This window comes from Protopterus annectens, chromosome 8.part0, assembly GCF_019279795.1.
Source record: "Protopterus annectens isolate FY-2018-M chromosome 8.part0, PAN1.0, whole genome shotgun sequence".
NCBI classification, from domain to species: Eukaryota; Metazoa; Chordata; order Ceratodontiformes; family Protopteridae; genus Protopterus; species Protopterus annectens.
This window is the reverse complement of record NC_056741.1, coordinates 1,620,131,856-1,620,203,944: the sequence shown is the minus strand read 5'-3', so window position 1 is coordinate 1,620,203,944 and position 72,089 is coordinate 1,620,131,856.

The following is a 72,089-nucleotide window of genomic DNA, read 5'->3' as shown; positions in this document are numbered from 1 at the left end:
GAGGGAGAGCATAGTAACAGAGATATTGAATCTGTGTAGGCAGATGTGTAGAGGCTATCCCATGGTTGTGAATGCCTGGTCAGATGTTATGTACAGGGTGATGCTCCCTGTAATGCCACCTGATACTGTTGAAATGTGCTGCGAATTAATAGCTTGTGTTCTAAATGTCTAATTTTTGTTTTAATATTGTTTGTGTGGTGTGGCACGCAGCAATGCCAAGCTGCACTTACACATAAACAGCTGACACCTGCTAGACATCTAAAAATAGAAACTGATTGTAATTAATTATCATATCTTTATTTATTTATTTATTTATTTATTTTTAATGTCAGCTTGCCCAGTGTGGTGTGGAATGCAGCAGAGCTGAGTCATGCTTACACAAATTCTATTGACACCTGCCAGACATCTAAAAATAGAAACCGGGTGTAATTAATTATTTATGCCTGGTTATGTTTAAGCCCGTTTGTGTGGCACAGAGTGGTGCTTAGCAACCCTAACAGGTAGTTTAGTAGTATATGTGAAGGTATAGTTTACATACTATCCAAATATCTAAATAGGTAGAGTCATGGCCTAAAATTTTGTAGGTCATGGATTCAAGTCCCTAGCAGACATACCAGTTGTTTAATGTAATGTAAATTTTTGTTTAATTTAAAAACAAAACTTTTACATTTGGAAGAGCTGCTCAGTGCTAAGCACTGCTTAAACATGATTAATGGCTACTAATGTTTGCATGTTACTAAGCTTTGCTAAAACCATGGTTGTGTGAATTTGCGCAATGCTCAGCTTCGTTTAACTGGTTTGTGTGATGCTAAGCAATGCAGCTCTTTTTTGAATGTTGCTGAATGACTTGTAAGGGCAGGAAAACAGCTTACATTAAGGCAAATAAGTAGGAATTCTGCAACAGCTGTTGGAGTCTTTCTGTCAGTATGTCAGGTGGTGTTGGTGAGGGTACACTCGTTCGGGCACAGAGATGGGTTGTGTCCAGGGATTTTTTTGGGTCCTGATACACAATTATGAAACTAGGCTGTTGCAGGGCAATTACCAGGGCTTGGAATGTAAGGCTGAGGCCTGGAATCCATTGGCCAGGGAACTTACCAGTGCTACTGGTATCCCCTGCACTGGTGAGCAGTGTCATCACCACTATGACGACCTGAAGCATAGAAAGAGGGGAACCTTGGATACCTGGGTCCAAGAGGCCAGGGATGGGTATGTCCTAGACATATGTAAGTATTTATTCCACTATTTTACTAAAATGCAAGCTGAATCTGTGCAAACCTGGTATGCATAATGGTGTGCTTCTCTCCAGCAGCTGTAGCTGAGATGGCTCACAACATGCAGTCCCATGGCAGGTGCCTGGCCAGGTTGCATAGTGAGTGTGGTAAGGATATATTATTCTAACTGTAGTGCAATAAACAATAAATGATAAAAACTGTACTACAATAAAGAATAAACAATACGTACTGTAGTACAATAAATAATAAACAATAAAAACTGTAGTGCATTAAATGGACAATTAGAACTGTAGTGCAATAAATGAACAATAAAAACAGTAGTGCAATAAACAATAAACAGTACCAATAACAGTAAACAAAAAGGTGTAAAGCAGGATTGTGGTATCATAACATAATTGCAGTAGAGCTGTATACATTGCATGTCATTGGTAAGGGTGCTGCAGTCAACTGTAAAACTGTAATAACTGTAGAATGCAAAAGCAATGGTCTGAAAAATGTATTGCACAACTCATAGCACAGTTTAAGGCTGTCTCCAGGCCAATTTCAGTCACATAATGCTTTATTTTCTTCCCACTCCAGGACTGTGGTGTCCTAACTAAATCTGTCTTAATATTTGCAGTAGGGCTGTATTCATTCCATGCCTGTTCTAATGCCACTGCAGTCAACTGTAAAATTGTAATAGCTGTAGAATGCAAATGTAATGGCTTAAGAAATGTATTGCAGAACTCATAGTATAGCTCATGGCTGTCTGCAGGCCAGTTTCAGTTACACAATGCTCTCTTTTCCTCCCACTCCAGGGAACAAAAGGGATATGGGTGAGGTAGCCCACTTTATGGGCAGATATCATGTGCAGACTTCACATTTAATTAACACCAATACCAATAAAGTGTTAAGCAGGATTGTAGTGTCCTAACTAAATCTTTCTTAATATTTGCAGTAGGGCTGTATACATTGCATGTCTGTTCTAAGTTGCTGCAGTCAATGGTTATATTATTTGCAGATGTCCCCTGAAGTCACAGCTTTTGAGTTCTACTCCTATGCCTGCCAACTAAGGCGTGATGGCTGTCTAGTCTACTTAATGTACACAATCATACCTCTCAACTGTCACAATTTTTCGTAATGCAACCTAATCTGTCTGGTCCATAATTACCAGATAAATGATTACCTGGAATGTAATGTATTTGCTAGTCATGTATGTGCACATTATGTGAAACTGTTCTATGTAGTTTTGTACCTGCATTTGTTAGTGCTTGGCCGATATTGTCCCATGCTAACAGCTTGAGAGATATGTATTTGCTACATCAGCTGTAGAAGAATTGTAGTCACTGTACTCACAACTGACACTTCACACCTGTAGAGGTATATATTACCAGTCATTTTAGGGATATCATCTGCAATGTCACTAATGGTATGTTTTTCTCTCTCCCCACCCCTTATCTTCTTTAATTTATTATTATTTATTATTATGATTTAATATTAACATATTTTGTTAAATGGCTTGCTATTAACATACGTAATGTTGTGTTACACATAATATACCTCAATATGTCTGTGTCTTTCGGCTTTTCCCGGTTAGGGGTCACCACAGCGGAACTCCGGTCTGCTAATGATTGGTAGCTGATTTTTATGTACCAAGTTACCAGCTCTGATGCACAACCTTCAACGAAGGAACACCCATTCACGCATGTCTCCATGCAGAAGACACTCTTAGCTGAGAATCGAACCGGACAGCGTCTTACTGTGAGGCAACAACACTACCGCAGCACCACCACCGCGGGTATATATATATATATATATATATATATATATATATATATATATATATATATTAATATACCTTAATATGTATTTGGATTAATTAATATTGTGTTCCATTCTGTTAATACTAACATTAGTTTGGTTATTACTAACCTTAACTTATTGCTATAACTACTGTACTACAGTGCGTCAAGGTTGGCTGATTCCTTGTGATCTGCTTACCTTGCCTCCTCCAGCCATGGCACTGGGTTCCAGCACATCTGGAACCAAGCCTGGTGGTGCATCCTCTGCTGCCCCTGCACCACCTGCATTGTCAGGTAGTACCACCCCATGGGACAGGGATGAGGCCCTCTCTGAAAGTGGTGGTGGAGGGGGATTTGTCACCCATACTGAGCAGCCAGGATTGGTGATTGGGATCAACTTCTGTGGGTTTGGATAATGCCTGCACCAGATGGAGGGCATGATGGTCACCCTAGAAGGCCAGTGATGGAGCAGTGCCAACAGTCCCATGGGTGGCGATGTAAGTCACACTGCTACCTTGTCGAGGCACATTGGACTGCAATTCCACAACACCTTCCCCATCCAAGGTGTTCACCCCCCCTCTTGTGTCACACACAACCCCTGTCTGCTATCTTGTCTGTCTTGTCTGTCTGCAAAAGCTTCCTCACCTACTTAACTTATCTCTCTCACACGTACCTATGTCCCTTCCCCAACATTCCACTCTCACCTTAAAAAAAAAATGGGCACCTGTCTCAAAAAATATATTGTCTTATATGTAGCTCTCTGGATACACATAATTTGGTCCAATTGGCTTAACAATGCGACTATATTGTCCTCAACCTTCTCTCTGGGGGTGAGAGTCCAAAGTCATTTACAAATTTGGTCAAAGTGCATAGCTGTTGCTGTACAAAAAATGGATAGCTATGGTTCTTTCCTACACCCTTCCTGCATGAACCTACCTGCCTTCCACTATGTTTTCCCCCCTGTTTACACACCATTTCACCACTTTCCTATCTCCCCATTTTTCTTTTCTTTATATATATTTGCATCATGCCGCACGACAATTTGTGTTTTAAATGCTAATAAACACCTGTCCCCTATTTCAAACCCAAGACCATCATACCTACAGACCACTGCATTAACCAGCCATGCCATACAGCTGTTAATTAAAACAGGTGGTTTAAGCAAGACATAGTAATTGCAAGTTGCAGTCATTAAGTGTGTTTAAGTGGAGTTGTGCAGTGCACCGGGTCGAGCAAACTTGCTTAAATCGTAATGGAAAAAATGGGAGTGTACCTTGGAGTCTTGTGCAAGAGTACATCACTAGAAAGCCAAACACAGAATAATGGATGTAAGTGAGGTCTCTAATAGCAGGTAAATGTGCCCTTTTATCAGCAACATTTAGAAATACACCTGCTAAGATATTAATGGCAAAATACATGTTCATCTGGGACCCTGGTGCAGAAATACATCCATATAAAGCTATGCACATAATGAGGATATAAAAAAGTATGACTAAGGCTGTATGTGTACATTATCTTTCAAATACACCTGCTGTATCAGTGACTCAGTAGCTCAGTTAAATGCGTTGTAAACAGTACATTTTGCCACACACAGTCCTGGGTTCAAATCCAGTGGTGTGTAGCATTTAAATTACATTATTGTGAATACAGTAATTAATGACTGAGTCATACACTCTTTATCCACACAATGCATTTCAAATGAAATGTCTGCTTTTCACTGATGGAAGTCACAGACCTGCAGATAGGAACACACTTCACATATCCCTATAGCAAAACTATAAGTGCATAAAGTGTCAGGTCATGCATTAATATACATTCACAAGGGATTTTAACTTGGGTAATGTAAATGAGGCCCACTACTATCAGAGTGCACCACACAATCCTTTCAAACCAACAGTGCAGATTAGTACAGCTGCACAGCTAACATGCACATATGAAGCCCCTGCTTGTAACAAGGACTGCCAGCATACACATTCCAAATGAGTACCAGACTGTAGCACATGGCTTGACAGTTCCCCAAATGGTGGACATAATGTTATATTTATCCTCTGTGTTGTTCAAGGACACAACAAACATGTTGCCTAGTACTCTGTTAGTGATACCATTGCCTAACATATGTATCTTAAACACATGCTGTAATTGGAGTGGAATGGGTACCCTCACTCTGGCTCTGCCTCTACAACAAGGCTGACACAGCTCATGAAGTTACTCTTAGCTTGTTGTCCTCCAAAGTGTTCACACTCTCTGCCCATGCCTATTTCCTGCAGCAGCAGCTGCAGCCTGTACCATACATATCTCTGTGTAAAAGTAGCTGCTACAGACCTACCCTCTGCGATGACATAGTCTCCTCACCCCAGTAATGTCCAGAACAACATATCAGAAAAGGCTTCACATCTACATCTATATCTTGTACAGTGGTTGCATGTCTTTGGCTGATGATAGTGCAAGTCAGCTCTGTTGGCTACAATTAGCATTTTAGAACCATAGACTGGTTAAGAGGTAATCACCTGGTAATAAGAAGCATGTTAAAAGGCAAACAGCTGGCTATGGGGAACCATTCTGCATGAGACTTTCTTCACACAGAACACATATTTGCAAAAAATTAAATATCACCACAGATCAGCAGAGGAGTTTTGCATTGTATCAAGTATGTGACATTTTTGTTTACAACAGGATGCAGGTGTGTGAATATACTTATGGGGAATAGGGATTACAGCATTAAGTCTTTCTTAGAACTGTGATAATGACATTTCATTGATCTCCAGATTTGTTACACCTACAGAAGATGTACAATACATCAAGGATGGGGTGTTTTTTGTCAATGTGGCACACTGATCTCATGGGACTGTCCCTTTATAGTGGTTGTAATAGCACACTGCTATTTGTTTGGCACTGTTGTTTTGACATATTATCAAGGGGAGTGGTGCCCCTAGAGGACCACTGCAATAGACTCCAGTGTTGGGTATATGATCATATAGCAGTATCAGTCATGGCACACATGGGAATAGCTGACTCTTGCTAGTACCTTAGTTGTTTCCACATGCTTAGTATGTTTGTACACTGTGGAATATGACATGTATGATCAAGCAGTGGATACTGCCAGCCAGTCTGTTCTTGCTATATCTCTACATAGTGTACTTCCACGTATGCGATCCTGACATGTGTTCCCATTTTGTTGTTTTTCAGGAAAACATGTGGTCCAAGACACTGTGCGCCTTTCACAGATGCAGAGAATGATATTGTACTGGAAGGCCTCCAGCAACACTGTGAACTTCTGCTGTCCAGGGGGATGCAAAACAGGGAACAGCGGGCAACATTGTGGGCTGACCTTGTCCATGACGTGGGTGCCACAGATCATCAGAGCAGGACATATGAGCAGGTTCGACACCACACAACTGACATAATCAATGATGCATGCAGAAGAGCAACATACATAGCCAGGAATCATGGAGTCACCAGTGGAGGGCCTGTAGTGGAACAACCACTCTCAGCCACTGAGGATTTCCTGTGAACCTAGGCACACACGACAGCTCCCAGGCATCCATCACACTGTACATCGTGGATGTGGGTGCCAGAGTTTCCATGGCAGAGGAGCATGCAGATAAGCATAGTTTGATCAGCATTGCAATACTGTAGCATTCAGTATGTCAGAGTGTACGTACTTTTATGTGGCAGTCAGTTCTTTGCTCTTTGGGGATGTGGCATTAACTGCAGTTTGACTCTCATGCTCAGATTTTGACCAATATAACAATGAACACAGTAGCTACAGTAAATGTGAACTATATGGGCGTATTACCTTCTTGTGGTGCAACATGCAGTAGTACAGACATTACCTCTCCCTCAAATTTTCACATGTCCATCAGGTATCAAACAAGACTGTGGTCCTGGTCCTGGTAAGCATGACACTATTTTGTTATAGACGTAGGTTTACAGCAATGTAATCCCTAAAGTGTCATCACAGGCCTGCTGCCTGGAGTGGTGTACTGTCGACATGATTGCTGACTGCACAGATATTTTCTGACTGTACACATGTTAGACTTATACCTATGCCTTGTAGGTGTGACCACACTGATAGATGTGACAGTATTATCAGGACATTACAGATTGTCATATGTCTCAACTGTGCAGAGTCTTCACAAACACCAGCAGTGTACCACATTGTTGCTGATGAGATTGCTGTGTAAAGAGCTTTTATTTACAAGTAACTAGAGCTGTTTGTGGGAAAAGTAATGCCCTCTTGTCCTACTATATGAAGTTGGGTTTTCAACAGGTCTGTAATGGCGCCAACAGTGTATAGAGCTGTACATATATTGCAACATAGTACTGCAGAGCACAATAGTGCAGGTATTAATGTATTGCTTTTTCCTTTCTTATCACAGGTGACCGGGAAGGGGGGTTGGTTTCTGTCCCCTACACAACCTGATGTCAGTGTCTCTTCAGACTCTGATGATGATAATGGTGGCCAGAGTGAGGCACAAGTGGGGGTTTCAGGGGCTGAATCTGCCTCAGAGGTTGGCATCCCTCGTCTGCCCTCATTGTCACCACACACAGTCAGTATGCCTGCACATACCCAGTCCCCAGAGGCCACAGACATTGGACAGTCAGCAGATGGGGACATTGAAAAGAAAAGTGTGGCAACTATGGTTCCAGGTGAGAGTAGACACTGGCCATAGACATAAAGATGGCGAGGTTCCACACAGGTGTATTGATAGGGGTGCTTGTAAGTGGCCTGCTGTCTGTCCACCACCTGTTGCAGATTTCACATCACGGGTCATTCATCACACGTCTCGGGCCATCATGGAGGCACAGGCACATTCTGAAAGCAACTCCAGATGTATGCTTAGAGTTGTGGATGCAGCACAGTCTGACATCTGTGACTACTTCCACTCCATTTCTGACACCCTGTACCACTTCACTTATGCAGAGGAAAGAAGGTGGACCGAGACAGATCACAGACTATCTGTCTTGAAATACACAGTGTCTGTGCTGGAACATGTAGTTGGAGTTGATAGTCAGACTCGTGGACGTAGGTTAGCAAACCCATCTGCTGAGAGTCCACATGGCCGTGCACAATCATGCTCCTGTAGTGGCAGTACATCCAGTGCTACAGAGGGGAGTGTGCTGTCCACACCAAGACATGGCAGGCGATGGGCTCATGATCCTGGATGTTCCTGTGAAGGACATGGTCCCAGCAGACAGCAGTCACCTTCAGGTACTAACACCGCTTCTGACCTTGAGCATGGAGGTGCCAGTGCAACTCCTGACAGAGCCGTTTCCTGTGTTTGGGGCCAGAGGTGGTGAACTGTCAGCTCTACCATGCAAGGTTCAAAGCTGTCCAACATACACACATTTAGGGCTAGCACTGAGCTTGACTGTGTAGATGCGCACACTCACACACCACTGTCAAATGCAAGACACCTACATCTACACATGGCACATTTCCGTGGTCCATATTGTCTGCATCCCTTCCTGTCTCACACACATGCTGTCAACTTTTTGGGACAGCCTAGGTCTCCTGCACCCTCACACAACACCCTGTGCAAGTGATAATGACTGTGCCACATCGCTGTCATCCTCGTCATTGATGCATGGAAATGAAGCTATGTGTCTGATGCACAGGGTGACTATATAAATTAAAATGTACTCCTGTACTGCAGTGTTGTTTTCTCATGCCACTTGTACTGGTTACTGATAGATACTGTATGCTGACATTTGTTATGAGCAAGCCACATAATTTTGTGTACCTTATGTTGTATGATGTTGTAATGGATGTATACTTACACAATGAAAGGTCTCTTATGGACCTGTTTCTGTTTCAAGATTCTGTTGGGGACACCTATGGATAAACAGTGGCAGTAAATCCATAGATGTCACAGCACAGGATGGAATGTCAGCATAGAAGAAATATGTCTTCAGCAAGGTACAGCACTATAGGTGCATGGCTCCATAGGTTCATATGTATATAACAGGCTAACAAGGACAATGGCATCATTCAGAGTACTCATGCATCTCTAATATTTGAAAAGGTCTGATACCCTTGACAAGTGCAACCAGGGTTTGAGAGCTAACACATCTACAAGCTGTGGTGATGGAGATGACCCATCTACACATTTTATGTGTCCAGTACAGGCATTTGTCAGACACCTGTTATGATTGTCTTGCTCTATATCCCATTGTATAACTTGAACATGATGTGTGTCACAGCAGATGTGTGATTCACATGCATGGGGGGGCGTGTCACATATAGGCTGTACTGTCTGTGTTACATACCTGTCTTTCCAGCATGTACTATTTATATCACGGTGACGATGTAGTTGTATAGAATAGGTAAGACATGTGCTAGTCCTGTCATGGATATGTGGGAGGTACACAGTGGGATCTGACACTTCCCTGTATGGTAGCCACACACATCCCCTCCAAAGCATGTAGGAGACAGATTACACATGTATGGTCTTGACATGGACTCCATAGAACATGCTATCTACAATGTGTATTGGTTTATCATGGAACCTGTGTGGCTGCTACAGTTGTAAGATATGCCTGTGTAGTGACATAGCAAGGGTGCCAGTGCACCCAATGATAGGTGTGATGAGTGCCAAATTCAGTATAACAATGATAGTCTGTGATTTACATCCCATACCTTTCTGTATAGGTTGTACTAAATTGAATGCATCCCCACATCTTACTGACCAGTAAAAGTGAAAGGCTACATTACTGTCTGTGTCCATAAGTCCATGACTAATGGCTCACCTGTGTGATGTATGCTAACACTAATATATTTTTCAGGGGCAACTTTCCAAAGAATTGTATTGTGCAGTCTTTGGCATTTAGTATTTGTCAGTGACTCAGGCAACAAATGAATGTGTGTCTCAGGCCATCCTGAATAACTGTTGGTTCTGTGTGAGATTCAGTGACAGCTCCTAATATGCAATCAGCTGCTAATGTAGTCAGAGACACTGACAGTGGCCATGACTGCAGAAAAGGGAATGGCTAGAAGGGGTACTCTATTAATGATGTCTGGGGAAATCCACTGGTGACTGGAATCATTGTAGCATAGGTCTCCCAGTGCTATCTTTCCAGATTATGACTGTCAGACACTTGCTTATCCACCAGCTGACATAGTCTGTAGATAACCTACACAGTTTCCAGCAAGGCCTGCTGGCCTGATATTGTCAAACACTTTGTCAGGGCATGGTAGGTAGAGTGAGTCATATTCCTGTCATCCATTGCCTAGTGTAACACTCAATGGGGTCCATCAATTAGAGTTGGTAGGCATGATCTGGCCTTTTGCAAAACAAACTATGTTTGGTCCAGTGTCAGTAGGTGTACGACAGTGTTACTGCTTTTATCTATGCTAACTCCTTTCATGGCATTTCATGTCACATGAATCAAAGATCTGGGGACACTGCTTGGCACTACATGATAGCTGTCCTTTGTTCATAGGTTCATAGGCTCATAGGTTCATACTAGGCTATCTGCCCTAGGGCATTTATAAGCCTAGCCAGAGTTGTGTGGCTTTCACCACCCCTTAGGTTGAAGAATACTATACCCATTAGTTTGCCGTGCCTCTGTCCAGCAGTGATACAGAGATGATCCCCGGGGTAAACCTATGATCTCCCATCCACTGGTCAAGATTCCTCTTGAACAGAGCCAGCAAGGTGCTCTGTCTCACATGGACTGGGATTCTGTTCCACAGCATAGGGAGTCTCTGGGTGATGAATCTGTCTCTCCAGCACATCCTATTTATATCCATGTTGAGGTTTAAGTCTCTTGCTCTTGTGGCTCTGGTGGATTTGGATTTTTTGAGGTGGAGCATGTCCATTAATTCCAGGTTGGACATGGCCTTGTATGTCAGGCACAGGTCACCTCTGAGCAGACGGTATGCGACTGAATAGAGCTGGAGTTTCTTCAGTCGGGCAGCATATGGCATATTTTTGAGCCTTTATCCTTTTGGTGAGGAACTTTTGGGGTCTTTCCAATTGCTGCAGGTGTCGGGTAAGATACATTCGAATGGGGCATTGTACTCAATCATTGGTCTGATAAGTGAAGAGTACAGGGAACAATGACCTCCCTTGATCTGGATGTGAATCCCTTCATAATCAGGTGGGCAATGTAGAAGGTCCTCCTAACCACTTTGGCAATGTGAGTGTCAAAGAAAGGTTACTGTCAACTTGGGTCCCCAGGTCCCTGATAACCTCTTCTGTGCTTAATGGATTGCCACCTATGTGGTAACTTGGGGTTACCTTGTTTTTACCAAAGGGTATGACTATACATTTTTTGGCGTTTAGCTTAAGGCCATGGCTCTGGCACCAGTTATCCATTTCTATGAGACCTCTCTGAAGGATATCTGTGTCTGATGGATTTTCAACTATGGCGCCCAGTTTGCAGTCATCTGCAAACTTTGTCAGCCACAATCCTCCTATGTTTGCCTGCACTTCTGAAAAGTAGATGCCGAACAAGAGGGGGCCCAGGACTGAGCCCTGTGGGACACCGCTTGTAACCGGCTTGGAGTCTGACATGGCACCAGCAACTCTACTCCTGTGGGTTCTGTCCTTGAGCCAGTTTGCAACCCATCTTGTGACATATGGGTTTACATTTAAGCTGGTGAGCTTTTCTATGATACCCGAGTGGGGTATTGTGTTGAAAGCTTTTGCAAGGTCAAGGTAGGCTGTGTGAACTGCCTTACCCTCATCAATGGCCTTGGTGACTGTTTCAAAAAAGTCGACCAAGTTCAAGAGGCATGATCTGCCCTTGACAAAGCCGAATTGGGTAGGATCCAATGTCTGTAGGTCCCCTATGTCTTTATTTATGAGTTCCATTATGATCCTCTCCATAGCATTGCAGACCAGGCTTGTTAAGCTTATGGGGTGGTAATTACCAGGGTCCGTAGAAGCACAGTCTTTGTGGAGTGGGACCACAGTTGCCGTACGCCACTCTTTGGGTACGTATCCTGTGGTAAAGCTAAGATTAAACAGCAGCCTTATGTGTGGGTTTAGTTCCTCATTGAGTTTGTGTAGCACACAGACGGGGACACATCTGGTCCCATTGATGCTGTGTTTTTAGCTTTAGAGAGAGCAGCTCTCACCTGGGCATTTGAGATGATTGGGAGGCTACACTCTGCTGGGATAGATATTTATCCTTTTGGGGGGGAGAGAGGGGAGAAATTTTCACTGAACCTGTCTGCCAGTATGTTTGCAATATCTGTGGGTTCAGTGATTTTTGTATCATTTTGGACTAATTCTGAGCATATCTGGGAGTTTCCACCCAGATTTCTAACATAGGTAAAGAAGGCCTTATGATTGTCTTTTGAGTCCTTGGTGATTTTTCTCTCAAAGTTGGCCTTGGATGATTTTATGAGTGATCGTAGTTTTTTACTAGTATTGATCAGAGATGTCTTCCCTTTTAGGGATTTTGCTCTATCTTGTAGTAGCTTTCTCCTCTTGTTGTAAAGTTTGTTTATGGCTGGGGTCCACCAGATCGGGCGCTTGCCTTTGGTGGAAAGGGTCTTGATTTTATTTGGGATTGCTTGATCCATGCAATCCTGGAGGTGCTCGTAGAAAGCATTTGTAAGGGATTCAGCAGCGTGGGTTGTGGTTTCCAATGGCTCAGGGGCCTTGAAGGATACCACACCAGTCTTAAGAAGTGTGAAGTTGGCTTTTGAGAAGTTCTTCACTGTGGTCTTTTTTGTTGGGGGTGGAGGCGGGATGTGGATCTCCAGTGAGATTAGTTTATGGTCTGATCTCACCAATGAGGGATATACTTCGGTGTGGAGCATTTTGTCCCCATGTTTGTGATGATCAGGTCTAGTATATTTTCACCTCTTGTGGGAATGGTGACAAGTTGTTCCATAGCATTTGAGTTTATGAACTCCAGGAACCTTTGGGCTAGGGTATTGGGGCTTGAGTAATGTTCCCAGTCTATGTTTGGGTAGTTGAAGTCACCCAATATGATGGTGTTTGGAGAGACATTTATACTCTCCAGTGTCTTCAGGAAGGCTGTGTGGGGTTCCTGAGTTTGAGAGGGTGGCCTGTAACATGCCACAAACTGTAGAGCAGTTTTGCCTATGGTTAATTGCACCTGAATGGTCTCTGATGCTTCGTGAGTTGCCACCAGCCTGGAGGTGTGGGTATCCTTGATGAATATGGTTACACCCCCTCCTTTTGTGGTACGGTCCGGGTTTTGGGGCCGGAACGCATGATATGAGGTAAAACCTGATAGTGCTGGGGTGCTGTCAGGAGCCTTGAACCAGGTTTCAGTCACAGCACAGACATCGATGTTCTCCATACTGAGGAGGGCTTCGAGGGCATGCATCTTGAGATTTAGACTTCTGGCATTGAGCAGCATTACCCTTAGTTTTTTTCCATTATTGTTTTCTAGGGCGGTGGGTTTAGAATTTGAGCCTTGCCTAAAAAAGGCACTATGGGGGTGGCAAGAGCCTTTGCCAATATCCGGAAACCCAGGGGTGACAGGTGCAAGCCATCCCTTGCGAAGCAGCGTGGCTTGTCAAGCATGTCATTCCAGGCAGACAGACATTGGATCCCCTTAGAATGACACCAGAAATTAAGCCAATTATTAAAACTGATCATTTTGTCTCTGTATTGTGGCATCATTCTTGGTGAAGGTAGGATACTGCTCAGGGTCAGGGTCATACCAGCCTGGGCTACATAATCTGAGAGCTCCATTATGTCTATTTTCATGTAGTCCAGGGAGGTACGTCTCAGGTCATTCACACCGGCATGGACAATGACTGAGTCATACTTGTACTTGCTGTGGAGTGACCTGAGTGCTTGTGTTATGTGGTGGATTCTAGCGCCCGACAGGCAGCTTACTGTGACTTTCTCCTTGTTCAGTCTGGTGAGTGGGACGTCAGTGTGTCTGACTATGGAGTCACCTATGACAAGTGTGTCTGGCATTGTGTTTGGCCTTAAGGGCTGTGACTGATTTGCACACTGACTTTGTGATCTATGTGTTGCTTGTGTTATGTCATGAGGTGGCAGTTGTTTGGGTGTCTGCTTTGGAGGCCTCTGCTGTTTTGGTAGATTTTTGATCAGTGCCTCCGAGTATGTCTTTGTGTGTTTATGTGTTTGATTTGTAGTTGTGATAGTTCTATGTGAGACTGGGTTTATTGTGTGTGGTTACCTTCTCCTCCTGTCTGGTTTTGCCAGTCCTGAGTTGAGAGAGCTCAGCCTCCAGTTTGGCTATATATTTGCATCTCTCGCATGTATTTGTGTTTTGTGGGAGGAGGAGAGGGTTGTCTGTGTACATGAGGCAATTGTAACATTGCCTCAATATTCTAGATTCACCAGCTGAGCAGGAGAGGATGCTAGCAACTGACCCTTTGACATGCTAGAAGAAATGAAAAAGTTTGCTGTGTAACTGAGTCAGAAAGGACCTATAGGGAAGTGGGTACTCAAGGGGGTTTTAAGCTAGTGAAGTACTTTGTATAATATAGAAGTGCTTTACCTGACTAAAAAATGTTTTAGGAACAAGTGCTGAGCTTTACAGATAGAGAATAGACTGTTTAGATTACAAGTAGAGCAGTTCTAAGGGAAAAAATGAAGAGCAGACTTTACAGAGCCAGAAATAGTTTAACCTTGTTTAATCGGCGCTGCCCGATGGTGCTCTAGTGGCAACTCCGCGCTAAATGCAGAAAAGGCAATAAGTCAGTACTACAGGCTAGCACACTTTAGTGGGCAGCCAAACAATTAAATTAAACAGCAAACAAACACTTTTCGACTTGAATTAGACTAATTTCGACTAAAATGTACTTTTAAGTGCAGATAATAAAAAATGCAGTAAATAACTATGAAAACAGTTAAAGCTTGCTCTAGGTAAGCAGTAGAAGGTAAAACAAATATAAAAACAGCAGGATGCTTAATCAGGAAAGCAGTTGCTTTTTTTCAGTTCTCTGTAGCCAGGAAGACTCAACAGGACCACGTGGAGCTGTGTCTGAGCAATATGGCTTCAAAAAAATGCCAGAGCAGATTTTAACCAGGGAACTTCAAAAGAGCTAGAAATGGTCCAAAATGACCAATTACTACAGCTTCTTGTGCTGAGGTCACTTCCCTCAAGGACAGGTAGACTATTCAAGGCTCCACACTCCCACTGGTGAGCTAAGAAACTTCCTTCTATCCAAGTAAGGCAATGGACAACACAGGAACTACAACACAGCCCAGGATACAGCAAGGCCTGTAAACTGGTCTAACTAGTTTAGGAGAGGCAGGAAAACAAGAATATTTTTGTTTTTTTTTGTTTTTAAATAGAAACACACAGAAATGCAGAAAAGGCAATAAGTCAGTAGTACAGGCTAGCACACTTTAGTGGGCAGCCAAACAATTAAATTAAACAGCAAACAAACACTTTTCGACTTGAATTAGACTAATCTGTGCAACTAAGTATTGCAATTACTTCCAGAATGTTCCAAGAAGAGAGTCATCCAAGGTGTCTTTCCAGAGCACAGACAAACAAGTTAGTGAAGTGTACTATGTATACCCTCTGAAGATAAGGTGGGGGTTTTACACAGGTATTCAGCAGTTGGACACTACTCAAATGGTGTGTACTAGAAGGACACATTTACCTTGAGAAGACTGTGTTAAGCATGGAAGTCCACGGAATCGCTGGTACCTGGCAAACTACTAATGCTGGCCTCACCAACACCACTCTCACATAAGATACCATGCTCCGATATGTTTTCTGTCATCACATGCAAAACGTTACTATGAAGCCCATAATGAGAAGAAGGACACAGCCTGTTTGTTCATCCACATAGCTGTCCCCCATCATGAAAGGATCTGTTGGCTTCACATACCCTTCTCCATGTAGATGCATTGATTAGCAACCTGTGCAATCAGTTAGATTTTGTATGTATTATGCCTTCTGTTGCAGAGTCAGTGGGATGTCACTAGGGAACTGACAAGATGATGATTAGGAGCACTACTGTAGCACCACAATATAATGTGCAGTGTCCAGTGACATAGATATCAAGTCTTGCTGAAACAATCAGCACACTGGCGGTGAGCCATTGTAGGCGACAATTTCACAGCTAGTCATGCATCCTGCCTTTCAGCAGATTAATGGTGGATATCTGCATGACACAACTGTGAGCCCTACTGCAGCGGACTGGCCAACTTTAGCCAATGTGTTTCCCCCTGCCACATTTCCTAGGCATGTCATACTGTACAGTTATGTACCCAAAACACATGCTGTGTTCCCCCATCATGTCACACAACAACCAGTGTGCTGTCTGTTTGCTTGACAGCCATCATATGCTTGCAAGGGCAATGTAATGTCAACAAAGTTGTACAAGTCCTCTATGCATGCATTGGCATCCACATCTTCACTGCAAGGTGTGCATACAAACACTGTATATCAGACTGTCAACCCCAAGGGTGTAGCAGCATGACCCTAATTCTGCAGGACCTGCTGATGAGATATTGGGAGTGTCCACGCCCCTCTACTCCTATGACACACAAACACAATGTGTTACAGATGTGACTGCAGTTCAGACCTTGCTGCCATGGTGTCTCCAACAACAGTCATTACATATGGCAATGAGCATTATGCCAAAATGTACAGCTCACACCCTGCACCACCTGCACCCAAAACACACACACCTGCATGTGTGCAGCTCCTTACCAGACACATTGCTAAACAACAGACACCTCAGAAAATCCTGCCTCTGCAGAGCACAATACACATAATATTGCATGCACCACTCTTTCACTGGTCAAACACCGGAGACAAAACACAAAATCACACCTCTTAGTCATAGGTGATTACATTATGAGACACATTGATCTCTGTGTCAAGTGGCTACATAAGGGAAAGATCACAGATAGCTGTCTGTGGGTTGACACAATAGGCCTTACCACACATTGCCGCAAATCAAGGAATATCAGTTAACATAATGTTCACATCATAGCTCATGCAGGTGTGTACTACTAGGGACATATGTCACCAGACTGTATGTAGACACATGAATGAGCTTAGCCAGTCTGTGTCTCTTCTGGGTATGTGCATAACTTTCAGCTGCAGTTAACCCTCACCTAGGATGATGTCTCCATACACAAAGAAACAAAGGGAAGTCAATAATTGCCTTAGCATGTGGTGTCATTGTAAGGGGATCTACTAGATGTCTGCCTGGGATGCCTTGCTCAACAGACATTAATGCTTCACCTGTGATGGTCTTCATCTCTCACCCCTGAGATTTGGAGTACCAGCCAGGGCTACTGACACCCCCACAATGCATCTTAGATCCACTATAGAGGGTAAAGTTGGCAATGAGAACACAATCTTTATACAACATCATGGTTATACTGCTACATGCTAGGTATGGCAAAACTGAACTCCACTCTGTAGAAGGTGTCCCCACCCTAGAATATACAGACGTGTGCAATGACATCTGATTCAAGGCTGTGGACAGCACCACAGCCATACCAGATTACACGTCCATCCACATCTTCATACCACAAAATGAAAGTGCGCAAATCACTGCAGGTGGTGTATATATACTCATTAAGGATAGATACACATCCAGATTTTGTGAAACACTGTGATTTCCTGGAGACACTGCATGTGCCATTCACTATTGGAAGAGCACATAATCAAACAATAGCCAGCTACAGGAGCAGCTCCATGAATCCAGACACCCATTGTGCATATTTGGATGTATGTATGTCTATCAGGATACATCACTACACCATGGTATTCTGTGGCATTAGGTGACCACCAGCTGTGTTGCTTAGTCATGCTTCAGCTCACTTGCCCAAAGGTTAGTCCACATCCTTAACTACAATGCCCTGGAGCAGTGCTGTGACATCCATACAAGGGGAACCAACATATTGCATCATGTGTTTACCATTATGGGTGACCACTGCAGCCCCCCAATGTGAGGTCCTCCCTGGTGGGATATGATCACAGATCAGTCTCATTAAAACTACCAGCAGTAACCTCCCTTGCAGACAATACAGACATATATTTAAAAAAAACATTTATTACCTCCTGTGGAATGGTTTACATAGCTTGACTGCACCTCCCCCTCAGATGGGACAGGCAAGTATACATAGGTCTACACCCCTGCATTATGCCAGCAGCATTACAACTGCATGAACTTGGCTGCATCTGACAGGAGGAACACAGGCTATTCATGGCACAGCAAACTGCCTGGTGGACAACTGCCACTAGCAGGCTGTACAATAAGAGGTCAACATTGTTGTGTGACAGTTGGAATGAGGTTGCCCTCCCTAAAATGGAGGTGCAACCTCCTCAGCTAAAACAAGAACATAGTGTTGTTGTGATGTTGTGTAGACACAGTAAATGACAAAATTATCCACCCACACAAAGCAGAACCACAATGCACAGTGTAGTTACATGTGTAACCTCAAAGAACAGGCCCAGATTGTCTGTGAACTCATACATAATGATGTTGCATATAATTGATCTGTACTCATAGCTAACCTGTAGTCCCACAGGTTTTGTGTCAACTTCTCTCCTCTGTCCCCACCACTTGTGACACATATCATTCCTACAACCTGTCCCATAACTTCCATATCTGCAGTGCAGGTCATAAATGGCCTCTCTATGGAGGATACACAGCATGTATTGGACATGCTAACATCCCAGCCTGCATTCTACATGGGATGTATCATGGATTACTAGCACCATTAAAGGACAACCACACCCTCAGACTCAAAAAACATATTTATTTCATCATGGTTTGGTGTTTCCTACATTTTAACAGCACTCTGGGACTATTCAGAGCTTTTTAGATATTTTTATATGCAATTTCTGACTCTGACCACATGGGGGCTGGCATTTTGAAATAATTCAGACTGTTTACTCTGCCTCTAAGTATCCCAGAATGCATTGTTTGTCTCCAAAAAATTGCATCAGATCTGCCACGTTTTCCCTTAAGCTGCTGTCACTTCATTGACTTAACAGGCATTCACTGCTGTCTTAAAGTCCCTTACTTTTGGTTAAAATGTTATCCTTTTTCAATGACTACTTCAAACACAAGCAGTGCAAATGCTACAGAATGGAACTCAAAAGTGCATTTTATTGCTTTTGTTTCTTAGAAATGCTAACTTGCTTTCTTTTGTGAAGGCTGAAATCTAGTTCTTCAAGGCATCTCCCCTCCCACTTCACACCTACCTTCCCTAGCTGTCAAAGAGCTAAGGGTAATTTGACCCATTGTCTGCATGTGATTGACAGCTCACAGCAGGTGATCAGAGTAATGTACTGTTTTCTTGTCAGCCTTTCCCTCCTTACAGTGGGACACTTTTTGTTGCACTCCTCCTGTCAAATTTAGAACCAAGCTACATAGCACTGGGAATAATCACCGTTTTGCAAAGCATCAAACTCCCACTTATTTTTCCTTCCCGTTTGATTAAATAGCTAACAAATGACACACTATAAACATGAAATATTTCACAGACTTGCATGACAGCACCAACATGCTTTTTTAAGACATAATTTAAAAAATTACGGTATTGCATACTTCTTGTAATCTGATGTAGTGTTGTCGATTAATTGTGACAGACATCTGCTTCTTATGTAAAAATGTGCAATTAATGTATACGCATGCTTATTGCAAATTTATGCTCTTAGTTTTTGCAGCTGTTACTGCACTTCTGCCTGTTATTTGTCACATATTGGTAGAGCAATGTAAAGCAATATGACAATACAAAAACAAAGTTTACAAAATTTAGAAATTACATCCAAAAATGAGACTCACCCACACTTACCCACTCACCTCACCACACTCACCCACTCACTTCACCACACTCACCCACACTCAACTCACTCACTCACCCACCACACACACCCACCACACACACCCACCACACACACCCACCACACTCACCACTCACTCACCACACTCACCACTCACTCACCACTCACTCACCACTCACTCACCACACTCACCACTCACCACACTCACCACACTCACCACTCACTCTCACTCAGACACTTCACTCACCACACTCACTCACGCTCACCCACACTCAACTCACTCATCCACACTCACCCACCACCCACACTCACCTTCACCCACATTCACTCACCCACACTCACTTCCCACCCACCACTCTCACCACACTCACTCACCCACCCACACTCACCACCCTCACTCATTCACCCACATTCAGCTCACCCACCCACATTCAACTCACCCACCCACACACAACCACTCACTCACCCACCCACCACACTCACCCACACCAACTCACTCACCCACACTCAACCGCTCACCCACACTCAACCGCTCAACCACACTCAACTGCTCACTCACCCACCCACACTCACTCACCCACACCCACCTACACTCACTCACTCACCACCCACCACATTCACCCACACCCAATCACCCCACTCACCCACTGACCCACTCACCCACTCGCTCACCCACCACACTCGCTCACCCACTCACTCACCACACACACTCACCACACACACTCACCACACACACTCACCCACACTCACTCACCACACTCACTCACCACCCTCACCCACACTCACCCACACTCACTCCCCACATTCACCCACCCACACACCACACTCACTCACCCACACACCACCCTCACTCACCCACCCTCACTCACCCCCCACATGCACTCACTCAACTCACACACCACACTCACTCAGCTCACACACCACACTCACTCAGCTCACACACTCACCCTTTCACACACCTAACCACAAGTTTGTTTTGGCAACACCAAGAATGACCCCAGGCTTCGTCCGAGGAATGCACGAGTAATTATGTACTTTGGCTGTGCAGACATCAGAAACAGAAACACAAGCCTACACAGATCTTACACATCAAGCTCCATTCAAATTGTACATGAAATGCACCCATTGAACAGTTTTCCACCTACAACATTATTAAAGTACTTTAATCCAACACTAGTGAGCCCAACTTTACACAGCCCAGTAAACCTGTCCACAGATTCACCTTCTACAGCACAGTCCAATAAACTGTCTACTGTACATTAGTGTTAACACAGGAATTTCCAGTTCTTATCAGCATAACCACATACACAGTCTTCCACCTCAGACCTTTCATGAAAGATGTTTTAGTTTTAAACTTTCATCCTTCCCACTTTAGGGGTCTTACATAAATCCCAGCAAAAAGGAGACCTATAAACTGCAATCACCCTGATCCAAATCCATCCAAATATGGCTGCAAAACTAAAGGTGTTACGGTTTTGAGGGGCGGGTTAAGCAACCATGCCCATACCACCTGGGAACAATCAAATTCTTCCTGTCTTTATAACTACACAGTTCCACAACCACAGGGAAAAAATTACCCAGCAAAGGCACACCAGTACCTAATGGAATTAAGTGACAATTCAACACTAAATCATAAATCACAAAACGGACTTGATCAATTCAGTATATGAAGAACATGCCAGTATAGTTTATTTAAAGTTACATCTAACTACCAGATTGTGCTGGGACAGCTTTAGAGATAAAGTGGTTTTGTAAAATTCAGCAGATACTGGCAGAGTGCCCTTTATCACACAAACATGCACACACTTGCCCCTTATCACACAGATGCGCACACACTTGCCCCTTATCACACAGACACAAAGTTTGTTTGGCAACAGCTAAAATGACTCAAGGGCTTCTTCCTTCTGATAGCAGTCTGTTAACTATAGGTTCATAGGTTTGTACTAGGCTATCAGCCCTAGGGCTTATACAAGCCTAGCCATAACAATTCCCTGGCTATTACTTCCACACTATTTTCTACCCTGGACCCCTGTCTAGCAGGGTAAGTGACGTGATCCCTGGGGTTAATTTCTTTCTCCCATCCAATCGTCAATGTCCCGTTTGAAAAGGGCCAAAGAGGCGGTCTGCTTGACATGTATGGGCAGTCTATTCCAGAGTCTGGGCAGTCTCTGAGTCAGGAACTTATCCCTCCAGCATTTGTTTATTGTGATGACAAGGTTTACATCCCTGGAGCACGTAGCTCTGAGGGATTGGGATTTCTTTAAGTGTAGCATGTCCCAGAATGGGTACATGTTTTTTCCCAAAGGGGATAACTATACATTTCTTGGCACTGAGCTTGAGCCCATGGCTCTGGCACCAAGCATCTGTTTCTGTAAGGCCCTTTTCTAGAGTATCCAGAACATTTGAGGATTCAATAATGGCTCCCAGTTTGCAGTAATCTGTGAACTTTGTTAGCCAGAATCCCTTAGTGTTGGCCTGTACTTCAGAGAAGTAGATGCCAAACAAGAGCAGTCCCAGGACTGACCCTTGAGGTACTCTGACTTGTCAGAAGCTGGATTTGGAGTGGGCTACTTTTACAGCATGGGTTCTGTCAGTAAGCCAGATGGCAACCCATCGAGTGACGTAGGGATTAATATCCAGCTTAATAAGCATTCACACACACACACACACACACACACACACACACACACACACACACACACACACACACACACACACACACACACACTTGCCCCTTGCTTGCATTCTCACACCCAGCTTAGTAAGCATTCACACACACACACACACACACACACACACACACACACACACACACACACACACACACACACACACACACACACACACACACTTGCCCCTTGCTTGCATTCTCACACACACACACTTGCCCCTTGCTTGCATTCACACACACACACACACACACACACACACACACACACACACACACACACACACACACACACACACACACACACACACACTTGCCCCTTGCTTGCATTCACACACACACACACACACACACACACACACACACACACACACACACACACACACACACACACACACACACACACACTTGCCCCTTGCTTGCATTCACACACACACACACACACACACACACACACACACACACACACACACACACACACACACACTTGCCCCTTGTTTGCATTCACACACACACACACACACACACACACACACACACACACACACACACACTTGCCTTGCTTGTATTTACATACACACACACTTGCCCTTGCTTGCATTCACACACACACACACACACACACACACACACACACACACACACACACACACACACACACACACACACACACACACACACACACACACACACACACACACACACACACACACACACACACACACACACACACACACACACACACACACACACTTTCTTGCATTCACACACACACACACACACACACACACACACACACACACACACACACACACACACACACACACACACACACACACACACTTGCCCCTTGCTTGCATTCACACACATCACTAATCATACTGCCTATGCTGATAAAGCAATTCCAATGTCCATAACTGAAAAATCTGGCATGGTACAATTAACACTACTAAAGCTACTGATGTGTTACAGTAAGACAATCTAGCAAACCTGAGCGAATAGTCAGTTCGTACAAGACCAGTGTTATTGCAAAATATCAATGCTAATAATACATATAAGTGGAAACAAATGGGTGCCGCTGATGAAATTATATAGTATTCTTCATTCATAATGAATACTCCTGCTACGCTGACTCAGCAGAAAGTACAGTTGTGTACCTACCATAAATGTAGATGTTCGAGTGTATTCACTGTTGCAGTCATTACTCTTGGGTTATCCTGCTGGCAGGCTACTTGCTGTCGGCCTGAATTCCAAAGTCTTAGTCTGGCGTTGGTTGCTGTCACCTCTTCCCTGACGTCAGTGTGCCAGGGGTATAAAAGATGCAGCTAATGCCATTTTCTTCAGTTTTTCTTGGCCCAGATGTCAGGTGCCTCCAAAAGGGTAGGCTAAAAATTATGCCAATAAACATGCATGCACTAAGGTAACCATTTCCTTCATCTACAAGCAAATACACCACATAGGTTGTATAGAATAGAGAAGTACAGATAAGATCCAGCAAAAGAAAGGGGGATGGTGGGAGGGTAACCTGGACTGCAACAGTGAATACACTCAAACATCTACATTTATGGTAGGTACACAACTGTACTATGTTGATCGTGTTTCACTGTTGCAGTCATTACTCTTGGGTTGAATCCCAAAGCTGAGGATGGGTGGCTAGGGCTAAATAGGATTAGGAGAGGCTATGAGGCCCTGCAGAACTGCAGTGGCAAAGCCTGTTCTGGATTTAGAGTAGAGAGGTAAGTGGTAGTGCTTTGTAAAGGTGTGCACCGAACTCCAAGTTCCAGCCTCTAAGATGTCTTTGGTTGGTACTCCTCTGAGGAAGGCTGCTGCTCTGGTTGAATGTAGTCTAATGTCCTTAGGCACTGATTTGCCATGTTGTGAATAGCAGAAACTAATGCAATGGCCTATCCATTTTGAAATAGTCTGTTTTGAGATAGCCTTTCCTTGTGATCCTGCAGCATATGCCACTAAAAGTTGCTCAGTCTTTCTGAAAGCTTTAGTTCTGTCCAAGTAGAAGCGTAGCTGTCTGTGTATGTCCAGAGAATGCAGAAGTCTCTCACCCTTGTTCTGTGGGCTTGGATAAAAGGTAGGCAAGTGAATGATTTGGTTAAGGGCCACACTGGACACCACCTTAGGCATAAATGTCGGGTTTGTCCTCAGAGAAACCCTGTCTGGATGGAAAATGATAAAAGGTTCCACAGCCATGAGTGCCTGTAACTCCGAGACTCATCTTGCAGAGGTTATTGCTAGGAGCAGAACTGTTTTCCAGGATAAGAATTTTATATCAGCTGTTGAGGCTGGCTCAAAAGGAGGCAGTATGAGTTTTTCCAAGACATAATTGAGGTCCCATGCAGGTATTGGTGCTCTCTTTGGATGTCTTATGTTTTTGGCCCCTCTGAAGTACTGCCTTATTAAAGAATGAGAAAAGATATGTGGTTCTGTATTGTAATGGGCTGAAATGGCAGAGGCATGGATCTTAATTGATGAAAAGGATAGGCCTCTGTCCAGCATCTCAGTTAAGTATTGTAAAATCTGAGGAATGTTTGCAACAAACCTGTCAATTCCTTGTGCCTGGTTCCAAGCACAGAATCTCTTCCATTTTTCTGAATAAGATTTGCTGTTACTGGGCCTCCTGGCATCCAAAATAACATCCATCACAGCTTTGGAGAGAGGAGTGTTCTGAATGGCTACATTATCTGCCATGCTGCCAGATTTAAGGTCCTGAGTTGGCTGTGCAGGATCTGATTGTTTTGTTGGGTCAGTAAGAGAGGAATTTGAGGCAATGTCCAGGCTGGACCTTTAGACAAATTCTTTAGGATTGAGTACCAGTGCTGGCGTGGCCAGTATAATTTTTGGCTTCTCTTGTCTGACCTTTAGAAGTACCTCGGGGAGGAGAGGCAGTGGAGGAAAGGCATATACTGTTAGGTTTTTCCAGCTGAAGGATAAGGCATCCACTTTCCATGCTTGCTTGTGATAAGTGTTTGTGCAGAATCTCTGTAGTTGGCAGTTGTGAGGGGAGGCAAACAGATCTATGTCTGGGCATCCCCATTTCCTTGTTATCATGCTGAAGACTTGTGGATCCAGTTTCCACTTGTGGGGATCCATGAGGTTTCTGCTTAGTTTGTCTGCCAGAGTATTTATCTTTCCTGGCAGGAATTGTGCTTGCAGATGAACTTGATAAGTCAATGCTGTGTCCCACAAAGTCATGGCTTGTCTGCAGAGGGGGTAGGAATGTGTGCCTCCCTGCTTGTTTATGTACCACATGACTGTAGTATTGTCTGTCTTTATCAGTAGTTGTCCTGGATGAAGTAGATCCTTGAAAGCTGTCAGGGCATTTTGAACAGCTAGCATCTCTTTTTGATTGATATGAAGATGCATCTGGCTTGCGGGCCATGTGCCTTGAATACATTTTTCTGCCATGTGGGTGCCCCAGGCGTAATCTGATGCATCCGTTGTTAGTGTCTGCCTGGCTGTGGGTAAAGTGAATGGCTGTCCCTTGTTGTGGTGACAGGCCTGTGCCCACCATCAAAACTCCTGTTGCAGGCAGGGAATGAGGGTAATTAATGTTTCCAGGCTGTGGCAATGTTGAGTCCAAACACTTTTTAGATACCACTGTAGTTTCCTCATATGCAGTCTGGCATATGGAATTAGCAGGATGCAGGATGCCATGAAGCCCAAAGACTGCAGAATTTTTCTTGCAGATAACTGGGTCTTTGTTGCCAACATTTTGAAGTAAGAAGTCAGTTGCCTTTGTTTGTCTAGCGTGAGATAAGCCATCTGGGCAGTTGTATTTAAGCTTGCACCCAGGAATATTATCTCTTCAGAGAGCACTAGTTTTGATTTATTTTCATTTACTGTGTACCCTAGGCAAATTAGTAATCTTTTTAAAAACGCCAGATGCTTTAGTAGAATGTCCTTGTTCTCTGCTTGAATAAGGCAGTTGTCCAAGTAAGGATATATTTGAATTCCTCTGTCTGCAAAATGCAATTACTGGTGCCAGGCATTTTGTGAAGACACTGGGTGCAGTAGATAAGCCAAAGGGCAGTGCAGAGAATTGGTAGTGCATTGAGCCAGCTATGAATCTGAGGTATCTTCTGCAAGATTGTCTGATTGGGACATGCAGGTATGCCTCTTTTAGATCCAAAGTTACAAGCCAAGCCTTCTTGCCCAGCATGGACAGAAGCTGCTGCAAAGTCAACATTTTGAATTTTGGAACGTCCAGAAATGTGTTTAGAATAGACAGATCCAGTATTAGTCTCCAGGCTTTGTCCTTTCTGGGTATCAAGAAAAGTCTTGAGTAAAATCCTTGTCCCTGCTCTTGCTGTGGTACTCGCTGAATGACCTTCATGTCCATGAGGGATGAAACTTGCTTTTGTGCTTCTGCCCATTGATTGTATGGCAGGTCTGGCATACCTTTTGCCCTTGGCAGGGTGTGAAAGTGGAACCTGTAGCCCTGAGACACTATATTCAAGACCCATTTGTCCTGGGTGATCATGTGCCAATTTTGTGAAAAAAGTGCTAGTTTTCCCCCTAAGGGGGTTGCCAAAAGATAAGTGCTTGGTGCTGGCAGAGGAAAGTCATTGGGACTGTTTCCTGTATAGCTGTGATTTGTCTTCTCCGCTTTTGGAGGTAGAAGTACCCCATTGTTTAGCTCTGTATGAGCCTTGGGGCTGGGATCTGCCTCTGGGGCATCTGTATCTGCCTCTTTGTGGCCTGTCTGACACCAGAAAGGACCAATTTTTTGTGGGCCAGTTCCTGCTAAATCTGGGTAGCTGCACCTGTAAGAAATTCTTAACTGTCTGCATGGACTTTGCTTTGTCCTCCATTTTCTTCAACACCTCCTCTGCTTTAACACCAAAGTATCATGCTGTAATGGAGCATCTAATAATTTTGCTTTAACATGATCAGGCAGATTCTGTTCCTTTAACCAAGCATGCCTCCTAATGACAGGACCCGTAACAGCAGCCCTGCAAGAGGCCTCCAGAGAATCAAAACCACATTGCAAAGTATGCCTTCCCACTTGTTCAGTTGCATGCAATAAATCCTGCATTTCCTTGTTTTCTGCACATTCAGAATTTGTTAATATTTTCTGTTTAAGCAGTGACATTAAGTATTGCTGATATTTAAGCATATGACATTGACAATTTAAAGCCCTTTCAGCCACGGTAGCAGAAGTGTAAACCTTTTTCCCCATCTGTCCAGTGCCCTTGAATCCCTATCAGAGGGGATAGGGTTTGTTGCAGTGGAAGCCATGACCCCTTTGGGACCCTGAGAAATAGTTTCTGGGTCAGCAGCAGGGTTTTTAGAAAGACATTTATGTGAATCTGGAACCCTGTAGTATCTGTCTGGCTTAACAGGTGCAGGGGGTAAAGAGTCAGGAGACAGACCGGACTCTGAAAATACATCTACAATGTCTAAAACAGGGGGGATAGCAAGAGGCCTGTGCTGAGGTAGTAAAGGAAAGTCTCTGAGCCTTTTCTTAGATTCTGAGTAGTCTTGGCTCTCCCAGTGGAAGTGCTCCCTCATGGTATACAGGGTTTCCCCAAAAGAATAATCCTCAGGAGGAGAGGCGGAAGGGATAGATTCTTCAGCAGCAGAATCCTCATAGGGAGGAAGAGAGTATTCCTGTTCAGAAGAAAGTCATAAACTATATCAGGCAGCACAGAATAGGACGAAGTGCATTCAAACAGGGGCTGTGTGTAGAATTACATTTTGAATTCACTAGAAAGACTTATCTTACCAATGAAGCAAAAAATGCAGATGAAAATGCAGGCAATCCAAACTTTTCAGTGGTCCCTCAAACAAATGCAGTTGACAGGATACACATACAATGAAAAGGAGTTCCACACACCACATGGATTTTATTAGGTTGAGTGGGCTGGGTAAGGCAGGTCTGACATCACAATGTGGAAGGAACACTGGCTCTTCTATACAGCATGCAAATCAGGCAGGGATTACGTCACTTTGGGGGAGGAAACATCCCGATAGCTAGAGCAAGAGCAGATGGCAGATGTGACATCATAATTTCAGAGCCAGCTACAGGTTTTTCAAGTTGGTTTGCAAAGTGAAACAAAAACAGTATAGAAAGCTAGGCAGCAGAACTGGGAAATCAGTTGAGGGGGTTATTTTTTAAAGCTGCAAGGGTGATTTTTTTAAGCTTTATCAAAGAACAGGGACTGGAAGAGGCAGCAGGTTGGGGAATCTGCTTTAATATCCTGTTGTTTTCCTTTAAGAACACATTGCAATCATACTAAAACCACTGGCTGCACCCCAGCTGACTGAACAATGGCAACTGCTGTATCCTTGCACAGAGGTGGTGCATCCACTGACCACCAGAACTATAGATCTCTTTCCTTGAGTATTCATATTTGTATGCCAGTAGGGGCAATCATCACAGAGCTGATCAACACAAATATATATGGTCTACACACAGTTGACTGTATACAGTTTGGATGTCTGACAGGGGGATCATGACTGATAAACATGGTGGACATTTCCAAGCCAGTCACCAAGGACCTGAGTGAGGGACATCAGGGCATACAACCCCCTGGACTGAGCCAAGCCATCTGACTATATCCACACTCAGGCATCATTTACAAAGCACCCACTTAGGCATCAACAGTACTATCATTGTAGGGTGTCACTAAGTCGCCTATTGATGGCACACATACTCAACATAGGGACAGCCACTTTCAATAGATGATCAGTGTTCAACAGGACTCAGTCCTGGATCCTCTACTGGTTGGAATCCATTTAATCACTGTACAAGCAAATACTGAATGTCTGTAGCTAAGAGTGTTGGCTGATGCCTGTAAACTGTGAGCATTGATAGAGTCTGTGAGTTATGTCAATATCCTACAAGAGGGCATTGATTAACACATGCCTGTTGACATACTAATGGTCATAAACTCCATGCAAATATATATGTAGTATCATTTCCATCACTAACACCTATGTACTTGGTAAGTAGCATATCAGTCACAACATATGATGTATATACTCAGGGGTGAAGGAACTGGGCACACAGACCTGGCCAGACAGGTTTACATCTAATGTGCCTGAGATCACCATATCTCCCCAGTGGTATAACAGGAATCATATGTCATAGCTGAGGGCACAGTCACCCATAATTGACATACTCATAACCTCCATGTACTCTTACCTCAGCATGCCAATATCTGAGTGCAATGGCCATTTGGTAATGTACCTTTCCAAGCAATACTGGCAATTGCACACAGCAGTATGGTCCATCACAAGGGAACTTCATGTCTTCAGTATGTGTTCAATCGGAATCATCTGAAATTAGTGTCACTTTTGCCTGTGGCATATAGACTACTCAGAGGTGATCTCTGCCTTGCATACAGGGAAATGTGTAACCCTGCTTGACTGCAAATGCTGCATATCTGTAGGTGGCATAGTAGATGGATTAATCACGCTAAGGACATTAACCTAGTATGTGACATTAGTAATACATGCTGGTGAGAGAGACTTGTCTAGCAGACTTTAACACAACTTTGAAAGAGTACCCTGCCTAATGGCAAACAGAGCACCTCAGTGCACCTCCGCATATGTTATCTGTATGATTGGCTGGGTGACCGTCACTTCACCACAGAGCTTCTGCCCGTGTGCCTCTTGGACTGGGGCAATATGTGCTGATCATGTAAATAAAGGTATAATGTTGTCTAGGATTGCTAGGGCTGCATGGCCATTATGCTTGTGAAGTTCAAATGTCCTATGGTTCCATAAGCTGATTTAAATTGCTCTAACAGCCAACACACAAACATGGCTACATTGAGGATAACACCACTTCCAATTACTGCTTACGGGATGTGGCATGGCACACATATAGTGCAAGTAGGTTGTATGTAGATTAGAACACTTACTTATATAATGGTGCACACTACAGATCACAGAGTTTGGTTGCCTTCTGGACTTTGTTCTTGGGGGATGCAACACACCTCATGTCTGCTAGTGCTATCGGTTTAGGACATATTATGTTTGATGACATCAGCAGGCCTAGTTGTGTTCAGATATTTGGAGGGTCACATCACCTGCTACAAATAAAATACTGCAAAACCCTACCTCTTTCTAAGTTACTGAGGTGATCTTATTTAGGCCATACAGATGTACACACGCAAAGTAGACTAGCTTGAGATTAGAGACCCTACCTATCTAGTATTACACACTATAAATCATAATACTTATCGCATGCACCACAGTTTAAGTGTGGTACTGTAAGGGTGGTTGGTAGTCTTAAGGTAGATGACATCAACAGGCCTTGTAGAAGAGGGCAGTTTTTGAAGACAGCAGCAACTTACAGGGCAAAAAAGTGCATAACCACTGCAGTTTGATAGCCAATGAGAGATTTTCAGTTGTTTTGCAGGGGGAAACACACACATGCACCAAGTGGCCTGGAGTGAAATTAGAGCCCCTACTTATCTAGTCTTACACACTATAGATCACAGTGCTTATTGCATATGCGTATTGCGTCTCAAGTGTGATGCTAAAATGGCAGCTTTGCATGTTAAGGTAGATGACATCATCAGGCCTTGTAGAAGTGAGCAGTTTGGAAGCCAGCAGCAACTTACAGGGCCAAAAATTGCATTACCATTCATAGCCAATGAGGGTTTCTCAGTTGTTTTGCAGACACACACACACACACACACACACACACACACACACACACACACACACACACACACACACACACACACACACACACACACACACACACACACACACACACACACACACACACACACACACACACACACACACACAAAGTGGCCTGGAATGATATTAGAACCCCTATCTATCTAGTCTTCACACTATAGATTACAGTAATATTGCAAGCACCATGGCTGATGTCTGATTTATATGTGAATTACACAAACTAGGCTTGTGTTGAACAACATATGTGGCCTGCAGAGTGATATTGCTACATACTGTTATCTACATCTAGTATCCTACAGTGAGGTAACTAGCTATGTGTCTACAGTTACCAGTATGACCATATGTGGCTGTTTGCACTTGGATGGGCAAGCCTGTGGGCAGGAACAATGTGCCCTGAACATGTGTGCATGGACAACATGATGCAGTACACCACCTGCTCACCTGTTGCTGTCTGTGTGGTGACACCCACCAGACGCAGGGGTCTGTAGGTAATACATTATGTACTGTTGAGCCCTTACTTTGGATCCTTTGAGCAATATTATAGATGTGTGATAGAGCAGCTTTACTCACCATTATCATGGTATGTAGGACAATACAGACATCCACATACATATTTATGTATATAACAGGGATGTATATATAAATGTAGTTGTGTATGTGTATGATATGTATATGTGTTACGTAGATATACAGGGAGAGACTGAGATTTATGATTTATATATATATATATATATATATATATATATATATATATATATATATGTATATATATATAAAATTTATAGGTATATATCTATTTGAAAATACATTGCGATAGATATACTATCTATGTGAGAGAGAGATAGTGACAGACAGATATGTATACATATATGTATGTATGTATGTATGTATAGACATATCTATGCTTAACAGGTCATTTTGAGGAAGGGCAAGAGAATTGCGCTCAGTTTAAATAAGTGTATGGGCATCCCCAGTGGGACTGTCAGTACTTATAAACTGACTCCATCCCACACCTACCTGTACTTCAGTTTGGGATTTTGTGTGTTACAAACAATGACATCTGTCCCTGTTTCTGCAGTACTGCACTTCACTCAAAATGTCCATGGCATTCTCCAGCTGTCTGATATAATTAATATGTGACAGAGGTTCATAATGTTACACCACACACAGACTGACAGTCTGTGAAAACAGCAACATAATAATACCTCACATGCGAATGCTTCCAGATTTGAACCATCAACACCATCACCCATGCTAACTTCCCTATTCCACTGAGCTACATAAACCCACAGACAGAGATGAGGCATTCATGACACAATCAGCAGCATACATATGTACATTGTTATTCCTGTGTTAAAAGAGACATACAATGTGTGATCAAGTTCTATGTTACAGCCCTGAGATTGCCTGGACTGCTGATATACCATTGATTACTTACTGTTAAAGCAGTAGTCCATTGGGTATCTTTAGTCACATGTGGATGTTACTTCTGGCCAAATAGCCTACTATATTCCTTGCATAAATGCAGCAGATCCATATATACAATACCATATTATAGTAATCCTTACAAGTAATGTGTAGGTTACAGACTTACCTTGCGAATGCAACAGTTGATATAACTGTAGTTCAGGGTTGACTCTGTCTGATGCAAGCAGTACACAGACAGTACAGGGATAGGTACAGGTTGTGTGGATTGCCTGGCATCAATTTTAATATATATATGTGAGTAAGAGTAAGGTGTCAGTCCCTAGGGCCCTAGGTTGTCAGTGAATGTGCTATGCTTTATTTTTTAGCCAAAGCCAGGGAGTACTGGGCATGCCTATATCTGTCTACAGAGACATCATCAGGGGGCTCCTCATCCGAATCCTCCTGTGACTGTGGCTGTGGTGACCTAGGCACTGGTGGGGGGGCTGTGTATCCCTTCCCTTTGCTGACCCTGCTACTTTCCACAGGATCATATTGCATAGCATAGCACACACTGTGAACATATGTATACATGTGACTGGGAGTACTGCAGGGCTCGACCAGATATATCGAGGCACTGGAACTGTGACTTCAGAAGCCCTCAAACACACACTATATGATGTTCTTAGTTTGTGTGTGTGCCTCATTATAGCATTCATCTGTGGGTGTGTCTGCATTTCTGATGGGTGTCATCATCCATTATTCCAATGCATAGCCAGCATCCCTCAGTAAATGCCCATGTGGGATGTCCCCCCTAGCAAATATCTGGTACAGCTGTGATGGGTGCCAGATATAGGAGTTGTGATAACTGCCAGGGCTGCCAGCACACATATTTATGATAATCTCTTGGGCACTTCTCATGACTTGGCAGTTGATGGAGTGGTACCCCTTGTAGTTAACATACATTCTACCCTCCTAACTGGGTGGTGCCTTGATGTGTACATGAGTGCAATCTATGGCACCCAGTGCTTTAGGGTAGTGTGCTACATGTTAGAAGTGTTCCATATTGCTGACCCACACCTCAGCAATGAGGGTAAAGAAATGTGCTCACTGGCATGTGGTAGCATGGCATCCAGGAATTGGTTACGTACCCTGGATACTGATGCCTGCAAGATCCCCATCATTTCCCCAGCTGCTCTTTGGAAAATAACTGCAGCTAGTATCCTAAGGGCTACACAAACCTTTGTTTCCAATGGGATGGGTTCCCCTCTGTTGGCTCTGGGTCTGAGTTGAGGGCAGCAAAGCTCAGTGATTTCTTGTAGTATGTCCCTGTCCACCCTGTAGCGCTCTACTATTTCCAGTTCATGCAGCTCCTGGAAGGTTACCCTGGGCCTAAACACTCTTCTCCTTCTCTGGCTAGGCCTATTGTCAGCAGCAGCAGTATTGACTTCAGCATCTATCACATACATATGTAGCAGATCTGCAGCATCACCTACCATTATCTCAGTTAAACTTCCCTAGTCTGCACTCCAGTAGTCCAGAGTATTGGGGAAAAATCAGAATGTAGGGTGTATGCATACTTTATAGTGCTCTGCTGTAGGTGCTGACTGTGTGATTAGCTAACTATGATGCATTCCACTTGCCTACAATATAATTAACATCATTTAATGGCCCTATTTTAGCTTAAACAAGGGTCAAAACTAATTGAATACATTTCATTTTAAGACACACTCAGCATGGCGGCATGCTGCGTAAACATGTGCGTAGAAGCTAAACAATGCTTAGAAATTAGTGGACACACCACCCTGAAAGGACATGCTTAGCCAGGCAGTGCACCGTACAAACACGTGGACCTAAGCTGAAATGAACTTAGAAGTCTGTGGACACCCCCCCCCCGATGTCAGTTACATCCTGTGTAAACAGTAACATGGGTCTAAGCCCATACAAAGGGGATATGCGGACACGATTACTCCTTTCTGCTATTCAGTAACTCCACCTTATTTGCATAAGTATCCATGCTCACAACCTGGAAACTACATGCTTCATAATCCTACCACATTAGCAACAGCACCATTGTAGGAACACCACGCAAGGTCCTGTAATACATTTCTGTCACATAATATTAATTTTTTTCCCAATTTCTTTTTTATTTTTCTATACAACATGTTTGCACATTGTGGCGTGCCATGCAAACATGCTGAGATTATTAAAAAAAAATAAATTTTACTTATTTCCTTTAATTTTTCAAACATACCGGATAATAGTTTTGCTCATATGTGTATGTGGTATTACATTTTCAGGGGATTTATGTCAATATATTTACATTTTTACAACATCTTTTGTCTGTCTACACTCCTGTACCTGAAAGTTTTCCACGTACAGTATGGACACTGATACGGGGTCTGAACAGATGCCTGTCTGCTTGCTGAATCACTCTGCCTGCCTCATTTGCATGTGATTTGCTTGCTTATGAGTCGATTTGCTTGCCACAGAAGTTTCTGTGGTGGCGTGTGCATGCATGCTGCTCAGCAGTGCTTACTGAATCTAAAAATGTTTGCGTCTGTGCAAGCAGCGTAGATTCCTACAGTGGAAAAAATGTGTAGGCTTTATTAAATTCCCCCCATAGTTTTAGGGGTTATATATGGGGCAGACTTCTCAGCCTCTTTACGAGATATAATTAACTCTGAGCCTGAGGTCACTGCATCACCACAGCCGCATTCTCAGATGTGCATACATAAACACACACACACACACACACACACACACACACACACACACACACACACACACACACACACACACACACACACACACACAAACTTTCACACTCACAAACACAAACTTGCACAGATACACAAATAAAAATTATTTTATCAGACTTCAGACTGGAAATATATTTCTTATGCACTTATCATAAGTAGTCTGCATTTGAAACAACTACTCATGCTAAGCTGAACTTATAAATGTGCCATTCACTTAACATCTGTTCAACAAAATGAAAAATTCCCTCAATGTCTTCCACCAAGTTCCATAAAGTAATATATCAAATCTGTTACATAATTCATAAGAGTAGGTGCTACTACACAGCATGCTGAAAAAGTAGTTCACGAGTTCCATGTTACATGTATTCTACGTCAAACACCTCCAAAGGATTTTATGTGCAAGCTATTATTAGTAGCTAGTTGTCCAGCATACACCTCCAGAATCAAGAGGGCAAGTTTGTGGACAAATGGAGCCCTCTGGCAGGTAATGAATTAAGACCCCACCAACCATTTTAATATCTCATTACTTGGCTTTCACTTCCCAGTTACCATAAACACTGTTATCACATAGATTTTGTTGCATTTCAAATTTTACAAAAAGGAAAAAAAAAAAACATTGACAGCTGTTTTCTAAACAAAGTAAAACACTTCCACAATGAAAACAGACTTAGCATGAGAAACAGTTAATTTCTCTTCTCTTGAAAATCACATTTAGTGAATATCCATCTGGCAGCCCACTAAACAAGATATGTGCTGGGATTCATACTCAGATAGCATATACTAATTAGGAAGGTTGTAGGGATTCAAAATACAAATGTGTAATGCGTTAATGCATTTGCCAGTGGCCTGCGACAGCTCACTGGACACAAGTGTTCCTTTTCAGGAGCAGCCCAGGAGCACTGTCTAGTGAAATAACTTTGCAATTTAACATATAACACAAATGAAAGCTGAGTGATTCTTATGGACTGCAGGAAGCAGCTCTTTAACAGCTCATAGCATTGCTAATCTTTACAAAGTGCTAGAAAAACTGCCCAGACACACTGCATTTTACACCTGCCTGCAAAAAAACAAGCTAAATTAAAAATAGGTTCATAGTTATAAAATTAACATTAAAATCATAGACTTCATGCTGTCCAGTTTATTTAAAGCAAAATAACAAACATACTGTCAACATTCATCAGAAAAAGGAAATCAAGGATCACATCCAAGGAAAATTGCTCATATGATACTTCTGTTTGCTACAATCAACATCCTTCGTTTACACCATAACTACTTCATATCTAGTTACCAGACTTGTAGTTCAGGGGACTGTTGAGGAGCTTATCTCAGATTTCCAGTTGTCTCAAAACACTTTCTGATTAAGGGACTTATTTAAGTACAGGGCATAAACATGAGGCAAAAATCAGAGATGTTCTAAAAATTGGAGACAGATAAGAGCAGAGTACTCTAAATCACTTAGAAAGTTTACAGGACAACAGGTTTTGCGTCAGTGTGCATTTTATGAACCAAAAAACTATGAAACTCTAATGACTGACATTGACTGACTGTAGTCTTCATTGATTTAGCAAATGGCAGCTGTTGTGATGGATTAAGGCTCCTGCTCCCTGTAGCAAAGGGTCAGTGCTGTCTGCCTTATGCATCCCCTATCGACACCAATGAATTGGCAAGCTAACTTGGCTCAGCTAGCTTAATAAATCAGCAGGCTGGCCTCAGTAAAATAAATATCACCATACTGCAACTGGTCTTTTCTCTGTACAGCAAGAAAAAAATCTGCCCTTGTGAATCAGCAGTCGTCCAGCTTGACTGTGACTACTGTGTGTGTGTAGGGTAGAACCGCGTGGAGATTCCATCCTGCAGTCACAGTCAGCATCCTACTACTGTACTTGTGCTAACACTTTGGGACCAAAATGAGAATTTTTTTTTATTTAACATTGGGCTGCAAAATTTGTGGGCCCCAGTTAAGTGCCCATTAAACCCCTATGATTACCCACCACTGCAAACACCTTTCAGTATACTCATAGCCGGCGTTAGGCACCCATGAACCAGCGGCAGGAGCCCGATTACTACCGCAAATAAGGGCCCGATGGTCCGACCGGCATTTCCTTGCCTCGGCTCCTCGTGGATGTCTAGCTGCTCCATCATCCTCATCCGCGGGTTACTTACTAGTCAACCGGCGTGTACTTTGCTTCGGCTCCTCATGGACATCTAGCTGCTCCGTCGCGAAACTGCATTTCCGTTTCCCGTTTTTTTTTTTTTTGATTGGCTGGCAAGCTGCACTCAATCAGGTCCGCTCCATCTGATTGGTTGCAGCAGCCTGCGAACTAAGTCCCTTTGTGTTTTTTTTTTTTTTTGATTGGCTGGCAAGCTGCACTCAATCAGGTCCGCTCGCTGAAACAAGGGATCTGATTGGCTGCAGCAGCCTGCGAACTAAGTCCTTGTTTTTTTGTTTTTAAGTAGGAAGTGATGAAGCAAGGACCTGATTGGTCCTTGCAAATCACTTCCTGCACAAACTGCCTTTAAAAAGGCACCTGCAGCTAATAAGGATCACTTCTCTTGTTTTTCAACAGAGGAGTGTTTCTTATCAACAGCAAGTGATCGGCGTGTTTGGACCAGCGTGAGGACGGACAGCAGGAGCGGATCAGCGGTGGATCAAGCCTTTGCAGCGATCGTGGTTTGTGGATTATACTCTTTTAAACTGTCCTTTTAAGGGCAACTTCTGAAAAGGTCTGACAAACTGTCCTTTTAAGGACAACTTTTGAAAAGGTCTGACAAAACTGTCCTTTTAAGGGCAACTTCAAAGTGACTGAGTGGTCTGAGGAAGGTGAACAGAGCAGGTGAGCCTTCAGTCGTGAAGAGCAGAGTATTGGAAGCAGCCTTCTGTTGAAAGCAAAAAGGTAAGTTTTGGGGTTTAGTTATAACTTTATTTTTGTGGGGGTGGGTGATTTTTATTTTTTTTTGTTCATATTTCTTGTGTTTGTGCATATTTCGTACTAAGAGGTTTGGGGAGTGTGGGCTGCGGTTGCATTAGTTTTATTTTAGTTTTGTGTACAGTTTTTGTGCTCGGAGGTTTGGGGGGGTGAGGACTGTAGTGGTACTAGTTTTATTTTGGGGCTGTGGTTGTATTAGTTTTATTTTGGTACTGTGTAGAGTTTTTGTTCTGGGAGGGTGGGGTCAGGTTGTGTTATGTCTGTGTGCTGGTGGTAAAAGGATGGGTGGTGAGAGGCTGTGGTTATAGCAGTTTTACTTTACTCATTTTACTATACTCACTTTACATTTGTTTTCTGGACAGTGTAGGATAGAATCCATTTTCAGTGGATGCCCAGGAAGAAATGCTTTTTAGTATATGTGCTAGAAATATGTAAAATAATTTGGCTTCTGTTTATATGAGGGACAACATAAGGGAATGTGAAGTGTAATATACATTTAATTTTAATTGCCGATTCGTTAGGAAAGTGTATAACTTATTTGGAGCAAGAGGATTTTGTTTTGGCAGTATCTATGCTGTATATGTAAGCGGTAGAGAGAATGGGATAGGGGTGATGAAAAGGAGGGAGATAAATAATGGGACAGAGAAGGATATTGTAGTTGGCTAGAGCAGGGGTAGGTGGGCAGTCTTGTGGGCTAGAGCAGGGATAGGTGGGCAGTCTTGTGAGATGCTGCTGTCTAAGTCAATAGTATTGGGTGTATGGGGTAAGTGGCAAGTAAAATATTGGTTGAGAATGAATGCATTCCTCTAGGAGTTTAGGTAGCGGGGAAGAATTGCTCTTGGCCTATAATTTAAGTTCGCTCAAGCTTCCACCTTTGTGCAAGGGTATAATGTATATTTTCCAGATGGTTGACTGACTGCTCAGTAATGGATCTTTTGTATTCGGGATAAGAACTGGCTTCAACTGCTACTTTTTGAAACTGTTGGTAGATTTGTCAACTGAATTTGTAGTAAGTTTTCAGTTTTTGTAGTAAGTTTTCAGTTTTTTTACACATTTGTTCAAAACTGTTCTGCTATCTAGGTTTATAGTACTGTTTTACACTATCCCTGCTGTTGCACCTTGTTCTGTAGTTTTTTGGCTGTTTGAATTGTGCTGAGAGGTTAGGAGGTTGATGGGGCATGTACGTTGCTTAAAATGCATAATGTTGGGAGGGTGGTTTGCAGCTGTGAGAATGTTGCTGTTGAAGGCATAGATGTTTTGAATGTATACTAATGCAAGCCTTGTGAACTACTATTGCATATAACTTCAATGTTCTAATCACTGATGCAATGACTGCAATGTTTTAGTTGTCCGTGCTTAATGTGTTGAAAGTTTGGGAGTGTGGTTAGGACCTGTGAGAATGTTGTAGTGTTCAGTGTTTGACTGGAGCCTTTTAATGGGGGTCATGTAATAGGACATTGTTAATGCTATGCCTATGCTTTTTGTTTTCACTTTATCCAGGATTATTGCATCGCGTGGGGGTTCTGCAGAATGTACTAGTATCTTAATGCATGCTAATGCAAATACTGTTCTGTTAAGGGTTATAGTACTGCTTAAATATCCCTAGTGTTACAGCTTGTTCCGAGTTATTTTTACCTGTTTGGATTATGTAATTTAGAGTATGCTGGTACCTGTACATTGTTTAAAAAGCCCAATGTTGGGAGAGTAGTTAGTGGCTGTGAGAATGTTGCAGTGTTCAATGTTTGCCTGAAGTGTTTTAATGTGGGGCCACACACACTAAAGCACATTGTTAATGCTACGCCTATGTTGCATGCTAATGCAAATACTGTTCTGTCGAGGGAATTAGTACGGCTTAAATATCCCTAGTGTTACAGCTTCTTCTGAGTTATTTTGGCTGTTTGGATTATGTAATTTGGAGGATGATGGAGCCTGATATCTTAATACATGCTAATGTAAACACTGTTCAGCTGTCTAGGTTTATAGTACTGTTTAACTATCCCTGATGTTACGCCTTGTTCTGCAGTTATTATTGACTGTCTGAATTATGCTCTTTGGAGGTTGAGAGAACTTGTGCATTGTTTACCATGCCTAATGTCAGGAGGGTAGTTAATAGCTGTGAGAATGTTGTAAAAGGTGTGGATGTTGAATGCATACAAATGCACACCCTGTTATGCTACTATTGTTTACCAACAATGTACTGATGCAATGGCTTACCTTTTATCATTGTCCGTACTTATTGTGTTGAAAGGTTTGGAGTGTGGTTAGGGCCTGTGAGAATGTTGCAGTGTCCATTGTTTGCTTGGAGTATTTTTAATAGGGGTCACAGACTGTAAGCACATTGTTTATGCTATGACTTTTGTTTTCACTTCATCCAGAATTCTGCCTAGACTTGGGGGGTTAAAATTCATAGAATGTACTGATATCTTAATGCCTGCTAATGCAAACACTGTTCTGCTATCTGTTTATAGTGCTGTCTAACTGTTCTTCATATGCTTTGTTGCAATGACTTATTTTTATGGTCCATAGCTATTGAAAGTTTGGGAGTGTGGGTAGGGCCTGTGAGAATGTGGCAGTGTCCATTGTTTGGAGTTTTTTGTAATGGGGAGTGTCAGACTGTAAGCACATTGGTAATTTTTCACTTTGTCCAAAATTGTGCCGAGATGGGGGGTAAGAATTCCACAGAATGTACTGATGTCTCTAATGCATACTACTGCAAACACTGCTCTGCTATCCAAGTTTTTGGCTGTCTGAATTAAGTTGACAATTTTAGGAGGTTGACGGGCCTGTGAAAATTGTGTCCAGATGTTTGTTTTTTAGCCTGTTCTCTCTCAGTGATTGCATAGCACAATGTGGACAGCTGAGGCTACTAACAGAAATGGACTTCTTGTTTCATACCCTCCACGTAATGCATGGTACATTCCTTAGATTTATGCTTTTGTACACTGATCCTGTGCTAAGAGGGGTTGTGGGAATGTCAGTCTCCCAGTCTGTGTGCCACTTCATCCTTCACACATGAGGTTGTCTAGCAAATCCATGATTTCACTCCTTTGTTCAAAAAATTATTTTGATTTGTTCAAGTCTGCTAAGAGATTGAGAGGGAGTGGGCATGTGTAGTCTGTATTGTACCGTAACATTTGTCTTGCCTCAATTTGGTGTGTTCTCCTTCAAACTTGTGCCTCTCCTAGTCATTAGTTCTTTCAGACTTTAGTCTAAGAAGCTTGTAATATCAATCTTTTGCATCATCTGTGGCCACTTCACATGTTTAGGGGATGACAGGAGAAGAATTGTGTAGAAAAAGCTGACATTCACCTCTAGTGATAGATATCTAACATGAAACTGTAACCTGGGCCTCTCATTACTTGTTTGTGCCTACTGGTTAGTCATTTTCAGTCTTTCTGCCTGCAGTGCAATAGACTGTCAATGAAAGCCATTAAGCATTTTTAATAACAGTATGACCAAAGGACTCTGTATATGTAGTAATTCTGCTTTACTTCCATTCCCAGTTAGAGATGAAGCGCACATATTTGTCAGGAGCAGCAATAAGAAACCTTCAGCAGTATAGAAATGAGGATACAATGAGACAGGGTTCTTTTTTGAAATTTTTCTGTGACTCATCAGTGAGGGGAGATTCAGGAAAAAGTCTGCCTTCAGGACAACACAATGGTTTTGCATTACAGTCTGACCACTGTGAGGCCAGCATCCTTTCACTAGAAAGTAACAACTTTCTTCCGGCCACACCACAGGCTACTTCCTGTGGACCTACAGCCATTACCATGGGTGAAAGCAAGGCAGCAAATGCAGACTCACCTGAGGTGTTGCCTGGATCACCAGACTTTGATACAGAAGGAGCCCATACTTCCATAGTGACAGATGTGGCCTATGACTTGCAGGGAGTGTCGGGTACATCTTTGGAGGATCTAGGGACTTGGCCAGACTTGATTAGGGATGAGTTTAGGGTAGCTGCCATTCAGCATGGACCTGTGCAAGTGGTGTTAACACAGTTCCCAGTCAATGAGCAGAAAAGAAGATTTACATCTGAGAACTATTTCCATGTGCTGCCTAATGGGCGAGAGCAAACGCACTTGGCTGACATATTCGGTCTCAAAGGACGCACTGTTTTGCTTTCCATGCAAATTGTTTGGACATTCTAACCATCTTCTCAGGTCAGGTGGTTACAAAGCATGGAGAGAGCTGTCCAAAGCTTTACACAGCCATGACAGAGCGCCAGAGCATATGGCATGCACGATGAAGTGGAAGGAACTGGACAACAGAATAAAGAGTAGGCAGACTATGGATGATAAGAGACAAGCAGTGGTTGAAAAGGAGAACTCACTGGCGTGGTGTGTTAGAACACATTATTGCTGTTGTCCAGTACTTGGCAGAACGGAACATGGCATTCCGTGGTACAACTGATGCCCTGGACACCTATGGCAATGGCAACTTCTTAGGTCAAGTGCAACTTTTATCGCAGTTTGACCCTGTTATGGCTGAACATTTGCGTCGTATTCGTAATAAAGAGATAATGGATCACTATCTTGGGAAGGACATACAGAATGAAGTTATCCAGTTGATTGCAAATGCTATCTTAAGGATCATAGTAGGGAAGGTGAAGGACACTAGGTACTTTTCTGTGATTCTTGATTGCACGCCAGATATTAGCAATCAAGAGCAAATGACTGTAGTAGTTCGGTATGTGGACATTTCACAGACTGTAGCCACAGTTGAGGAACATTTTCTGGGATTTGTGCCTGTGAATGACACAACTGGGGCAGGGCTGACAGAAGCTCTTCTTAAGACTCTTCAAAATCATCAACTGGACATTAATGACTGTCGAGGACAAGGATATGACAATGGCAGCAACATGAAGGGGAAAGCAGCTGGACTGCAGGCCGGATAAAACAGATGAATTCAAGGGCTTTTTATGTGCCATGTGCCTGCCATAATTTAAATCTTATAGTTAGTGATGGAGCACATTCATCAGTACAGGCAGTGTCATTCTTTGGATGTCTGCAGAACATTTACGTACTCTGTTCAGCATCAACAAACAGATGGCAGATCTTAAAGCGGCACACAAATGTCACTGTGAAGCCACTGTCGGAGACTCGCTGGGAATGCAGGATAGACTCTGTCAAGGCAGTAAGATTTCAGTTGAAGGGAGTCATTGAGGCATTACAGGAGATAGGGGAAGCATGCGTACAAATGATGCTGCAACATATCAACAAGCAAGAGGACTGTGCTCAGAACTTATGTCATACCAGTTCATTGTATGTTTAGTGGTTTGGTATGATGTGCTGACAGAGGTAAATCGTGCAAGCAAAGTTCTGCAGAGTCCATCTGTTGATATTTCAACATGTGTCAAAGTGCTGGCATCCACTATGGACCTGCTTAAGAATTACAGAGAAACAGGATTTCAACATGCCATGGGCGAAGCCTCCAAGATAGCAGAAGAACTGGAGATTGGCACCACATTTCAAGAAAAGAGACGAAGGAAAGTAAAACGGTTCTTTGACTATGAAGGAGAAGATGAGACTGTACAGGATCCAGCGATAAAATTACGTGTAGAGTTCTTCAATGTGCTGCTGGACACAACAATCCAATCGTTTACTGACCGGTTTCAGCAGCTTTCCGAGTTTGATAAGGCCTTTGGATTTTTATCAAATATTAAAGCCTTGAGTGATGTTGCAGAAGACACACTGCTGCAACACTGCAAGGCTCTGAAAGAACAACTGACTGACAGAATAAGTGGCCACTGTGATATTGATGACTCTGACCTTGGACACGAACTTAAAAGCCTTTCTCGAATGATTGATAATGAATCGTCACCACTGACTGTGTTAAATTTCCTTATTAGCAACCACTTGCAAGACATTTATATAAATACTTATGTTTCAATGCTCATTTATTTGATTGCACCTGTTACAGTGGCTACTGCAGAAGCAGCTTTTCTAAGTTGAAACTCATAAAGACATACCTGCGTTAGTCAATGAGTCAGGAGAGACTTTCAGGCTTAGCTGTGCTCTCAATTGAGCATGAAGTGGGCGAAGTGTATCACATGGCAGCCTCATTGAAGATTTTGTCCGGAAGAAAATTCGTAAGATCCCAGTAAAACTGTAGATTAGGTATGTGCTCATATTTCCTTTCCAGTAATCTTTTATAATGCTGTCAGGCAGTAATTTCAGGTAGTACCTTAGTCTGGCTTGTATGCTGTGTATTCACTGTTTTTGTTTACGTGCCTCCAACAGGTAGGACCATGAGGATGGAACTAGCAGGATGTTAGGCAAAGGCAGCTAGGATCAGCTGGACTCGGAGTGGCAGGACTTGTCAGGAGCAGAAGGACTCATGTGGAGTGGCAGGGTAGTGGCAGGACTCATCAGGATGGTATGACAGTTGGGAGCAGCAAGACTCTTCAAGGGCTAGGACAGAAGCGAAGGAAGAACAGACAAGTGGCAGCACAGTTGGGAGCAGCAAGACTCTTCAAGGGCTAGGACAGAAGCGAAGGAAGAACAGACAAGTGGCAGCAGTCAGAAGCTGAAGAGGTAAATGCATATGGAAGATGAATGTCACTTTGGTATTCATCTTTTTCTTTCTGGGTTTGAGTCTGCCTGTGTCAGACTTACTAATCCCATTACTCTCATGTGCATGGGTTTGAGTCTGCCTCAGGCTCAGTAATCCCCATGGCTTTCCCTTGTATGTTGTCTGTAATCTTTTCTGTGTCCCATAGCTGTGTTGTGTACATCTGCAGTGTGACTGTTCATGTCAGTAATTGTGTGGGTGTTAATGTTCAGTCTTGCTGTAGTGCTGTCTTTATCATGTGTGTGGGAGTCTGTGTCTCTGTCTCCGGGTCAGTCTGTGTGTGTGTGGGTCTGTGTCTCTGTCTCTGTGTGTGGGAGTGTGTGTGTGTGAGTCTGTGTGTGTGTGTGTGAGTCTGTGTGTGTGTGTGAGTCTGTGTGTGTGTGTGAGTCTGTGTGTGTGAGAGTCTCTGTGTGTGTGTGTGGGAGTCTCTGTGTGTGTGTGTGGGAGTCTCTGTGTGTGTGTGTGGGAGTCTCTGTGTGTGGGAGTCTCTGTGTGTGGGAGTCTCTGTCTCTGCCTGTGTCTGTGTGTGTGTGGGAGTCTCTGTCTGTCTGTGTGTGTGTGGGAGTCTCTGTCTGTCTGTGTGTGTGTGGGAGTCTCTGTCTGTCTGTGTGTGTGTGGGAGTCTCTGTCTCTGTGTGTGGGAGTCTGTGTCTCTGTGTGTGGGAGTCTGTGTCTCTGTGTGTGTGTGGAGTCTCTGTCTCTGTGTGTGTGTGGAGTCTCTGTCTCTGTGTGTGTGTGGAGTCTCTGTCTCTGTCTCTGTGTGTGTGGGAGTCTGTGTCTCTGTCTCTGTGTGTGTGGGAGTCTGTGTCTCTGTCTCTGTGTGTGTGGGAGTCTGTGTCTCTGTCTCTCTCTATGTGGGAGTCTGTGTCTCTGTCTCTCTGTGTGGGAGTCTGTGTCTGGGAGTTTGTGTACCTTGATGCGGTACAGAGGCTTGTCGTAATGTAACAACATTGCTACTAAATGCCAGTCAATGTGGGTGTCTTTGGGGAGTCAGTGTAGGTGTCTGTGTACCTCTTTGGGACTGGATACCTTGATGCAGTACAGAGGCTTGTCATAATGTAACATTGCTACTAAATGCCAGCTGTAGCTCTTTATCTCATGGCACAAAATCTGGACAAAGCCACAGATAATGGGTTTCCAGCCCCAAAGATCTGGGCAAATTTTAAATATTGCTGTTATAAACTGAATGTTGCCATAGATGTTCTGAAGGGTATAAACTGAAATGCCTGTCATTTAATGAATTCAGTCATCAATGATTGCCACAAAAACAGACCAAACAAGAGTCGCATCTGGACATTCTTTGAAAATCTGGGCAGTTGAGTATCCAGTCAGTGTCTGCATCTGTGAGTGGCAACCTTGCTGTGGTACAGGGATTTCATAATGTCACATTGGTACTTTCGATGCCAGTCAGTGTGTGCACCTGTGAGTTGCTACCTTGTCATGTGCACCTGAGTCACTACCTTGCTGTGGTACAGGGGTTTATCAGGATTGTAACATTGGCACTAAATGCTAGTCAGTGTGTGCACACCTGTGAGTAGCTACCATGCTGTGGTACAGGGGGTTGTCTTAGTGCAACATTGGTATTAAGTGTCAGTCAGTGTGTACCTGTGATTGGCTACCGTACTGTAGTACAGAAGTTTATCATAATGTAACCTTGGTACTAAATGCCAGTCTGGGCTTGGCACAAATTCTTAATGATCTGAATGTAGTGACACTAGTGGTTAAATGGTGCTGGATGAGCTTGACAGGGAAGGAGGTGCAATAGCAATGTGGTCACGCTTCATGTTCTCTTGAGTAGGGCCCCCAACTTGAACCTTGCTGGGGGCCCCCAAAATGCTAGCACCGGCCCTGATACTCAGTCTCATCCAGGCTACTAAGAGGTGACCTGTTCCTTGCCTAAAATATATCTTCTGATGCAGTACTAGTAAACTTAATGCACATCTGCAAGGTGAAATGGTATTAGAACACCAGTCCAGGGACCTCACCCTCTTCTGTAACAAAAACAAAATGGTTTTGGGGGTCAGGTACATATCTCAGAGATTACAGCTTTTCTGGAACAGACTTCCAATCCACAGGCATGTCACTGTTCAAATGTAATTTAGAACAATGGATGGGAAACAGGAAATTTACCCCAGGACTGACACTATCCTCCTGATGTGTACTACCCTACATTAGTGTCCTCTAATACATTCAAAGTATGACCCTGAGATTTAATCCTATGGAAATGATAAGCATTTAAATAAAATTATTGCAAGGGTAGTTAAACATATATGGGATAACACAGCCAGGTGATAAACGGGTAACATAGCTAGGTTTAAAATGTCCTGCCAGAGACAATAGCCTAATATTCTTCTATGAACTTATGAACTTCTAATAAAATTACTTATTTTACAAGAGTTGTAGTGTGTTTGCTGCCTATTCTTGTTAATATGTTCATAGGTACATACTAGGCTAATGACCATTGGGGCCATTATAAGCCTGGCCATGAAACCCAATTGTATTCCACAGGTTGTTGTGCCTTAGAAGTTGTTCTAAGGGTGTATTTTATGGCATTATATAACTGTTACCTTTGTCCATCAGAGACACAGATGTCAGATGAAGGCTGAATTTCTGATTTCTCATCCACGGGTCCAGGTTATGCTTGATTAGGGTAAAGAAAGGGCTCTGCTTCACACGGATAGGAAGCCTATTCCAGAGAATACAAATTCACTTTGATGTATATCTGTCCCACCAACATTTCCTATTTACATTTCAAGCAAAATTTAAATCCTTGAATCTAATAGTTCTGATGCTGTTCATTTTGCAGATAAGCAAAGGTCCATCAGGGTGGGATTCAAAGATGCCTTGTATACCATGCATAGGTTCATAAGTTCACAGGTTTATACTAGGCTAATAATTAGCAGAGTCTTTACAAGTCTAGCCATGCAACCTCACCCAGGTTTTGTCCCCAGGTTCCTTGGAAGCCTATATGGTGGTGGTGGGGGGGGGGGTAAGTTATTATGGAGGAAGCTAAGGGTTATGTGGCAGGGTATGTTAGTTGGGGGTTAATTTATTTACTGTCAACCTCTGACATCCATGACATGAGGGTTAGGCCACTAGTGAATTTGCAATTTCCCATTCAATGATTAAGCTTTCATTTGAATAGGGTTAGGGATAAACTCTGATTCATGTAGATGGACAGCTTATTCCACAGCTCGAGGATCCTTTGAGACACATATCGGTCTCTCTAACATATTCTATTTATGTTGCAGGCAAAGTAAAGATCCTTGGATCTAGTGTTTCTGGTGTTGTTTATTTTGCGGATATGCAATAGATCTATCACAGTGGGATAAATTTGTTGGAGACTGCATAAAGAGACAGAACCTTAAGGTGATGTGTGTAGGACAGGGTATTTATACTTTGGATTCTCCTGGTGAGGAACCTTTGAGGGTATTCCAGGTGTAGCAAGTGCCTGGCTAGGTACATGACAAAGGGGGCATTGTTCTCAATGAAAAGTCGATTAGCGGTTGAGTAGAGTGATACTATAACTTCCTTGGACTAGGATGACATACTCTTCTTTTAGATGGGCAACACAGAATGTTTTTTGTACTGTCTTGTCTATGTGTTGTTCAAAGGCCAGATTAGTGTTGTTCAAAGGCCAGATTACTGTCTACATATGTCACCAGATCCCCAACTATTGGGTCATCTCTTAGGGGTGTTGTATGGATGGAGTAATTAGCTTAGGTGAACGATTTCCCAAAGGGTACTATAAACATTTCTTCATGTTGAGTTTTAATCCATGGCTTTGACACCAGTCTTTTGTTTGAGTCATTTGTTTGTGTTAGATTGTCTTGTAGCATGTTGGTGTCATGGGAAGAATCTATGATATCTCCCAATTTGCTATACTCTTGAACTTGGTGAGCCAGAGGCCTTTGATATTAGCCTTGACTTCTGAGAAGTAAATACCTAACAGGAATGGACTCAGTATGGAGTCCTGTGGTTCTCTGTTGGTGAATGGTCTCCTGGTGGAGGTGGTCTCACTGATCCTGATGTCTTGGGACCTGTCTGTAAACCAGCCTGCAGTCCAGAGACTTATGTAAGGATTTATGCCCTGTTCTGAGAGTTTATCAACAATACCTGTGAGAGGTATAATATTGAACCCCTTTGCCATTTCATGCTAGGCAGTATGCACTGTTTTCCCCTCATTCATATCCTTGGTGAACCTCTTGAGAAAGACTTCCGGGCTGAGTAGGCAAAACCTGCCTTTAACAAAGCCAAATTAGGATGGATCCAGTGTCTGTAGGATGCCAATGTCCTTGCTGATCAATTTCATGATAATTCATTCTATGGTATTCCGTATTAGACTTGTCAGACTGATGGGTGTGTAGTTCCTGGGGTTTACTGATGGTCCACCCTTATGAAGGGGGTGACTGTTGTGGCTCTAAATTCATCTGGCACGTAACCTATTTTGAGGCTGAAATTGAAAAGTGCATCAAGTGGGTCCATTATGCTATGTTTTAGGCTATTTAGGAGGCAGCATGTGATATTGTCTGGTATTGTTTTTGGCCTTAGCAGGTGCCACCAGGACGTGCTCCCTGTTGATAGTTTTCAGGTATAAGCTAGAAACCCTTTTACAGGGGGTAGTGGGAGGGAGTTAAGTTAGCGCTAAATGTATCAACCAGTAGTGAAAGTTGTACCACCTACCACCATTTCTGCACACTGCTCGGTGTTACCTTTAAGGTTCATGTCATAGCTGATGAAGGGCTTGTGATTGTCCATAATCTGGAAGGCTATCCTGATCTCATAAATGGCCTTGCTGGACTTTATTAGACCTCTTAGTTTCTTGTTTAGTTGAATCATAGAGCTCTTGTCTCTATGAGAGTTGTTCTTTCTGATTTTGGCCAATACTTTTTACTTTTGTTATATACACTGTTAAGGTAGGGATTCCACCAGTGGCATTTGTTTTTGGTGTTAGATCTGGGCTTACTTCTGGTAGGCACTGCAGCCACAATGCAGCCAGTTACATGTTTGTACAGGATTTCTGTAAATAATTCTGCATAGATAGCTGTGATCTTGTGACTTGGGGAGCCATGAATTTTGATAAACTGTCACTTAATAGGATGTAGTTTGCTTTAGAATAGTTCCTAACTGTTGCAGTTATAGTTGTTGGGCTTTCTTGGTTGATTTTTATTTTTATAGAGATAGCTTTGTGGTCCAACCTCACCAATGAGGACATGAACACAAAGAGGGGTGGCACACTGCTCTCATGTTGGTGAGTACCACATCCAATCTGTCTGATCTTCAGGTTGGAGTACACATTGTCTTGTGCACAGTGTTTGTGTAAAGTCCAGGAAACATTGTGACTGTGAGTTACAGACAGTGCATGTTTCTCAGTTCATAGAGGGGTAGCTAAAGTCTCCCATGAATAGGATATTTGGTTGGATGATGTGTGCCCCTAGTAGGTATTTCTAATGGAGATTGAGACACCTTTAACTCCTGTCTGTATTGATATTGGTCTGAATGTGTCAAAGGCTTTTTAGCCTTGTACTGCCAGAGTACTTTCAGTGGCTCTAAGCCAAGTCTCAGTAACAGCACAGATGTCTACATTCTCCAGAGTGAGGAGAGCTTGTAGGGTGTAGTATTTCTTGTTTACGCTCCAAGCATTGAGCAGTAACACCTTAAGGTTGCTTTGAGTTTTTTATGTTTTGGTAGTTTTGCCATTTTGATAGTGCCTAAAAAAAGGTCCTAAGGGGTGTATAATATTTTTAGCTAATATCTGAATGGCCAGGGGGACAGGAGCAGAACATCACTGACTAAACAGCGTGGTCTGTAAGCCATATCCTCCCATGCTCATAAAAGATTCCCCTGGAGTGACACCAGAAATTAAGCCATTATTAATATCAGTCATCTTCTGTTTGCACTGTGGCATCATCCTTGGTGAAGGTAGAATGCTGCTCAATGCAAGGCATGCACATCTGTGACACTTATTCAGAGAGATACACAATGTCTCTTTTCATATAGTCTAGTGAGGTACTTTTTAGGCCATTTACACCAATATGGACTATGACAGAATCATATTGGTACCGCATTACAGTGATGTGAGTGCATGCTTGGGTGGTAGTATGGATCCTAGCTCCAGATAGGCAAGCAACAATCATCTTCTCCTAGCCAGCCTGGTGAGAGGTCATCTGTGTGTCATACAATAGAATCCCCTATAAAGAGTACTGGGTAAAGTGTTTGGTTGCCTTCTAGACTTTGTTCTTGGGGGATCATCGGGTGGAAGTTTATGTGTGGTATTAGAGGTTGCTTTTGGTGTGTGCTTTAGCGATTGCTGAGGGTAGTTGTTGTCATTTGATGGCTTTGGAAGTCTTTGAGACTTGAAAAGGTTTCTTTTAAGTGCTTCAACATAAGAAGATGTCTGTGGTATGTGTGAAGGATGTAGTGTGTGCATTCTTGACAAAATTGTAAGTGAGATTTTTTCCTCCTAAGAAATTAATGTATGTCCTTGTATGTATATATCTCTTACATATTGTGTTAGTTTCTTTAAGGATTACAAGGTTGTCTGAGTAGATGACTCTCAGCAGTGCTTCCCAACTTAGATAGACCAGGTGAACACCAACTACCACAAGATGGATGATCCTGGAACTTCTTAATGTAAAAGCACAGCAAAAGTACCTCTCGAGTGTAGACTAACACCAAACAACTAAGTCCCTAAAAAGCTCTCTGGCCGATGAAACAATCTCATTTGAAGCCTTTCTGTGCATTTTCCAACTTGGATTGACCAGGCTACCATACCATTGCCACTAGAATAGCAGTCTCAGTCTTAACTCATTGATACGTATGGGGTGTGGAATGTCACACCTCTAGCAGCCTATGCACATGTTAGATTCCAGAGCATTTTCTGACAAAAAACTTAAGAAGCACAAGATAAACACAATTGTAATTATTTTGTGAACAATAAAAGTTACCTAAACTCTTCAAATAGCAATGTTGTCAGTTAGAAGTATTCTTTACAGTGAAAATAGTCAGTGCATTCATAAATACCACAGTATATTATAATGCACACAAATCCAAAATTATATTTTGCCAAACTTCCACAAACAAATGTTCATACCTTGAAAACTGCACAACGTAGACGTATACTGTTAGAATGATTTTGTTATCCAGACATAAGCTTTCACATGGCAACAAAAAATCCTCTGTAAGTGTATGTTTACTGAGATATTTACAGAAATAAGAAACCATATGCTTAATTTATAAAATACATTTTTCAAGATGTGCACCTTACAGTAGAAATATCAAAGAAAGTTTTCTTTAACATCATATAAGGTTCCATTAATGTAATGCAACAGTTTGTAAGTCACTTGATTTTTGAAGTATTAAGCACACATGGAAATGTTGCTATTTTCATAATCACTAACAAACAACTACCAATATATCCAGTATAGCGTTATATAAACACTGACAGTGAATTGTTTTCTCTTAGTTAATAACTCATTGCCCCTTTTAATACTGCCTAATATTAGTTGAAAAGTCATTTAGTTAAAGAAGCCAGACCCAAAACATTTCTGGATATCATAAGGAGCTATGGGTGTGAACTGGAAGTATACAAAAGAGATGTTATAGGCTTGAGTGAGTTAATGTCAAAGCACATTTTGGTTAGCCAAACCATGGGCAGGGTGAGAGAGGCAACTGCCCTAGGCTCAAAGTATTGAGGGGAGGGGTGATCAACTGATCCGGATCTCTCTTTAATGCAATACTGGTTTTAAAAGATGGTACTGCATTGGTAGTCAAACTGGAGCTCTGTAGCCCCCATGTGTGGTCTAGACTGTAACAGCATTGTAGTAAACAGCTTGCTACAGTTTAAAAGTAAAAAAAAAAGAAAATCTCTCTTGTTTTTTTTATAACTAAAAGCTCCATGTAGGCATACTTCTCAAGTGTACCTCATTATGAGGAACGTACCTCATTTGGGGTCTTAAAAAGTTCATATTCCTCAAAGTTCCTCAATGTTCCACATTGAAAGACTCTGTTACACATTCAGTGTTAGGAATTTTTTTAAATGAAATCGATGGTAAATAGAAATGAATCATATTAATTCATTAAAAGATCTTCTTTATAAGTAAAACCAGCATATTTTAACCATCCTATGGCCTTCCTAGGTGAAGTTGTTAGTAAGCTATTAGTATGTGTTCCACATTTTGCCCATTTGTTCCACATTATGAGGGCTAGTTTTCCTCATTTTGGAGATGGAAGGTTGAGAGCTATGCATGTAGGCAGGGTATAAACTGTGGCAACTCTTTGTTACATTTGTAGTAATCAGTTAGCTGCATTTTAAATGAAGAAATTATTATTTTAATTTATTTAATAAAAAGAGCAAAATTAGGGTCGGGGGCAGGGAACAAAAATAAGACCTGAATGGCTGGAGAAAGGGCAAGTATGTCATATAGCTCATCTCCTGGATGGTGTACTGGTAGAAGGAACAGCATTTTTTTTGGCTCTTCAATGGAAGAGCTGGGGGGGGGGGTCATGGATCTGACAGCTACAGTGAAGCGATTGGCTTAACACAGGAGTACAGCTGTGGGAGGGGAGTGCATGGATCTAACTGCATTATGTAATGATTGGCTTATTACAGTGAAGTGTTTTGTTTTTTGTTTTTTTTTTGCTTACAATGTAAGAATCAGCTATTTAAAGTGAAGTGCTTTTTTTGCTCATCATTTGAAAAGTTAGAGGGTAGTGCACTAGTTCATGGTACTATCATAGGACACTGGCTGAGCCAGCTTTGCTTCTGATTTTCTTATTACCCTAGATACATGTTAGTGTTGGCCAAAAGTCAGGTTACTACCTACATAAATTCCTAAACCCCTGATTACTTCCTCTACTTTTACAGGTGTTTTATTGATGAGGTAGTTTCTCAGGGTGGCTGGTGTCCGAGAAGGTACTATTAAGCATTTATTGGTACTGAGCTTTAAGCCATGGCTCTGGAACCAGTCATTTGTCTGTTTTACAACTTCCTGTAAAATGTTAGCACCTTGGGGGGGTTTCTATGATTGTTCCCAGCTTGCAATCATCTGCAAATTTGGTAAGCTAGAGGTCCTTGACACTGGCCTTTACTTCAAGAAATAGATGCAAAAGAGGAACAGACTCAGCACCGAGCCCTGGGAGACTGCACTGGTGACCAGCCTTTTTGTGGAAGTGGACTCTCCAGTCCTAACCTCCTGGGTCCTATCCATGAGCCAGCTAGCTCTCATGTGGGTTTCATAGGGGTTTATGCCTAATTCCATGAGTTTGTTTACAATGCTCGAGTGGAGTGTTGTATCAAATGCCTTAACTAGATCAATGGAGGCATATGCACTGTTCTGCCCTCATCCATTGCCTTGGTGACCTTCTCAAATAAATTCACCAGGTTTAGTAGCCATGAACTGCACTTGATGAAACCAAACTGGGTTGGGTCCAGTGTCTGAAGGTTTCCTATGTCATTTTTAATCATTTCCATGATAATTCTTTCCATAGCTTTGCATGTGAAACAAGTCAGACTAATAGATCTGTAGTTCCTGGGATCTTTTGATGACCCATTTTTGTGCAGAGGGATGACCACTGTGATCCTCCATTTGAGTTGCACAAAACCTGTTTAGAGGCTATGGTTAAAGAGTGACTGTACTGGCCCTGACAGGTCATATTTTAATCTACTTACGAAGCATCCTGAGATATTATTGAAGCCTATGAAAGCTGTCTTCTTGACCTTACAGAACACATTTAAGACCAGGTTCCTACTTATATTTCATGGGGGCAGAGTGGGGTGAGAGAGGAGATGGAGCTGAATACGTCAACCAGAAGATTTGCCATATCTCTCTGTAACATGAATGTGGCTCCATTTGTCAGCAGTTGAGTACATTGTTGTGTGCTGCCTTTGAGGTTTCAGACATAGCTAAAGAAGGCCTTATGGGTGCCCTTGCCCCGGGATGTTATCATTACCTAAAAAATTGCTTTGTTGAACATAATTAGTCCTGTAAGTTATCTATTCAGCTTGATGAGAGAAGTTTTATAAATTTTGGTGTTAAACTTTCTAATTTTAGCTATGATTTTTTTTTCTTTTGTTAAAGCTTGCTAGGATATGGTACAGGACTTTGTTCATAATAATTTGGGCGTGCAGGAACTCCACTGCATCTTCCTGTATGACCAGCCTGGAGGTATGTTTGTTATTTATGTAGATTGAGGCACCTCCACCTTTAGTTCCTGCCTGTGCAGATGCTGTTCGAAATGTGTTGACGGCACTGAAGCCTTGCACTACCAGGGTACTCCCTGTAGCTTTAAACCATGTCTTGGTAGCTGCATAGTTGCCTGTATTCTCCAGGGTGAGGAGATCTTAGAGGGAGTGGAGCTTCCTGTATAGACTTCTGGCATTGAGCAGTAACTCCATTACATTTCTTTGGGTAGATTTTGCTAGGTAGGAAGATTTGTCAAATTGGCATTGCCTAAAAAAAGCTGTATGGGGGAGGATACTATTTTAACCAACATTCAAAAGCCTAGAGTGGACAGGTACAAATCATCCTTGGCAAAGTAACATAGTTTGCTAACTATCACTTCCCATGCTGACAAATATTCTGTCTCCATAGAATGACAACATAACTAAGCCAATTATTAAAATTAAATATCTTCTGTTCATATTATGACATCTTCCTTGTTGAAGGTAGAATGATGCTCAATTGTAGGCACAACCTAACCTTTGACACATAGTCTGAGAGCACCATAATGTCTCTCTTCATGTAATCTAGGGAGGTATGTGTCAGTTCATTTACACTTACATAGACAAAGACTGAGTCACACTGGTATCTCTGACATGAATGCAAGCAGCATAACTTGGTAGATCCTAGTTTCTGATAGTCAACTGAACGTTATTTTATCCTTGTTCAGACTGGCGAGTGGGGAAATGGTGTCCTCTATGACTAGTGTCCTGGGTAGTGTATTGGCTTGGTAGTTGAGGCTCCACTGGGAATGGCTGTATGTGCAGTATTGTGTGTTCTTAGTGTTGTCTGATTTTGAGTCTGCTGAGGATAATTTTTGCAGGTGGAATGTTTGGGGGGGGGGGGTGTTTATGGTTTTGGTAGATTGCATTTAAGGACCTCAGTTTAAGTAGGTCTTTGTTTAGGGTGTGTACTATGTGCAGTGGGTGCAATGCATGTGTTTCTGTTATTTTAAGTGCTTGCACATGAGAGTTTTGCCTTCAGAGATACTGTGTATATACATCTCTCACATACAGTGTTTGTTTCTTTGATGATTAAGTGATTGTCAGTGAGTATTAAACAATTGTTACATTTTTCTCACTATAACCACACTCACCAAACTGGCTATGCAGAAATTTGGAACATGCATATCCATGATGTCAGATACTTTACTGAGCGAGTTACAAGGGTATGGTGTACAAGGGGTTAAAATGAGCTGATTAAGGGTGGTTTTGGTACTAGACACTGGAATTGATTATATAATACTAAATCCAAGGGGCAGTGTTCCTCAACATGCAAACTAGCCGCTCTAGGCTATCCAACACACAAAGCAGTTGCCCTACACTCACTGATTTACAGGTACAGCTTCAGAAGAGTTTTATAGGGAAAATGTGGTTTCCAGGTAACAGGTAACAATAAAAGGCATTGCTAATCTCCACTGCATGATGAGCAATGGCTCACAAATACACCAAATTTATACAGGCACTTAAAACAAAGGGAAAGGCTTCTACATGGTTAATGTAGATACAAGGCTAATGTATATAATGAATAAATTATGTATAAAATTAATGTTTTCATTAACATATTGTACTGTAATAACTCTTCATGTGAATATCTTTGGCTAATTGCCTCAGTCTGGGGTCATAGTTGAATAGTGTCCCAGGACCAGTCCACCAAGCTAGTAAAGAAATGATAAAAATACCCACTTTCTATCAGTCTATCTAGCCATCTTCCACCTACATAGTATCATTTCTTTCTTCCATTATGCTATCATTTGCACTTTTTTCTTTTTGAATACTGAGATAAATAACTCATGTCACCAATAGACTATTATCTCTAACCTTCCTTTCATTCCTGAAAGTTCAGTTTTGGTCTGCATTCTCCTCTTCCACTCAGAATTTTTCTAAATAATTCTTTCCCTCATTTTAGTCTCTGGGATAGAATGGTCTTGGCCCTACTCACCTGTTAGCTGCATCTTTCTTTGTGTCTATACGGACCTGCCTCTCTCCCAATACCTTTATACTTTTGAATATTTATTTTTCATTTCTGAATATTCACTTGCCTTCAATATTCGAACACTTTGATCTACTGCAGGTCTTTCATTCCTTCTTCAGAGCAACTGTGCACACGTTTTCATAATTCTTTGTTACAGGTTATTTACCCTCTCTACATTTCTCCATTCTTTTGAGTTCCTCTGACACCTCCAGTCTTATTTGTCTATAGTCTGTCTGCTTCTAGCTTACCTTTCAGTAATCCATTACTATCCTTTCTAACACTTGTGATGGCCACAGTATGATTTTCAGAAGTATACTGTGAACTGCAATGACAGTACAGTTAATGCCACCCTAACTAACTGAAAAAATTGAAAATAAAAGCAGAGACATCAATATTTTTTTATATTTCCAGTTTTAAGGTCACTGTAAGTCAGACAGAATAGAAATCTGGAACAGCCTCTTCTGAAAAATTATTACCTTTAACACAGAAAGATTTTTATGTGTCATTCTTTGAAGAATCAATACTTGATGTAAAAAGTTTGTTATGAATTTGTGAGCAGTCATATCCTTTTCTCTCAGTTTTCCTAATAGTATTCAGTAAGGTACAATGAAATTTGCATAAAGATTGTTTTAATGTGCTGGTAACTAAGGAATCATTGCTTGATAAATTCATGAAAGATCGGATTATTTTCTAACCTTCTCTGAGGTATGTGAATTCTACATAAAGATCATTTGGCAAATATTTCTGGTATGACCTTCCTAACATGACTGAGGTCCAGTACCTGACTGAATACCAGACATAAAGTGATTCCTTAATTTTTCCCATAGTTAGCTCAAGAAGAGAAATGAAAGTGTCCAGCTTCAGTCTTACTCATACTTCACATGTGTCCTCTTCAGGGTGTGAGGTGCTTTATCAACTTTCAGCTATTTCTTAAAAAGTAGTTGCATTACCCATTCTTCCATCATATCTTGAAGATTCTAAGATGAATTCATTATGTCACATATTCTTCTAATTTGTCATTTATTTCAGGACTCTTTATTCTGTGCTATGCCATGGATCAAGCTTTTCAAATGATAAGATTAACAGGATCTCTCTTCTTTTTTTTTTGTGAATACAGAACAGAAATATTTATTTATCAACCATATTTTTTCAGCATCCATTTATGCCCAATCCATGTTGCATATTATTCAGCTTAGTTGCTACTTCATTTCCCTCATTTGATCTGTTATTTGACTATAAACTATATCGCCTCCTTTATCGACTGAACGGATAGTCAGTTTTTTTAGTTTTAAGCTTGCCTTTTCTGAATGGATTTGTTGCTTTATTTTAGTTTATTTTGTATTTTTCTTGTCTGTGTTTCCTTATACTTTTAAAATGCTTTAAAATGATAGCTGTTTTCTTAATGTTTGATGTCAATTTATTTGAGAACTGTCGTGGTTCTTACTTACTTGTATTTGGATTCATGTATGTATTTTACATTAAGTCTACCTGCTTCTTTCTGTAATGGCAGTTCTGATATATATATATATATATATATATATATATATATATATATATATATATATATATATATATATATATATATATATATATATATATATATATATATATATATATATATATTGTTTTTTTTGTTTGGTTATCCAGATAAACCGACAGGAATAACTACTGCTTTTCAAACGTAACATAGGGTCACTGTCTGGCTAAAAGTTTCTTCCCAGAACCAAACCATAGGCAAATGGAGAATGTGGGAATTGTGCCCAGGATTACAGGATGATCAATATCAGTATATAACTTTAATTATTTTCTCTAAACAGCTCAATGACATTTCGGCATTGTTGGTCATCTGTCCGTTTTATGTTTGTTTATTTTTCTCAGTCACTTTTCTATCATGTAAGAGTTCATAATCTTCTTTTAGAATGCTGTGACTATATGTTAAGGTTGCGGTGAAATATACCATTTGATGATCATTTGGTCTTAAATGCCTACTTGTGTCAAAATCTGATCCTGCCTCTTTCCTCATTTGATAATGCCAGGTCCAAAACTATTGTTTATTGAACAGGTTCTACTTCTAGCTGTATGAGACCAATCCATGTTACGACTTGAAGAAAAATACATTATTTATGTGTGACTATGTTATGTGGGATGTGTTTTATCTTATCAAATTATTTCCTAGCAAAACTCACTTATTATAGGCCAACATATGAAATAGTCAGTTTGCAAAGGTTTTTTTGTGGATTGCAAAACTCTCCATACTCCTTGTGCAAATGGACATGCAAATTGCACAGATTTAAGTAATATAAATAATTTTGATGTCACAATGCACTGGGATAAATTACAAACTCTTAGCAAATTGCCCATTCTGGCTACTTCCCTCAGGTATATGAGGTTTGCAGTATTCATCTTCAGAAGGACAAACAAATCAATCATGAAATATTAACATTTCCATCCTTTCTGAGACATTTACAAATCATTACTTTTTGTACATCTGAATAAGTTTTGATTTCTATTTCATTACTTTTCTGTACAGATTTTTGATTAGTATTTCATTACTTTTCTGTACAGTTTATTTTTTTGAATGAGAAGCAACTGAAAATTATCAGAATACTATAGACTCCACAGCGCATCTAGGTTATTCTACTAATGGTTGAGTAATTGCATGTTATTACAACTCATGCCTGACAGCTGGACAAGTTGTACTTTGGTCAGTTGTATATGTCATAGAAAATCATTGCTGCAAGTGTTCTAGCTGCACTGCTGGCAATGCTTCACTATTTTTTGACAGTTCCTTTTTCTTATATTTTCTCTTATAGAATTGCCTCTCTGAGTGTAAAAACAACATGTATCACCATTTTAGGAATCATAGAGAGAGAATATTGCATATTTACTTTTTCACATACCGGGTGATTGTATTTAAAGAATTATATGTTTTTATCATTTCAAAAGCATGTTTTAGTTTAACAAAAGACAATAATAAAAAAAAAAAACAACAAAGGAAAAAATGTATATATGCATATTTACAATAATTTCTAAAAATTAAATTATCAACAAATTGAAAGAGTCCTAAAAGATTCAGTAAACAAAAAACAAACTTGGATAATTACTATAGTTCTTCAATAGATGATCTAATTTTGTCATTTAATTAAAATGTTCTTATTTGTCTTTGATCTCATATTTATAACTGTAGTTTATCTGAGACAAAAAGTGGCTAATGTAATAAAATCCTTAAAGTTTGGTGTAGCATCCTTTTTATAGTTTAAGGTAATGGCATTCACTGCCACAGCCGAGAGAATCCAAACAAAAGAAAAGCCATAAGAATGTATACAATGAGGTAAAAGTACATTAATCTAGATCAAAGACATACAGTTTTGAAACCACAAAGCCTTACAAAATACTTAAAAGTCATGCCAATACTTACTATTCTTCTCACAGCTATAAAACACATGATACCAATTAGCCTTTAACAACTTATTACATCTCCAACAAGGAATATCATTTTTATTAAACATTTGGACTAATACAAGCTCTGTGAAGATATTTCCAAGTAAATACCTTTCAATAAATACTTAAAGATATAGAAAAATCATTTTCAAAATTAAGTCTGCAGTTGCTTTGCTATTTATACTTTCAACATTAGATGATGGAGTAAAGTTTCAAATTGTGTCATTCATTTTAATAACCAAATCTAAAAGAATTTTATTTAATTTTGACAGAGAAGGAGAAATATTTCCTTTGTTACTAATAATCAATTGAATTTAATCTAAGATCAATATATAATTTTCAATTGATATTATTAATCATGTTTTTATTTTTATTGCATTTTTGTAAAGGTTATGAAAGGTAAATTTACAAGATAAGTCTAAATTATACTTCTTTATAATGTCTTCTATTTTCAATGATTTATTTTCTTCCATAAAATTTGAACAGTGAATAATTTCATTATTTTTAGATATAACATTTGATATTGTTATTTACTGGTATGATTAGTCTTAGTATATCATTTCAGTAAAATAGTTAAAAAATCTTCAAGAGGATACATTTAAAAATATTTTTCTGGCGGATGATAATTTGCCTAAAAGACTTTTTAAATGTTTAATTACTCAAATTGTTTGATTATCAATAATGTTTAAGGAGTTTGGAAAAGTTTCCGCTGTAAATTTCACAAATTGTCAGATGTATTTGTTCCCATTAGACTAAGCAAGAACCATCTAACCAATACAATACATGTAATAATATATTAGAATTCATATAATTTTTGAAATGAGGGAATCTTACACCACCTTAATATCACAGTCTAATATGATTTGACAATGAAGTTCTTTGCTTTATAGGAGGTGATATAAATGTAAGTAAAAGTTTATTTAAAATATTATCAGAAAATATAACTAAAGATTGCGTAATATATAACATTTTAGGTAAGAGAACCATTTTTATTAAAACTAATCTGTCTTCAAATAAAACATATCTATTCCATTTATTAATATATCTATAGCTTTTATTGCAATGTAATTTCCATTTATAATTTCAGTTAAATTATCAAAAACATATATTTCTAGTCATTTTATTTGTTCTTTGATTACATTATTATTAATGATAACACCTATGTTACATTTTATGGTTAATTAATAAATTTTTCAATTTCATTTTTATTACATTTCTTTTTTGATATATTTTTAAATAAACTAATAACATTTGAGAGTTCTTCAATAGATATGTTAAGATTGCCAATTGCGTGTATGATATCAGCAAATAACTGGATTTTTAAATGAAAATTTTATTTATTTTAAAGCACACATTGTTTATATTCATCATCTTCTTTCGGCTGTTCCCATTAGGGGTCGCCACAGCAGATCATCTGTTTCCATTTCTTCCTGTCCTCTGCATCTTGCTCTTTCACACCAGCTGCCTGCATGTCCTCTCTCACCACATCCATAAACCTTATCTTAGGCCTTCCTCTTTTCCTCTTACCTGGCAGCTCCATCCTTAGCATCTTTTTCCCAATATACCCAGCATCCCTCCTCAGCACATGTCCAAACCAATGTAATCTCGCCTCTCTTGCTTTGTCTCCAAACTGTCCAACCTGAGCTGACCCTCTAATATACTGATTCCTAATCCTGTCCATCCTAGTCACACTCAGTGTGAATCTTAACATCTTTAACTCTGCCACATACAGCTCTGACTCCTGACTTTTTGTCAATGTCACCATCTCCAACCATTTAACATAGCTGGTCTCACTACCCTCTTGTAGACCTTCCCTTTCAGTCTTACTGGTACCCACCTGTCACAAATCACTCCTGACACTCTTCTCCACCCATTCCACCCTGCCTGTACTCTCTTCTTCACCTCTTTTCCACACTCACCATTACTCTGAACTGTTGATCCCAAGTACTTAAACTCATCCAACTTTACCAACTCTACTCCCTGCATCCTCACCATTCCTCTACCCTCCCTCTCATTTACACACATATATTCTGTTTTAGCCCTGCTGACCTTCATTCCTCTCCTCTCTAAAGCAGATCTCCACCTCTCCAGGGTCTCCTCAACCTGATCCCTACTCTCACTACAGATCACAATGTCATCTGAAAACATCATAGTCCACGGGGCCTCCTGTCTGATCTCATCTGTCAACCTGTCCATCACCACTGCAAATAAGAAAGGGCTCAGAGCTAATCTTTGATGTAATCCCACCTCCACCTTAAATGTATCTGTCACTCCCACCGCAGTCCTCACCAATGTCACACTACCCTTGTACATATCCTGTACCACTCTTACATACTTCTCTGCCACTCCTGACTTCCTCATACAATACCACAACTCCTCTCTAGGCACCCTGTCATATGCTTTCTCTAAGTCCACAAAGACACAATGCAACTCCTTCTGACCTTCTCTGTATTTCTCCAACAACACTCTCAGAGCAAACACTGCATCTGTAGTGCTCTTTCCTGGCATGAAACCATACTGCTGATCACTTATCATCACCTCCCTTTCTTAGCCTAGCTTCCACTACTCTTTCCCATAACTTCAAGTTGTGACTGATCATGTTTATCCCTCTGTAGTTACTGCAGCTTTGCACATCACCCTTATTCTTAAAGATAGGTACCAAAACAGTTTTTCTCCACTCCTCAGGCATCCTCAGACTTTCCATAATTTCATTAAACAATCTGGTTAAAAATTCCACTGCCAGTTCTCCTAAGCATTTCCATGCTTCCACTGGTATGTCATCTGGGCCAACAGCCTTTCCATTTTTCATCCTCTTCATAGCTGTCCTTACTTCCTCCTTGCTAATCTGTTTCACTTCCTGATTCACTTTCCCCACGTCATCCAACCTTCTCTCTCTCATTCTCTTCATTCATCAGCCCCTCAAAGTACTGTTTCCATCTACTCAACACACTCTCCTCGCTTGTGAGTACGTTTCCCTCACTATCCTTTATCACCCTTAACTGCTGCACATCTTTCCCATCTCTGTCCCTCTGTCCAGTCAATTGGTACAGGTCTTTTTCTCCCTCTTTAGTATCCAATCTCTCATACAACTCTCCATATGCCTTATCCTTAGCATTCACCACCTCTCTCTTTGCCATGCGCCTCATCTCCTTATACTCATGTGTACTTTCTTCATCTCTTTGACAATCCCACTTCTTCTTTACCAGCCTCTTCCTCTGTATACTCTCTTGTACTTATTTATTTATTTTATTTTTATTTTATTTTACATTTGTTAACCGGGAGAGTCCGACTGGATACATGTCCATTTTCAGCGGAAGCCCGGGAAGAAAAGCTCCAGGTACATAACAGACATATGAACATTGTTAATGCAAAAAAGGAAGGTTGAGTTCTAAATACAATATAAAGATACATCACATCTTGGGAAAAAAATAAAAGCAGCATATAAAAAAAAAAAAAAAAGATATCACACCAAGCACCTTTCTAGCAGTCTCCCTTACTAGGTCTGCTGTAGTTACCCAGCTATTTGGTAACTCTTCACTGCCTCCCAGTGCCTGTCTTAACTCTTCCCTGAACTCCACCTCACAATCACCCTTTTTTAACTTCCACCATTTAATCCTTGGCACTGCTTTCACACTCCTCCTCCTCTTCTTGATCACTAACATCATCCTACAGACCACCAATCCATGCTGCTTAGCTACACTTTCCCCTGTCACCACTTTACAGTCTTCAATCTCCTTCAGACTGGCCCTCCTACATAGGATATAATCCACCTGTATGCATCTTCCTCCACTCTTGTACATCACCCTATGCTCCTCCCTCTTCTTAAAAAATGCATTCACCACAGCCATGTCCATCCTTTTCACAAAATCCACAATCATCTGACCTTCTGCATTCCTCTCCTTAACACCATACCTACCCATCACTTCCTCATCCCCTCTGTTCACTTCACCAACATGCCCATTGAAGTCCACTCCAATCACTAGTCTCTCACCCTTGGGTACACTCACCACCACTTCATCCAACTCACTCCAAAATTTTTCTTTCTCATCCATCTCACAACCAACTTGTGGAGCATATGCACTAACAACATTCATCATTACACCATCAATTTCAAGCTTCATAAACATCACTCTATCAGACACTCTCTTCACCTCCAAAACACTCTTGGCATACTGTTCCTTTAGGATAACCCCTACCCCATTTCTCCTGCCATCCACACCATAATAGAACAATTTGAACCCACCTCCTATACACCTGGTCTTACTTCCCTTCCATCTGGTCTCTTGCACACACAATATATCAACCTTGCTTCTCTCCATCATATCAGCTAGCTCTCTCCCTATACCAGTCATACTGCCAACATTCAAAGTTCCTACCCTCACTACTACACTCCTAACCTTACTCCTCTCTTCCTGCCTTTGGGCATGCCTTCCCCTTCCTCTTCTCCTTTGGCCAACAGTAGCCCAATTTCCACCAGCACCCTGTTGGCTAACAGTACGGGTGCAGTCTTTGTTAACCTGAGCCTCGACCAATCCGGTATGGAAATAAGAAATGTTGTCCACATAAGTCATTTGGCAGAGGTTTTACGCTGGATGCCCTTCCTGATGCAACCCTCCCCATTTATCCGGGCTTGAGACCGGCACAAAGAAATGCACTGGCTTGTGCATCCCCAGTGGCTGGGTTCACACATTGTTTATATTGTTTATATTATTTCTTATAAATTCTGCAAAAGGCTCTAGACTAAGATTAAATTAGAGAGGTGAAAGAGGGCAACCTTGCTTGTTACCTTTGTTAATGTCTAATCCACAAGATAAAAAAGATACCCAATTTAACATAAGCCTTTGATTGCCCCCATATGTATAATTTAAATTTTTTTTAACATCAGCAAAATTCAATGACAGATACTAATGTTTTAATATCATTATAAGTTTTACTATGAAGAATAAAACCAGTCTGACATTTAGCCTACCAGTGAAAATAGACACAATTTATAATTCATATTAAGTAATGATATTGGCCTATATGATAAACATCTGTATTTGTCCTGTTTAATAACTGTTTAAGAATAGGCATTATTAAACAAAATTTCTAGGATGGAAGAATTTCATAATTATTATAAATCTGGACATAAACTTTTTTAAGAAATAACAACATATGCTGAGGAAAAAAATTATAAATGTATGATATAATGATGCATATTTCAGAGGCTTTATTACTTTTATGCTTTTTAATATGGTCTTTAATTTTCATAAAAGTGATTTATTTTGGAAAATATTTAATATGATCTTCAGATCACTTTTTAATGCTATTTTCTAAGTATTTCTTCATCTGAAACATTACTTTCTAAGTACAAATTTTAAAGTAATAATTATATATGTGTAAAATATCCCCAACATCAGAAGATTTGTTACTGTTAGTCTAATTAATTATGCATTTAATTTGACTATTTCTGTCAATTAATTCAGATCTATTCACACTGTTATGCATCCATACCTAGAAGTATTCAAAGGAGTTTAATTTTATTTTTTCTAATGATAATTCAGTTTTATGTAATAACAACCGCTGATATTTTTAATGAATAGCAGTTCTTTTGTCCTTATCACCTCTTTGTAAGTCTAACTTAGTAGTATATAATTTATTCTGAAGTTCCTTTAAATATTAATCCATTCTTAAATTTGATATGATACCATTGTTTAATCTTCTGATAAACATATATATTAAAATGATCCCATAAGCATCATTCACTAATGTATTGTCATTTATTTTCATATATTCAAATATTTCTTAAATGAACCAATTTTTAAAATCAGGTTGCTTAAATATACAGGAATTCTATAAGTAGATATCAGACAATTACTTAATGCAAATGAATGCATATGGCATTATTATCCAAAAACAGACACAATATAGAGTGTTTATTTTATACTGTGTTTAAGAAGAAACAAGTATTCTATCAATTCCTGTTTGCAGATCGCAGACATAGGAATAATGCATAAAAAATAGAGAATCTTTACTCAAATATGTTATGGTATCTTTTAGATAAAGGTCTGTAATCCATTATATATCTCAATGACTCTAATAAATAATACAATTATAAGGAAAATGGATAAGCTTTTATACTGCAAATAATTCCTTTTTAACTATTAAAATAATATGTTCCAAGTCAAGTCTGGATACCTAAACTGACAAATTACCTACAATCACTCTGCAAAAAATTTAACTAACCAGTGAAATGTAAGTAAAGTTCTTTCAGATTATGTATGAAATGCTTGGCAAAATGTTATATTTTTGTGTGTTATAATTACTCAAATGGTAAAACATATTATTGCATACTTAAAAAGGGTCACCTAAAATAAGTTATCACATTTTAAGGTGTTATAAGGGAATTATTAGCAAGAGGAAATATGTATCAAAGAAAGATATTATCTGAATGTATTTATTAATTTGCTAATACGCATGTATACCAAAAATACAACTATATTATAATATATTAATTTTGAGTACAACTATATTATTCCCGTTATAAAACATCTCTTCACTGACATAATGAGTCATTGTGTGAGTCAATATTAACAATATAGGAAACAGAATGAAGAATGGTGATCCAATAATGCACATCATAATCAACAATAAGTATGCCATAAAGCAGCCCTATTATCAGCATTAGAATGATGCACATTATGCTATAAGTTATGTATATTAAAATAAAATCTTTATTTTTCCAGTATATGAATGATCCCTTTTTAGGATTAAGAATACAGTTCTTAATAAGGGTCAAAACAATAACAATAGTAATCAACATCAAACATATTATTATATTAAACATGTCTTACCCTATGTTTTCTCATTCCAAACATGAGCACTAAAAATCTTTAACACACAATGTAATTTGATAAATTCTTTGACTATATCTACTTAACTGTTACACTTTAAACTAATTGATACCAATTATTCTCAAATTTCCTCAACATTCTACCTTACAAATCATCTAATTGAGACAGACAATGTTTCACATCAAAAAAGAATAAAGGAAAAATATTATACGGGAGACCTACAGACTTAGACAACAGACACCCCAGTCAAGAACAGAACTACAGAAATAAATAAGTGTATAAATTCCAAGGAGATTGGAGAATCTTATACTAAAAAAAAATCCTCAGAATATATCAGAATACTAGAGCATCTAACTTTTCAAGTAAAAAAATACTTATGAGAAAAGCAACACTGAATTTAAAATGTAACAGCAACAGACATAATAAACTTATTAATAGAATCTTATGGAAAATGTTATACATAAAAATTAGTTTCAACATTTTGATATTAAATGTCTAAGTCCACCCCCACATAACAGATTTAGTTTCACTTAACTAGACAGTGCTGACCATACTAACAGAGAAAATGAAACATTCCAAAAGTTGTAATACTTTTCCATTACCTCAACATCATGTTCCTGTTATTATCTGGAGACCCATAAGCTGCATCAAGGTAAGTAATATAATGTAGTAGCAAGAATCTTTTCATCCTTATCCCTTTAACAAAGTTAACTGCTGAGTACATTTTCAATACACCTATTTATATATACACACACACACACACACACACACACACACACACACACACACACACACATATATATATATATATATATATATATGTATGTATGTATAAAGATATAGATACATATGCTTTACGTGTACCTTTCATGTTGTTTGTTAGCACTGGTGAATTTTTCATTTAATTTCTGCTATTTTGTATTAAAACAATAGCTTGGGAATACGGGAAGTACCTTGCTAATGCAGAAGATGTTTTATGTTATACCTATAGTATCTTAGATATTAAAATTAAACATAACTGGCATATTTTGTTTTGAGTAAATATGCAACTTCAACTTCAAAAACTTGCAAATAGTATTCTCTTCATGCTAGTAATGTCTACTATCCATTTACTATATCTCCTGTGCTTGCTGTATGCTCAGAAGTTTCTAAGCTATTGAGCAATCTAGTGCTTTTGCTACCGCTACTGTTTGTGTTGAGTTTGGTTACTTGTTGAATCAATTAAACCATTTAGACTCTTACTTTATTTAGGTGACAGGAGTAACAAAGTTAAAGGGCTATGATGATTAACAATATGAAAAAAAGGAATTCATCAATACAAGGAGAAGAAACTAAAATTAGAAAATTGGAATTGTAGGTACTTTGTGAAAATTCAGAGGTGGGGAGATACTGCAAAAGAACAGAACTTATTTTGGTTGCAAATGAGGTTAAATATGAAAAGTGAATAATAGCCATATTTGTATATAATTGTATGTTTCATGACTCTTAAAAAACAATCGGTATGATCTATGAAGAAATGGTAAGCTTATTACAAAATCATTTTAATCCTAAACCTAATGAGCTCTGATTTATGCCTTTCTATTACAGTCATCGTCCTTCTGCAAAATCATGCTATAATACTAAAAATATTGCATAATGCTCTTCCTACAATGTAGAGAATGAAGGCTTAGCTGGATCGTGCATACGGTTTCCAGAGTGAACTGTGATGTGGAAAAGGAATTTAAGAATATTAATTAATCAGTAAATTACCACTAAATACATTTTCATACCTTTGAGCATAGCCTGAAGTCATGGCCTGCACTGCATGTGAATAATACTGAAGTCATGGCCTGTACTGCATGTGAATAATATTTTTCATTTTAACAAATCTTTGTTTAAAGAAGATGCTTTTGTATGCCATTAATTACGCTACTTTGCATGCAGTCATTGAACAAATGAAATAAAGTTCTAGAATACAATCTATTTCAGAAATGCACAATTTTGATAGCTGATCTTGTTTTACTAATGTGGAACTTGCAAAGAGATATTATGAAGAGTGCTAGAATTCTTTGCGTAACTACTGCATCATTTCACACTTTGTCTAATGGCCTGGCAAAGAAGGTTACACAGATTTTAAAGGCAGGGATTAAGATAATAAAGACAGTACTTGGAAACAAAATGGCATGGCTTTTATTCAGTTACTAAATTACTCCAAAAATAATAGCAAATCTATCTCCAGCAAACATATTCACCCATTAAAGAATAAGATCTGTGTTTGAGTCACTTTTACCCAATATGAAAGTGAAAGTCGAGAAAAAGCACTGGGATTGAAAAAGACAACACAGATTTTGATATATAAATGAAGATTTGAAGTTTTGCAAATGGAGTTGAAGTCTGCTGGAGGAATTACAGTTATAGTCTAAAACAGATTCCCAGCATCTCTAAGGACTTATGTCATATTCTGGGTCATATGTCTTGAGTCATCTGTAAGAAAGTATGCCAATCAGAGCACTGCCTTGTCCACAAAGATTGTGCCAGTATGTGAATCTGAAGATAAGGTTTGTTGTACAGTGCAAAGGTCACCACAAATTTTCTGCTAGAGACACCTTATACATCTGTGAATGTTGCAGATTAAGAAACATCCTATGGTGATCCAAGATCACAAAGAAGCCTTGCCTGCAAGTATTATAACAGAATACAGACATCCTTGCAGATCTTCAGATTTGCTTCTTGCCACTTTACCTACATAATCTATGCATGGAAGGTGGCTCCCCACTTATATGAGATGCTATCCCTGGGATTCAATAATGCCTGCACTAAATGTACACCCTTCTGAATGAACAGACAACACAAGCATAACTCACACCTTCTTCCTCCTAATTTTAGTTTTCCTACTGATTTTCTTGCAAATTTAAATATCGAAGGGGATTCATAAAGGTTACCACAAAGTGTAGACTACATGTACAATAAGTGTAATCTTTTTGAGTGACTAGAAAGCACAGAAAATGTGGTAGGGATGTTCTTGAATACAGATCATGTACACTTAGTGTAGGCGTTAATGAATCTGGGTTAGTAGTGAATGTTTTTTTTCCTGGAAAGCATAAGAACATAGGTTCATAGGTTCATACTAGGCTATCTGCCCTAGATCTTCTTAATTACAGAATGACACTGGAAATCTTGAAATAATAAACTACTGTCTTATTGTTTATGAATAATTTTCAGTAAAATGTATATAAAGCTCTAAGTTTTTAAAATGTATGCTACTGAACAAAATATTTTCCAGTACAAAAATGATAGTTTTGCAGGTGATTCTTAGATGAGAGTCAATGATATTTAGGGTTCTGCCTATGCTGGACTGGGATTTGTATTCCAGAGTGAAGAGCCTCTTAATTATGAATTAGTCCCTCAAGCATGTCCTATTTATTTCAGTGCTGAGGTTCATGCAGTATGCTTGCTAATTCTGATTTTGTCTTGGAGTCTGGACTATGTGTTCTATTGAATCAGGTGTTGTAATACTGCAAATAATGATATATATATATATATATATATAGTATATATATATATATATATATATATATATATACATATATATATATATACACACACACACACACACACACACACACACACACAACATATACATACATATATATATATATATATATATATATATATATATATATATATATATTATATATATATATATATTTTTGCCCCTGTTCCTGCCAAACACTTCTCCACAATTGGACTTGAGATAATTTGTTCCTTACTGAGGGACTCCATCCAGATTCACTAGGCTGAGAGCTGTCTGATGGAGGGTCATCATTTAGATAGCCATGAGGCTGCTTATGCCCTCTGTTTACAAACTTGATCCCAGCAGTGAAGACAATTTTGTTTTATTAGTCTAACTCTTCCTCCTGTGCAGGAGGATGGCAAGGTACATCCCCTATGCAAGTGTATGCCCCTGTGTATCTGGACACTTGCTCATTGAAAGCTACCCACCATCAGTGGCTTGATAAGACACGATGACCTCCCTGATCTAGATGTGAATCCCTTCATGATTAGGTGGGCTATATAAAATGTTTTTCTAACCACTTTGTCAAATGAGTTTTGCCAAAGGTGATGACTATACACTTTTGGCATTTAGCTTGAGGCCATGGCTCTGGCACCAGTTGTCTGTTTCTATGAGGCCATTTTGTAGGATGCTTGTGTCGTCTGGAGAGTCTATTATGGCACCCAGTTTGCAGTCATCTATATATAGAGGTCCCAGGACTGAGCCTTGTGGGATGCCACTTGTAACTGGTTTGGAGTCTGACATGGCTCCAGCAATTCTAACCATGTGGGTTCTGTCCTTGAGCCAGTTTGCAACCCATCTAGTGACATAGGGGTTTATATTTAAGCTGGTGAGCTTATCTATAATGCCTGAAGGTCCAGGTAGGCTGTGTGGACCACCTTCCTCTCATCAATGGCCTTGGTGACTGTTTCAAAGAAATCAACCAGGTTTAAGAGGCAGGATCTGCCCTTAACAAAGCCGAACTGGGTAGGATCCAGTGTCTGTAGGTCCCCAATATCTTTATTTATGAGGTCCATGATGATCCTTTCCATAGCTTTGCAGACCAAGCTAGACAAGCTTCAGGATCCGTTGAGGCACCACCTTTGTGGAGAGGGACCACTGTTGCTGTACACCACTCTTTGGGTACATATCCTGTAGTAAGGCTGAGATTGAACAGTAGTGTTATGTTTGGGTTTAGTTCTTCTCTGATCCCATTGATGCTGTGTTTTTGCTTTGGAGCTTCTGAGATGTCAGGGGCAGCACTCTGCTGGATGTTGGCAATGTCTGTGGGTTTTTTGTCATTTTGGACTAATTCTGAGCATGTCTGGGAATTCCCACC